The sequence below is a fragment of the Amphiprion ocellaris genome, chromosome 23 (assembly GCF_022539595.1).
Source record: "Amphiprion ocellaris isolate individual 3 ecotype Okinawa chromosome 23, ASM2253959v1, whole genome shotgun sequence".
NCBI lineage: Eukaryota > Metazoa > Chordata > Actinopteri > Pomacentridae > Amphiprion > Amphiprion ocellaris.
The window spans coordinates 8,421,784-8,493,872 of NC_072788.1; the positions used below are offsets into that span (position 1 = coordinate 8,421,784).

Sequence of the window (72,089 nt, forward strand, 5' to 3'; positions counted from 1 at the left end):
GCAGGGGTCACTAAATGGGGAACCGCGGTCTGGATCCAGACCCAGACGCCATCTTATACAGACCCGGACCTGTAATCAGTAAATTGTAACGGGATTTTAAATTTGACAGGTTGTTTCTATTTTACCAGTGCTTACGGCATTGGTTATCAGCTCAGGAACACACAGACCAATCACATAGGAGTTCAGCCATCCCATGTGACGCTACTCAGCCAATGAAGTCTCTGCATTGCAGCCGCTAAACATCGCAGCTGCGTTCAGAAAACAGGTGAGAGGTGAGGGACAGACAGGAGGAGGACAGACTGTGGTCACATGCTGACCATGTTTGGCTCAACATAGAGCTGTGAGGCAGCTTTCTCAACTATGGACATAATCAAAATTAAATATGGTTCCAGACTCACCAATGAGCTCCAAATGTGTTTGAGAATGACCCTGACACCATTCAGGCCATGATTCAGAAAACTGGCAGGATAAGCTGCAGCTCAGTTCTCTCATTAAGCAGCAGGTGTATAAGGGGAGTGATATAAGACAGAAAAAAAATGCTACAATTGTTTACATTTTTTTGAGATTTAGATATTGTTAAAGATGTATATAAGTTGGTTCGGGTTATTCCGTCATTTTTTTCAAGTTCTGCACTTTATTTTAAGATGTGTAGTTATAGCAAAATTTATTTATTAATAAATGTTGTCCAAAAAAAAAATTGAACTATACTGAATTTATTTAATTTAACAGTCAGTAGATGATTACCTGCAGACACTAATGAATCTACTAGGCTACATCAACATATATCACACTAACTCAAGTTAGACAATATGATGTTTCAGACCTTTGCTTTAATACAGTTTCTCTGACTGGACCTCTTTGAATTTTAGTTGCATATCCCTGGTGTAGAGGATTAATGATGCCACAGACAGTGAATCAGTTTTGTTGTTGTATAATAAGACCTTTTCTAAAATTTTTTTAGGGGCTAAAGGTAATAAATAATCTGTTAATAATTTATAAGGTAATTTGGGATGGGTACAAACAAGTTTAAAGTGAATTAAAAGTATATTATTCTGAAGAAAAAACATCCTAGCTATATTTTTTCCATTTGAAAGATTAATAGAAGAGGTTATCGTATTATTTTGGCAACAACAAGCCGTCTCTTTATCAGTCCTGAAATGCCATATTGGTACATCTCTAGTATTTGCTTCTGGAGGAGCTTTATCTGCCATCTGCACCTAATTTCCTCTTTACCATCTCTCCCATCACTTTCCTTTTTTTTTTTTCTCCCATCACTTTCCAATGTACAAATAAAAATGCTCAGGAAATCAACAAACCTACAGCGTGAGTTTTAAAGGTCACACACGATGCAGTTTTGTCCTTGTCTGAATAGCTAAGGTACCATGGTCACTCTCACACACCCTCTGCTGTTTTCTTAATCATGTCATCTCTTTATCCTGCGAGGCTCCTCCCAAGCAAGTGACAATTTACAAAAAAAAAAAAAACACAAGCATCTTGACATGTGACTGGAAGAAAAAACACTTGTCAGTTGTGCACAAGGTGTGTCCACGTTGATGTATTTTCACATTATGGCAATTTTTCTAACATTAAGGCAGAAACGATGGGGATATTTTGGGCTTTAAAATCCCATAAAAACACCAAAACCAGATGCGCAGTTGTATGACCTGTAAATGTTAAACGCTATAAACACAATTTCATATAAAGCAAGGCACATATGCACGAGAGCAGCAGCTATCTGACATGCCACACGAGTAAATTTCCACTAATGCATTTTCACACATTCTGCAACTGCATGAATGGAATGGCATGTAAACCAGCTTCCCACTTCTCGGGCCACAAACACTGTGCATATCGTTTCTTCCCGACATAGCTGACAATGATGCAACTCAGAATGATGCAATTGTGCAGGGAAGGCAGAATTTGCCGTCATTCATCTGCTCTGAAAAGTTCACTTTATATGAAATAGACAGACGCTGGACTCCACAGGAACTAATGCTGCTTGATATTGCGCCCCGTTGCTGTGTTTGTACCGTCTTCTTCTCTGAGGATCAAGCAGACAAAGATTGATATTCATCTCCAGCTACAGAGCAACTTCTAAACCTCCCAAAAAACATGAGAGATTTGAGCCAGACTGGATGAAATACTCTCTCTGGCTATGACTTAAAATTTGTTAGCAATCATCACCATCAGCCACCTGAATAGATAATCAACTCAATTAATCCAGCAGTCATGGCTGTTGGACTGCAGCAGCTGCCAGACCATATGCTAGGAACAACACCTTGATGAAGACTAAGCAGTTTTCCTGCTTTTTGAGGCTTTTTGTCACTGATAAACAGCCGGTAAACTGACACTTTTCTCAGTGTATATTCACAGATATATGTGTGTAGATTTAAGTACAGAATATACATACATTTTTGGCACAAAGGCAAAGTGGTACGGTAGAGTGATCTATCACACATTTAGCAACCACAGGCTCTTTATTAAGAACAGACTGATCATCAGCCTGGTTGTCTATATGGCCAACATTTGGCTTTTTTTTTAGATTATCGGTATCTATATTTTTTATTTGCGGATTATTGATAAATTAAATGTGCTACTTCAGGTCTGATGCAGCCTCCTGTTTCTATCTGTAGTCACTCTGCGGTCTCAGAAATGCTTCTCAAGCAGAGACTGCAAAAACTGAACAAGAAACACGAGCTATTGCCACAAACCAGGAAATGAGCTTCTCTCACAGTGGCTAATGCTATGCTAACGGCTAGCAGTTAAATTAGAAGGCAGCCACAGACTAACCTGAAACATAGTCTGATAAACAATAATCAATAATGCTTTAAGATCTGGACCTTAGGGGACAATAGAAGCAATAAAACAGTGAAAGATTAAGAAAATAGAGAAGAACAGCATCTGGGATCTTTCTGCATGGAGTTTACATGTTCTCCCTGTGCATGCGTGGGTTTTCTCAGACTAATCTGGCTTCCTCCCTTAACGGGTGATTCTAAATTGTTCGTAGGTGTGAATATGTTTGAGCCCTGTGATAGACTGGTGACCTGTCCAGGGTGTCTCCTAAGTCAGCTGAGATAGACTCCAGCCCTTAAACGACCCTACAGAGGACTAAGCGGATAAATAATGGATAGATGGAGAAGAACAGCAGCAAATCTCAGTCAATCCCACATGAATGTGAGCGTCCTAATTTAATCACTCGTATTTCTATTTTAAATATTCAGCGTTAGTCATCGCTACTAATGAAGAAGTTGTGTTATGAATGACAAGTTCTCTACTATCACATGCTGTTAAAATACTTCATCTGATGTAAATCAGTTCCAGATATTGGTTTTTGGCCTTTCCTGATCACCAATAATCTGCGTCGTTTTTTGCCCTAAAAATTCCACATCGGTTGAATCCCACTAATAACTAGCTTCTCAACTGCCACCTATTTCATTGTATACTCACAGATAAGTGTGCGTAGATTTATGTACAGAATATACATATTTTTTATCACAATGGCAAACTACAATGATCTCAAATATGTTTAGCACTTATTTCCTCTTTCATGTGAGAATTTTCTCCATTTCTTGTAGTTGTTATTGTAATAATTATGGTCTGGAAGGTTGTTTATAGACACTGTTCTGGGCTGTGATAGAGTGATCTGTTTTGCATTTAATAAACTAACCAACTGATATTTTTATCAAGAGGACAGCTGATAAATTATTTAAGAAAAAAAAGTTACAACCAAGCCAGACAGCGTTGGCAGAAAAACAAGCAAAAAGACTCTCAGGCTCAAATTCAGTCAGTGGTTCCAATTTTCACTCAACAATTCCTTTACAGAGAAGTTTCATCTGCTATTTTACAATTATCCCACTTAATGCACACACATATAAGATCAACTAAAACTTGTCTAGCAATCAATTAGATTGTACATCTAAGACAAGAACATCAGAGTCTGTAATAACTATTGTTTCTCCATTTTGACTTTTAATCTTGTTTCCAATCCAGCCTCATTTTAATAGAATCTGACAGCTGTGTGAATTAAATAAAGAGCAGACCTAATCTCTTACAATCAAACTGGAATGTTGGAAGATTAATAAAATGAAAATTCACAAGAAAAGAGCAGCAGCAGAAATGATCATGATTATATACTGCTGCCTCATTCTCTGCTGTGTTTGCTGCATTCTGACTCCTATTATGAAGAGCTGGTGCCATTAGTGCAGTAAATTGTACGGCTGAATTTAAAGATCGTACCAGTGTTGCGCCATTTCATAAGAAAAACTATGTGGTGCTTCCATCTGTAACGCAACATTTTCTACATGAAAAAGAGCATCTTTTGTGACACACGAACACTGTTGCATTCAGTGTGAATTGCAGAACGTCAAACCCATCACATAAACATCAGCAAACAGGATAATTAGGAAGAATGTGAGCATAAATGCCAGCCTCAGTGCTAACAATGATTAGTTACTCATTCACTTGCTGCAATTCCTCACAGTTGTTGCTACCATGTGGATAAAAGAACAGCATAATCTCTTTACAACACGCTGTACTTTGTCAGAATAATTGACATCAGGTAGAGCACAACAAACCACACACACGATTTACTTCTTCCAGGTGACATTCCAGCGTCTTCTAGCCCTGAAGATTCCCCCGGATAAAACTGAACAAAGAGTTTTGGGAGAAGCCTGTTAAGCAAGCATAATTAATAGCTAGCTGACAAATAAGAACAAATGGATGTTTTGTGTCTTTTTTTAGGAAATCCTATGTGTCATAAAAAGTTGAACACAGTTCATTTTTGTTTATTTATGTTTACAGTTTAAGCTATAAACATGAAGGAAACCATCTCCTTACTCTGGCTCTGGAATTTAACACAATTACAATCTTCAAAGTGGCTTCAGTGTACACTTTTGATTGTCCCACAGAGAAAATACAAAATCAAAAGGGCTTTACTACTCACAGGACAACTAAAATTGGTATTTGCATGGCCAATTTGCTGGTGACTTACAAGGCCAATCACAACCAGAACTACAATGAACCACAGACACTGCAGAAAGTGAGGGTTTAAATCTTCATCGCTACACTAGAAGAATTCCACTCACTTAAGGTGACTGACCTTTAACCTGAAATACGCAACTCACAACAAACCAGCATCACTTGAACCCTGTGCCACTGTACATACTGTGTATCACATCCCAGAAATGTTGCTCGATGTTGCACTGCACTACCATCAACCTAAATAATGTCGATACTGTGTCAGTAACTCTGTATATTTTGGTAAAAGCTGTATTTGCACTCAAATTCTGGTCCACCCTAAACATGCTCTATTTCACATATCCGTACGTATAACATTCAAATAAATTTTCCTTGCATAAGCTGTTACTCTAGTTTAAATGCATGTGTTTTATTTTGTGTGAGAACTTTAACCCTTTAAGACCCAAATATAGAAAAAAATGAGCAAAAAATAAATTAAATTAACCAAAAAATAATAAATATAAACCCAAATATAGAAAAGAAATCAGCAAAAAAAAAAAAACTAAAAAAATCTAAATAGCAAAAATAATAATAAATGGATCCAAATATAGAAGAAATGAGCAAAAAAATGAAAAGAAAAAATATATGTAACAAATATAGAGAAAAATAGCAAAAAAGTAGAATAAAACTAAAAAATATAAATGAGAATATATAAACCCAAATATAGAAGAAAATGCGCTATATATATATATATATATATATATATATATATATATATATATTTATATATATATATATATATATATATATATATATATATATATATATGGTTCAATATTTTTAAAAAATAAAACTGATGTATTTCTGCAACAGTGGGTTTTACAGGGATAAGAGCCATGTCGACACCAGAGTCAAAATCCATGTTTGTGTTCACATATTTGGTCAATAAAAGCTGATTCTGATTAAGCACTTAAAGACAATTATGCTAGTATGTAATAATTCTAAATTCAGCATCTATTTGTCCATCCATATTTTTTCCTACACATTCACAGGTGACAAATCAACATTTTTGGAAATTCATGGCTAAAAAATTTTAAAAATCCAAATCAATATTTTTAAACCATCTCTGTCACGTAAATATCCTTCTTCCTCCTCTGGCAAGCTCATGTGACTTTATCTGTGGGTCATTCATTTGTGTTAAGCTTTCTGTGTTAACTACATAAATGCATTATATGTTGTGGAAATACTCTGCGCCATACTCTCTGAGTTAACAGGCTGAGATTGAAATTGCACTTCAGAAGGCAGACTACAGCGTGAATCGCGAGAGAATGACAGAAATACACAACACCTAAAATTATCCATTATCCTAAAAGTATGAGAAAACAGTCCCCAACATAGAAAAGAAAACACAGCAGACTTCAGAGAGCCAGCTTTATCTGGAAAATCCAGGGTCACTTAAAAAGGCTTCAGACAGTTTGTGTGTATCCATTTCAGCCTCCTTCTCTCTGATGCCACATCTGTGTCTGATCACAGTCTCCTGCACACTGTGTTTCCAAAGCACGGCGTTACCTTGACATAATGTTTTCCCTGTTAGGAAGGCCAACGATAAAACCAAAGACAACTGCCAGTCCTTGAAAGACAGAAAGGATTTAAAGTCTTCCTCAGGGGGAAAAGAAGAAGATGCTGGACAATCCAGGGTTGTTTTATGTGCAGAGTAAAACATAAGATAAGACAAATTCTATAATAAACCCATAAATAATCAGATATTAAACAGCATTGCAAATACTGAACAGACAAATAGGGTGCAATCTGCCTAATTTCTAATTAGACATTCATGCTAAATCAGTGCTTTGCAGTGTTTCATATTTTACAGCTTCATGAAACCTTACATGAAAGAAAATTTACATGTTGGCTGTAAAGAGGACAGAGGATAAAGTTAAGGAAAGGCCCTCCTGTTCCTTCACCACGTCACCACCACAAGTGGAATATTTTAGGCCTTTTTTGCTTTTATTTTACTGATTTTTTGGTCCGACAGTGAAGTAGAGACATATCTTGACATGTTGAAAGAAGCTATTCAAACTGGCTCAACAAGAAATCTAAAATCCTCCCTCCTGAAACTCAAGAGATTCCCAACTAAGAAGTACAGAGGAAGCTTATAGAAGTAAAAATACACATTGACACTAATGCAGATTAGAAATTAAGCCAGTCAGGCATTTAGCATCAGTGGTTCCTGAAAAGTCTAGACATGGTTTGCAATGCAACGAGTATGAAGCAGAAAAAGACCAACACAAGCAAAGAACACAAATAAATAGAATAAATATCCTGCACAGGTGCCACCTCATTTTATTAAAGCAACACACTAATGCAGTCCAAATATATGAATAAGAAAGAGTTGAAGGATTTGTTTCTATAACTACATAAATGTGTACACGTGCAGGTCCTGCTTCTGAACAGGCTCAATAGTAAGTGGGTTGTTATGGCCTTTTCAACTTGCTCAATTATTAACACACAGTAAATGGACGAACAGCACCGCTCAGTCCATCTATCAGCAGACAAATGCCCTCTAAAAACACACTAAATAAGTAAAAGAGTAAGCGAAAATAAAATACTAAGACACGTAAATAAAAAAAGAAGTAAATTTAGTCATTTACAGTGGCACAGAGCCACATTTTCTTTGTTTTGAGGGCCAAAGTAATTGATGGTATTCTGTCTAATATAACAATTTACACTTACTGTTTTTTCCCTAATATTCCCATGAAATCTACATTAACCAGGAAGCCTCTTTGTTAGCTAGTTCTCACTGTTCAACAAGTGCTGCACCCAGACAGTAAAGTACAGACATACAAAAATATGTTTGTTTGTATTTTTCTTTAACAAAATACTGTTATTTGACAGACTTTCCCTATTTTGCAAACAACAGATATCCAGTAAAATCACAGAAAGTATTAATATACATGTTAAGCATGAAAAAAGGCCACATCAAATATATATGCAGTTCTCTTTAATATTTAACCTTAAAATTACACTATTTTCTACTGTATTTAAAGCACATAACATAATATATCAATATTTAAAAAGAAATAAATGTGCATATTTCTAAATGCAAAAATGGTAAACAATTTAGTAAACTGTTAAGTTTTTTCCTGTGTTGTTAAATTACAAATATTTTCTGTAAAACTGTGTAATTTTACAGTCATACATTGCATTTTTAACAATTTTAGCCTGTTTAAATACGGGCAAATATCTCTGAAATAAATGCATTTTTAGCTGATTTAAATACAGTAAAAAAAAATGTTATGGTCAAATGTTTTAAAAGAATGAATTACCATTTGTTTAAAAAAAGATTATGGATGTGGACGTTCAATAACCATTTAACAAAACAGAACAGGGAAAATCTGTAAAATACCAGCAAAATGCTAAAAAAAATTACAGTTAAAAGCCATTAAAAAAGAATCCTTTGTTACAGTACACTAACTAACCACATAAACAAATACTGCCTCCTTGCAGAGCAGACTAATTAACTAAAAAATGACAACCAATTAACAACAGAACAGTCATGCAGAACAAGCTTCAAGCACAAACTCCAATCACAGCTGCCGAGTTTGTTGCCGACATTAAGATAATCCACAACTCGCATCATGCTCATGCATCCACTAAGAAACGACGTTTTTTGAGGTGTTGCAGAAACTCTGACTTCCCTGCAAGAAAACACCGAGCACAGCAAAGGTTGGAGACAGACCATAATAACCCCATCCCCCCAAGGAAACTTACATTAGATCCTGCAGGTAGATGCTCAGAGACCACAGGTGAACGGGGTTAGGGAGGATAGGAAATTTCATAAACCCTGCAAAATTTCATGTGAGTAGTGCAGCAAGAAGACTAGTAACAAAAAGCGCACTGAGGATCTAAAGTGACAGACATATTTTACAACTTACAGATTTTCCCCATGTTGCTAAATTATTTGATATTAAATGGTAACGTCACAAAATAAAAGCATTAATTTACAATAAAAAAAACAGTACATAACATCCACATTAAACATTTTTATTTTTAGAAATGTTAATTTGTTATTTTTCAACATTTGCCCATAAAATGATACTGCTTTTACTGTATTTGTATCATGGAATAATGCAATATTTTTACACATATTTGACATTATTTAAAAGACAAAAATGCGCTTATTAAGGACTGAAAAATTGTATTTACGTTTTTATAAACAGTTGTTTGATAAGCGTTTCCTTGTTTTGTTAAATTACAGACAGTATCTAGCAAAAATCACAGGAAAAAAGTATAACCTTGCATGTTGACTGTGCAAAAACAGCCCAAAAGTATAAAAATAAATAAAATCAACATCAAAAATTATTATTTTTATTAAAGTTAATTAGCTTATTTCTTTGCTGTTTTTTTTGCATAGAACACCACCATTTTTACTGGAAAAAAAACATAAATACTCTACCCATATTTGCCTTTTTAAAAATGTATATTAAGGATTGAAAAAAATTGTAAATATTTTTATTGGTATTTCACAGATTTTTCAGTTATTTTAAAATTACAAACCATAACCTATAAAATCACAGAAAAAAAACCAACTTATATATTAACTTTAAAAAACAGGGCAAAATTGTACAAAATGTCCATAATAAAAATCTGCATTTTTATAAATAGTTATTTGTTCTTTTACAACGTGTAACCATAAAACCATTAGTGTCCAGATATGATGTTTTTTTTTAGCACTGCACAGAAATAGACTCTGAACCACCAGCAGTACAAAAAACATAAAAAAAAATCAAAAAATATTTGGCCTGCATGACAACAATATGCCAGCTGTTAGTTTCATTTTTTTCTGTTTTTAAAATAAACATCCATCTTGATTCTGAAACAAAATGTGCTTTTCTGATATCTCAAGTCGGCATTTCTGTACTGCATTTTTGGTAGCCTACATGTTGCCAACATGACAGTCCCTCTCCAATTTAATCCCTAAAACCTCATCTATGTGAGTCAAAATCACATATGTAGAAGTTTTTTTTTCCCATTAATATAATACCAACCTGCATTGAAATGGTTCACATGATCAGATCAGACCACTCCTTGCAGCCGAAGCACAAAAGCTCACCATCAAATCTGCTCAAAAACTGTCAAACTAAGACGGAAACTACTTATGAAGAAGAATAATGATACAGAAAGCCCCACCCAAGATCGCTTCATTAGGTCTGTTACATATAGGACCATATATTAGGTTTAGTAAATACAGATTAGATAGTTGATTAGATTGCTGCATGCAAAATAATCCAAAATCTGAAATACCAGCTACTGCGTGTTCAGCTAAATCTACTTGCATTCCTCAAATCAGTGCTCATCTTTAATATTTAAGAAATCCATAACATCACAATCTTATTTTGACAATGTGTGGCTAAACAGAACACAAACTGCATAAAATATACAACGAGAACAAACAGAAAAGCATATAAACACATCGCTTTGGAATGTTCTCTAATTCTTAGCTGATGAGGAGGTTATGTGCAGAAAACGTTAATGTCACTGGTGTTAATACATGAAAGAGAAGCAAGTGACTCCATTGGGACAGTATTATAAGCTTTGCTACATGGTCATAAGCACATGAAGAAGCTGTGGTTCCTCCTGAGGGAAACTTGGAGCAATTCCTGCATCCTGGTAAACCAATTTTTTTTGCATTTTCTGCATACATTGGCAGTAATTATGCAGCTATTTATGCAAAAGCAAAGTGCAAAATTCAGGTACATGGTGACAATTCAACATATAATGGAATATTAATGGATCTAATTACATGTTCTGTAATTTATTCAGTGGCTTTATGAGTTCATAATTCATAATTTGAGATGGAGGCATGTTTCTGAATATTATTTTCTATAAAAGCCATCCGCTTTTTCTCTGTTTTCTGTAGCAGTTTAAATCTCTGCAATCAAGCCAAACAAAAGAGCAACAACCACAGCTTCGTACTGAATTCAATGCATCACTCAGACGTATTTAACGAGCATGAAAAGCACCATAATGCACATTTTAAACAGCAGCCAAACAAAACTGCGCTCAGCCAGGGAATTCATAGCGGTGAAAACGGCTCATAGTCGCAGCACAACACGAGAAGCAGACACTGCGCAAGTAAATTTTACAATAAAAGCCAGCCAGTAAGTCTCAAAACGCAGTCAAAACCTCCATTTGTTTACATATTTAAACATGATAGCACAGTTAGCACAGGTTGTTCTTACCTTGGTGAAGTTCTTCGACGGAGAAGCGCAACCAAAGCACCTGCTTCACGGAATGAAGTCCGCAGTTCTGGTCAAAAACAAAAGCAGTCGGTTGAAAAAAAAAATTCTTTTACGAAGCCAAAATTATCCCTGTAGCAAATTTCATAATAAAATACAGTCAGCAAGCACAAAACACAGCCAAAAGCTAAGTTTATATACATATTTAAGCTAGTTGGCGCAGTTAGCTCTGGTGACTCTTACCTTATTGACGCTCTTGGACGGACAAAACGCAAACAAAACACTTGGTTCACGCAAAAAAAAGTCTGCAGTTATGGTCAAAAACAAAAGTAGTCGGTTTAAAAACTTCTTTCACGAAGCCAAAAATCGTTTCTGAAGATATGTTATCAAAGTTTTGTCAGAGGAGCTACTTTCCTGACTGCGTTGATTACAACAGGTGCGCAGAACAGCAGCAATTAAATAAACTGCGTCATTTCAAAAGGTGCACTCGGTTTAGGTGACAGGGCGCACCGTATGTGCGGAGCTTAGTCTTGTAGCCTATACTGAAGTCTCAAAATGACTCGTGAGAGTACTGAAAATGAGAGTTTGCAATTTGGGAAGCCATTTATCGCTATTCTTTATGACATTTTCAGTAGGAATTTTCTTGATTTCTAAATCATCTATCAGTCCTGGCCTGTTAATTGATGGAATACAACCAACCTGAGATTTAAAGGTAGAAATAAAACAGTGTGATGTTAAAAAATACAACTCTGGGCATTAATTAGACCCCTAAAAACGTATCTCTGTACATGAATATTACATACTTAGAAGTTTTTTTCAATAAAAACAAAAACAAAACTATCCATTAATAGCCTAAAATGGTTTAGATGCAACTCTGTTGGAGTAATTCAGCCATTCATGTTCAATTTTTTAAGAAGAATAATGATAAGAAAAGCTCCACCCTGCACAGGATAAGCTTCTTCTGTTTGTTATCTATGAAACCTCAAAAGACCACGTCCTTGAGACTGTAATCAGACTCTCAGTCATGGTGTTGACTGCTCATTTTGCTCATGATGTGTCCTCCAGCCTATAAAACACTCCGTGGATGTGCTAACAAGGTAAGAACTTGATTTTCACAGATGGGTTAAGGTCAACTCTACAGTGTCTCTATTGCATTGCACCACGTAAACTGTATGACAAGGTGATAACGGGGTTTAATTCATGACTACATCGGGTCTGTCGTGTCATTTCATCTAAACAGTTTAGACGGTTTCAAGTGAGAATTCTACAAGTTCTTATCTGTCTTGTTTTGGAATTATTTTATGTAAAAAATAATTGCGTTAATCTGACAAAACAGCAATTAAGTGCACAACACCAGCTTAGATAACAGCCCTCTTTGGCTAAACTGGTCATTTGGAGGGAAAAAAATCATATTGATAACAGCAGTTATTTATTTTTGCTGTTGTGGTTGCATAAATATAAGAAGCCTATAACTGCCTTACCAAAATAAATATAATCCCTCATGCCTCCTACAGGAAATAAATGTGTAAATATAAAGAGGAATAAAAAATATATATCTGCTAAAAAAAATAAGGAAATAAATGTGTAAATATAAAGAGGAACAAAAATTAAGGAAATCAATGTGTAAATATAAAGAGGAATAAATAAAAGAATAAATAAAAGAATAAATATTTTTTAAAAATAAGGAAATCAATATGTAAATATGAAGAGGAACTAAAAAAATGAAAAATTTATTTTAAAAATATGGAAATATCAAGGTAAATTTTGTCTTTGCTTTTCCCTTTTCCCTTGTTTTATTCCATTGTTTATTTTTATTTTCAGGTATTGACTACCCACCCTGGACAGATAGCTCCGCCCAAAGCCATTTGATTGACAGCTCAGTCCATCAAGTAAAAGCAATGACAAAAAGGAAAAAGCAATGGCAAAATGAAAAAACAAAAAGAAAAACAAAGGGAAAAGGGAAAAGCAAAGACAAAATTTACATTTATGTTTCCATATTTTTAAATAAATACATTTTTTTTATTCCTCTTTATATTTACACATTTATTTGCTTTTTTTTTTTTTTTTTTTAAACAGATTTATCTTTTGTTATGGCACTCCTTTCATTCCGTGCAGGCACAGTTAGCACTTTGGTTATTAGGGTGACTTCCATTAAAAATAGCAGGAGAAGAGTTCATCTATAGACAAGATATCTGTAGTTTATTTATGATTTCAACTCTGAAAATTCTGCCCATGTGGGATGAGGATTATTGATTTGCAAGATTCTCTTTCCATAATGCATCAATACATAAATGAATTCCATTGCTGCAAATGTTGTACCGTGAGATTATGAAAAAGGTGGATATGACAGAAAAGATTTCAGTAAAGAAATCCGACTCTTACGGGAAAATAATTCCAGCTGTGTTGGAGCTCAGGATCCAGCTGTGATTTAACTGCAACTGATGATCTCTGTGTGACAGCTCACCTGTCTGAGGTGAGGGAAAGTTCACAGTGTTAAGATCGCTGAATATTTCTAATTATGAGTAATTAATGAAGCTATTGAGGAAGCTATTTGTTGTGTAATTCGTAAATGTGCACATCTCTCTCACTCATATGGATCCTGCTGCTGTCTGATGCTACAATAAACTCAGAGGAAAGACTCAAACAAACAGCTGGAGGCAACAAACTAAACTTTAGCTCCTGAAGTTTTTCACACACACACCTTTGAGGACCTTTGGCGTCCGTGTGTCACCTTCATCAACTCAAGTCAGAAAGTGTGTTTGCATCACAGTATTGCTTTACACTGGAAAAAAATGAAAGTTTTCACAATAATTTGTAAATAATTTATACAGATGTTGTCAGTTTTGTGACATCACAGACAATTACTAGTGAAATTGCAGAAAAATATACAAATAATAGATAACATTCACATCAAAAATCATTATTGTTATATATAGTAATTCAATCTTTTACAATATTTGACCATTAAATTCTAAACTTTAATTTACTGTATTTAATTTAGAAAAAAAAGACGTCTTGGTATTTTGCAGTTATTTGCTGTTTCTTCAAATATAAACTCTATATATTAGGAAATGAAAATTGGTAAAGACTTACTGTTATTTTACAGATTTTCTGTGTTTCGCTAAATTCCAGATATGTAGTAAAATGAAAAAAATTATTTACATGTTGAGTGTAAAAAAGAAGTCAAAACTGTGCATGTCGTCCACATCAAAAATCTTTTTAAATTATTGCTTACTATTACTATTACAACTATTAATTTGTTCTTTTAAAATGTTTGACCATGAAATTACACTATTTTTACTGTTTTTAAATCAGCAACAAAAAATGAATAAAAACACAGATATTTCCCATTATTTAAAAGAAATATTTGGTATATTTAGGATCGAAAAATACTGTTTAAACCTATATTATATAAATTTCCATTATGGTAAAATGCACAAATTACATTACTCTTTTTACATTTTTTAAGTATTCCATCATTTAAATGCATTTTTTCTGGCACCCTTGCTGCCCAATTTTAATCTTTTTCTTGTTTTTGTTGGGATTTTCTTTTACTATCACATGAACCAATCTGAGAATGCCTGCAAGCTGACTAAAATTTATGAAGTTTTGCCTCTTTCATGTTACAATTTAATGTCAAAGTTCCAGAAAGAAGGTAGCAGGCTGCTCTCTGAATGTCTGTGCACATTTCTGCAGCACAGTCTGCTAAACTGGTGTTTGGCCTGAATCTCCAAGATGTCAGGAAGCAACATTTCCTAACATGTTTTTAAAAAATGTCTCAACAGTAAATAATTGCTAGGTGTCAGGTCCCAGCCTCACAACCTGCAGCAACAAAACGACTTTAACGAGTGAAACCTTTAAACATGTGAGCTTGTTTCTCAAGCAGCAGCATCAGTTCCCGTCTCACTTTATTTTGGTGCTTCAGTTTGTCGTGTTTGTCACAGCGCGTCTGTGTCTGTCTGAGAGCCCATCTGTCTGTCTGCATGCCTGTCTAATTGTGTGAAAAGGAAGACATCCACCCTCCCTTCCCGTTTGTTCCCGCTCTGCTCTGTTTTTTCACATTCTACCTGGGTGCAGTAATGAGGATCACTGGGTAACACTGAGAATTTAACCAGAAAATGTCTCTGCCTTCATCTGTGCGTCTCGCATTTGTGTGTGCGTGTTTGTGTTTGCTGTGTGAGAGTTAGCAGACATGCACACATCAGCAGATACATGCATGGACACAAATACAGCACATGCAGGAATATAATGAGGCAGGCTTGCAGAGTTTGCAGACACGGTAAGAACAAGGGTGGAAAACAGGGGTAGAGTCAGACAGCCTGCATAGTACACACTCCTGCAGAAAAACACAAGAAAAGGGAGGAGGGAGGGACCAGAAGGGAAGGTGTGCAGGAGACAGGAAGAAAAAGGAGTGATCGAGGTTCGGTGGGGAGTTGAGGACCACATACTCGTAGAGCTAAAAGAGCCAGCCTACGCAAGCAGGAGAGAAAACAGAGAAGAAGAACGAGGATGAAAAAGAGTGAAAAGACGCCAAAGAGTGGGAGGGGTGAAGAGGAAAGATCGCATGTTCAGTGTGTGTCTGTGCTGCATACAGAAAACAGAAGGGGTGAAGGAAATGAAGGGCTGAGATGACACCAAGTGCTAAGACAAAGAGCATATGGAGAGGAAAAGAGGGGAAGGCGAGAAAGACAGTTTGACCAGCGGCAGGAGAGAAATAATGGGGGAGAGGCGAATGCAGAGCTGCTGCGAGCAAGACATACTCATAACACATTATGGCTATTATTAGAAAGACAGAAGAGGTAGACCGGGGGTGGGGGGGGTCTGCAGGAGGAAGGGAGGGATGTGGGTGAGGGAAGCAGTGCCACCAACAAGCTGGAGGATCAGAAGAAATGCTTGCATTCAAGAAAATCAGGTAGAAAAGGAAAGAAAAAGGAGATGGGTGGTGGTCCAAGAGAAGAAAGTAAGCAAACAGAGAAGCAAAATAATATGGCAACAAACAGATGGCATAAAAAGGAGGCAGATATCAGTGTGTTATGCTGAGGCGAGCCATAGCATGTCTGGTTGTGTCACTTTAGATTTGTTATGTATTCCTCACTTTTTTCATCCCCTCAGTCCTTCCCTCCATTTTTCCACCTCATCCTTTGCTCCACTGATTTAAGCCTCACTGCTCTGCAAGAGGCTCCACAGCAGGCTGCTGCTGCTGCTGCTGCTGCTGCTGCTGCTACAAGTACAACTCTCCATCCAGCTCCTTTTTTCCTCCCCATTGCCCCTCCACATGTCCTCCCAGAGCTCACTACTGTTCTGTGACTCCTTACTAATTTTACTGCCATCTTGTGAAATGCTTGGAATGCGCTTTTTTTTGTGCTGAGGATGTGGAAACATGAAGAAAGCAGGAAAAACGCAACCATATAACAGGTGAGCACTTGTATGGAAATCAGGCTGACTGTTTTTTCAACTAGTGGTCAACACGTGAGTTATGATGCCAATGTCATGTTGTCGTTGGGCTTTCTGTTACATCCGATAATTTAATAGTACTAACAAATGAGACCCCAAATTACTGAGCTCAAATGAACATTTATTAAACACTGTTGCTGTTTGCTTAAATAGATCGACTAAATAAATCGCCACAGGAAATCAAAAGAAAAATCAAACCCTTTATTTGTCTCTCTCTGTTTTTTTTTTTGTTAAATTACTGAACAAAAGCAAAAAGAATTCATTTATATCTCTATTAGAAAAAATATCTCAGTGTCCTCATCAAAATTTGTTATTTTTACAGGAATTAGTTGCTTTTCAATATTTAACCTTGTAAAATGATACTTTTTTATTGTGTTTAAATCCACTTAAAATATTATTATTTGAGTTTTTGAACATTACAGAATTTCATATTTTTTCTAGCGCCTTTGCTACCAGATATTGCTTCCTTTTTCTTTTTTTCTTTTTTTTACAGCATGTTTTGAACAGTTCCCTTCTGATTTTAGACCTAACATGTTATCTTCAGCTCACCCTTGACTAAAGTGTGCCCATGGCCACTATAGACAAAAGTCTTGCCACACAACCACACAACTACTAGTAAAGCCCATTTAGGGACTGTTAATAAAGCCATAGAACTCAAATTAAATCTGCTATTTTTCTGGCCAAACTCTTTTGCAAAACCATTTCTCTGCAACTGTTGCTTCAGTACAGATGTATTTTACCAGCATCATCACCAGATGTAACCAACCACTTTTGACCAACCAGAGAATATGGATCAAGAATGTGCTTGTACACGTTGCTATTAGTTAAAGTGTGCATCATTTAGGTTTAGCTATAGTTTTAGCTGGAGCTCTTGTTCAGACTCTTAAGGAGTGTAGGGATGAAACCTACTTTGAAGAGCTTCGAAAGCAAAAACTCCTGAACAAGACAAAACTAACTTAGAACCTGCAGGAAAAAGAAAGAAAACACAAAGCACCCTCACCCCAAACAGTCGAGGCAGGTGGATGTCCTCCCTGAGCTTGGTTCTGCCGGAGGATTTTTTTCCTTTCCACTATTGCCCAGTACCTGCTCGCAGAGACTGCAACAGAAACTTTGGATGGATGGATACAGTGTGATTTCTCAACTAGAAAAATGTCCTGAAAAGAACAAGGAAACTTTTGACATAAGCCGTGCTTTAACCCTCCTGTTGTCCTCATTTACGGGCACCAAAAAATATTGTTCCCTTGTCTGAAAAAATCCAAAAATTCAGCAAAAAAATTCCCCAAATTTATAAAAAATTAGCAAAATCTTCAGGAAGAAAATTCCAAAAATTCCTTAAAAGTTTCCCGTAAAAGTTTTTTTTTAAATCCCCAAATTTGGCAAGAAATAAAAATTTAAAAACTAAAAAAAATGAATAAAAATCCTCCAAAAAATCCTAAAAATATCTAAAGTGATTCCATATATATCAGTAAGACTGCTAATATTTTCTTTAAGAACATTCACATAAAAATAGACAAAATCCAGCGAAATTTGCTGGATTTTGGTTGATTTTTTTGTGAATGTCCTTAAGAAACATTTTTAACATTCCTTTTTTTCCACCCAAAAATTTTCAGAGATTTCCCAAAAATGTTGAAAATGTGGACATCAGAAGTTTCACTGTGAAAATATATTTTTTTTTCCACATTTTCAAACTTTAAGATGGGTCCCGCAGGACGACATGAGGGTTAATCAGGTTACATAAAACTCTTCTTATATTGTATGTGAGTTCTCATGTACTGCTACATGGCCGTCTTATCAGAGGCATCAGCCTCCCCGCTGCTTCTCCTTTTCAGTCCTGCTCATTGTGCCACATTAGTTTTTTTTCTCCTTCTCCTTGAGTGATAATGATATTTGCAGTCAATGTAGTCTGTTCACAGGCTGACTGACATGGGTGTGCAGCTCTGCACTCTGGAAATCAACCCATTAGCTGCACTAGAAAGTCAGACCCCAGTAACCAGTGTGGGCCGCCCTTATTACCCGATGCAGTCTGTAATTGGCTGACTCTCTCAAACTGGCATTAAATAAGCCCGATTAATCGGTCTGCCGCCATTTTCAACGTAGCGTCGCATTCAAGACCCATTTGTGTCAATTACTGTTTCACCAAAATTGAAAGTTCCTGTCTGGAATGTGCAAAAACTCCCTAATCTCTAAATGTTCTGCATACCATTCACCACAGATGGATTTAATGCAATTAATTTCTGTTTCCATTAAAAGCCCTTCACCCTCTCGGGCTTTGTGCTATAAATTTCAGACATATATTCTGATCCCCCCTGCCAAATTCTATAAATTGCATTATTCACAGAGGATACAGTAGGTGAGCTTTTGACACACACACACTTTCTTCCCCTCAATCTCTGAGCTCTGTTATGGATCCAGCCCTGTAAAACGGGGCTTAATTTCACCAATTATAAGTGAGCTTCATTCACATAAACTTTTCCAAATGTGTACTAATCCGGTTTGTCTTTTGGGTATTTCTGAGAAATCAAGAGCTGTAGCCTTGATGTGGAGCTCTGCTGGCTTTCTTGTTTTTGTCTGAAATGTGATTCCAGCTGAGCAGAGGAGGTTTAGTTTAAAGCTGTGGAACTACTGTGCCACCAAGTGGGCAAAGGGCTCCTGGCTGGCAGAAACTAAAGACTGTTCTGCAAAGTTGAATCTGTAAGTGGAGTCATTTACTTACTGAAACTAGAAACTTATCAGTTTAACAATGCAATGTACAGTCTGTAGGTTGTTCAGAATTACCAGCAAACTACAATAAATCTGTAGTTGTACCTGTGTTTTTCTCTGCCTAGTCCCATCCAAACGGTTTTACCTTCACCTGTGTTCAGCAGTAAATGGGTTTCCTCTGTTTCTCCCCCACTGATCCTGAACCTTCTGTCCAGGAGAAGATGCTGAGCAAACAGCCGCAGGTGCAGCCAGGAGCTCAGCGCTGCACCGACAACAAAGCCAGATCTGTGGAGGAGCATCAGGTTTCAGAGAGACTGTCAACACCGGCAGCTGATAGCAGTAAAAGGAGGGGAAACAGATCTCTGCAAACAGACACAGATATCAGTGCCAGAGAAAAAATGTGGAGGTTGTTGATGCTCATGCTATGTTGGATAGCAGGAAGACAGTTATTATTTACCCTTCTTTTTTCTTTCTGGTCGGATCCGTCTGCATGACTCTTCAGTTTATCGTTGGTCTGACATTTTATCTATTTGCAGAATTTGAATGCCACAGTGTAAGGCTCTGTATAAAAAGAGTTCTACTGAGATGCATCCAAGTAAAACTTTGATGTTGAGGACAAAACGTCACAAATAAAATAAATCATGATCAATCTGGAGATAAGTCATGGACACATGGACCCCAAAACACTATACTTACAGATTAGATGCTGCATCTGCAAACCTGAATAAGGAGCTTCTCCATCAGTAGCCTGAAAAGACATCAATGAAATCCAGTTTTACATGCAGTCAGAAAAAGCTGGAGTACAGGGCTACTGAGGCCATTGCTACAAGCCAAGTGGAGAGTTGTGTTTGTGATATTCATGGACAGGATCTAAAGGTGCACCTACGGTAAAGATGGTGTCTGGCTTGGGGACCTCAGAGCTTTGTTTTTTTGCAGATGATGGTGCTGTTGGCTTCATTGGACTGTAAGCGTCAAAGGAGGTTTTGCAGCCGAGTGGGAAGCGACCGAAATGAAAGTCTGCACCTGCAAGTCTGAGGCCGTGGTTCCCTGCCAGAATGTGGTGAAGGGTTGGGGGTGTGTTGCTGCCCCAAATGAAGGAATTTCAGTATCCCAGGATCTTGTTCAAGAGTAAAGGGAAAAGGGAGTGTGAGATGGATGAGTGCTATGGAAGCAATGATGTGGGCGTCATACTGAACTGTTGGGGTGAAAAGAGAGTTGAGCTGAAGGTGATCTGAGTTGACAATCCAACCCTACTATTGTTGTTATTATTATTGTTGTTGTTATGGTCGTGAGTGCTGGGTAGTGAACAAAAGAATTAGATTGTGGTTATAAGCGGCAAAATAAGTGTCCTTTTTCTGGTGGCAGACAGCTTGTAAGCGCTGCTCCTTTGTGTGAAAAGAAGCCAACTGAGGTGGTTTGAGCATCTGTTGTTAATGCCTCCTGGGTGTCTTCATTTGGATGTTTCCCAGGCAAATCCAGCAAAGAGGACACTGAAAACCCATTGGAGGGATTATATATCTCATTTGGCCTGAGACCGCCTTGAGATCCCACAGGAGGAGCTAGAAATCATTGCTGAGGAAGAGATGTCTTGATTGTCCTGCTTGTCCTGGATAAGCGGGAGAAAATGGATGAATGGATGGAGGAAATAATGTACTGTCTGACTTAGGGCTCTTTGCTTGGTGCAATAAGCCATTCTTCAGAAAGCACAGCATCCAAAATGCAGAGTAAAAAAGTAGGTAGAGTTAGCCCGGAGCATAGTCTTCATATTACATTAGTGGAGGATGGGAGTCTTGGTCTGTGTCCATGAGTGAAGAACCAAAGCCCCATGATGCTGAAACTTGACATTTCCTCTTGGAAGCAAGGAAGAGAGAAGCAATTGCTATCACACCTGCTCTACAAGCTGCTGCTGCACAGAGACCATCTACTGCAAACAATAAGGGGGAGTGCTGTTTCAAAAATCCTCAGAATTCACCCTATCCTCCAGAAAAAATGTGGAGAGTCTTAACGCTGTCATAGAGCTGTGCACATACTTTGTATTTGTGTTTTTTTCCCGGATTGACAGAGCTAAGGCTGCATAGTTTTTCTGCAATGCACACAGATAACTGTGAACAGAAAATGCATTGGATTAAAATGGCTTACTCCACTTTTAATACATGTTATTTGACTGGTGCACAAACAGAAAAAAACAATAAACTGCTAAATTCTTTAGAGCACGTCTCCCAAAAAATAAAATCCTGTTTCATTTCAAACATTAAAATACTAAGTTCAAGATGTTTCCTATTTGACTGAAAAGACTATTTTTGCTTTGCATCATGTGGAAGTTTGTGGTTCCTACATCCCTGCGTATTAGAGCAAGGATGGCTTCCACTTTAGTTGTCATGTCAGAAAATCTTGCTGCTATGCATGCTTTGAACTCAGATTTAAGGTGAGCACAGAAACTTTCTCTCTCCAGCAGCTAAATATGAAAACACACCTCTAGTCTCTGCACGTACATCATTCTGCACAGTGAAGGTCAAACATCCAAGTGAAGCAATAATGAGCGAAGGACTGAACGGAGGGTGACTTTAAATTTGTCTCAATATACTGAGCGCTACGGTGCAAAAGCTCTGCTGGCCTCTAGTGTCTAACCTCCAAATTCACACTATAAGATCAGACATAACCACTTTTCTGCTAGTTTCTCTGTGACGGTGTTGTATAGCATCTACAGTGTTTGCAGAGGATAGCACTTCATGTTTGATGTCGAGATTGAGAATTCAGATTCATTCTTTATTTAGATGAAAACACTGAAATGCAGCTTGTGACAGTCCCTTGGGATGAGGAGATTCTTGTGAAACTTTCTATCTGTTGACTCACTACATCACTGAGCTGACATAAGCTTTTGTCGCGAGCACTTTGTTGTCAATACCTGAATGCAAATCACTACATGACAAGAAGACCTCAGATGTACAGTACTAGGAATAAACAGAAGCTTCATACACAACAAAACGGAGCTGTGAATTTTCCGATCTCAGTAGTGTGAGAAATTCTATGAATAAAGAGGAAAGACAAATACAAGGAAGCCCATCCACATCAAAACATGTTTGCCATGATAGAAGTGCTCCTGACACACAGGTGCAGATACGTCTTTACATAAACAGGAACAACATGTTGCAGCCTGTGAATGACACAGAAATTGAAATATGCTTTATGAATGTTTTATGTGTACAAAAGCACATAAAGAAAGCAAGAAAGAAACGATCAGATGTTTTTTTTTTCCCATATTTTATGGGTCTCCAGACATCAAGGTTACACATGCAGTCGTGACCAAAAGCCTACATACATTTGCAAATCCCATGTGTATCATGTCAGTCTTGAGTTTCCAGTGACTCCTATGACTTCTACTTTTCTATGATGAAAGCAATGAAACACATGCAACGTTTTTACAAAAATCAGTTGTGCATTTTAGTTCTCTCATTTATTAATTAAAGGTCTTCTTGAAAAATGACAAAATCTGTTGGGTCAAGAATATACATACAGCAACTTGAATTATCAGTTTTGGTGAAGTAGAAAGCTGTGTTTATCAGATTTTCTTATGGCCTGTTAAATTCTCACGAGTGATTCCGATTGACTACAGCTGCTGACTTGTCTGAACAAATTTAAATAGGTCTCATCTGATAACCTTGTTAGACTCAGTCACAAAGGATAAAATGGTGAAGCTCCTTAAAGCTTGACTGATGTTTGATCACATGGACAGAGAAAAGGCCTTCTGGGGCAAAGTTCAGTGATTAGAAGAAAAAAATAAGAGCTATTTGGCCATAACGACCAGAAATATGTCTAGAGGGAACAAGCTAATCTAAAGAACACCAAACCTACCATCAGGCATGGTGGTGGCATTATTATGCTCTGGGGCTGTTTTGTTCTCGGTGGAACTGATGCTTTACACAAAGTAAATGGAATAATGAAGAAGAAGGATTACCTCCACATTCTTCAGGGAAACCTAAAATAATCAGCCAGACGGTTGATCTTAGATGCAGTTGAGTGTTCCAACAAGACAATTACCCCAAACACACATCAAAAGTGGTAAAGAAATGGTGAAACCAGCTAGAATTAAGGTTTCAGACTGGCCTCTCCAACATCCTGACTTAAACCCTATCGACAATCTGTGGATCGTAATGAAGAAACAAGTCTGTCAGAAAGCCAACACATTTAGTTGAACTACACCAGTTCTGCTAAGATGACACCAAAAACCACTAGTTGAAGTGAAAATGGCCAAAGGACATTTAACCAAATGTCAAAAAAGCTTTATGTATGTTTTTGATCCAGCAGATTTTGTCATATTTCCAGAAGACCAATAATAAATCTATGAAAGGACAAAAATGCTTGATTTTTGTGACAGACACATGGGTTTCAATGATTCCGTCACAGATAATTACAAGTTGTAGGAGTCAATGGGAACTAATTCCTGCTACGATATACATTGTCTTCACAAGTGTATGTACACTTCTGGTCACTGATGTAATTGTGAAAGAGGTACTCTACTGATTTATTATTGTGCTTTCATAAACTTTGGGGAACTTGTGACACAGATTAAATCTTAACTGTAAAGACTCATACTCACAGTTTCTTGCAGACACCTGAAAACTTTGGCTGTATCTATCTGGCATGCTCTTTGTCCTTCAGTTTCACCTGATAAAGATCAAGATGAAGAACCAAAATTAATTTCCCTGTAAGTTCATTGCAAGTAACAGGAAAGTGTGCAGGTGTCTTTTCTTCTCATATAAAAGGCAGATCAAAACAGACAAGTTGTGCTCTTAAAGATAAACTAAAATAAAACAAAAGAATTACTGGCTAATCTACAAGTTGCAATATTTGCGGTGAAAATAATATTATGACCGAGCTCGAGAGTCAATTTCACCTTATTTTAAATTACACACAAAACATAGAATTGGTTAAACAGGACCTGAATGCTTATCATCACTTTGAAATGCAGGCTGTTTATTAAAAGCTTGTAGTCTCCAAGTTAAAATCACCGCAGTCAATTTTATTCCATCTTTTTAAATCTCCTTCAAGAGCCAAAAGACTGCCTTAGTGTTCTGTATATACATCACAAAACAAAATCTATCTACTAGAAGAAAATAATCTAATCATACTTGGTAATATGTTTAAAATGATAAATCTATTGTTAAGTTAAAAAAAATTACTAGACAAACCCTGGTTAACCAAGCAGATTGACTTTATTTGTATCTTCCATGATAATTAATTGTCATCATCATCGCCAGGACCGCATCAGTTAACAGAGTTATTGCCACCAGCTCCATTACCTTCACTGTCATCTTCCGCTCGAACGATGTAATTACATTATCTTAAACAGACCAGTGACAAAAGCTATAATCTGGTGTGATATTGACAATCTAATTATCAGTTACATATTAATTAGCTTAAATACTGAGGACATTTTGCTTGACGGTGCTTGAACAGAAAGCCCATTCTTGGCTTCACACATCACTGTGTAAGACAATAATGCATTGCATGTGACATTATTGTTTTAACTCCATAGAGGCGGCATGTACATAACAACTACACTGTGGTGACAGTTCATTTGTTTGACGGCTCACAAGTAATCCAGCGGCATTAAATATTTAGCAAGAAATAAAACGTGGAAATGGGAGCGTGATCGTAGCTTCTGAGGTCTGAACAGAGAGAGGTGGTTCCTGCAGCACTGATGAGCGTCTGACTGAGTGGATTCAAGTTTGACAGCAGATTTTTAGAGCTGAATATCACATGACAGTATCTGAGCTTTTAATACAGCCATCATTTTGGTACCATTTACTACAGGGTCTTTCCATCGCAAATCTAACAATTTTAGAACATTTTCTGCACTACTATCTCTGATTTTCTTGAAATGTTATTGCATAAAATATGTATATTTATAAACATATTTTAACTTGCATCACATACTTTCGGATGGCTAACTTTCACTCTTATTTCTCATCATGCCATTAATTCAGAATCTACACAACGGGACGAGTAGATCAAATAGTATCTGATCATAGGCGAGCTGAAATAGAAAAATGAAGTCCCATCTTTGAGCACATATTAATAAAAATTGCCAATGAAGAAGTCAGCAAGTGACATTTTCTATACTAACTATACTATACTAACTATAACTAACTATATGTAGATTTTTCTTTTTTAAAACTCCAGGATTCTATTCTACTTGCAGATTTTGAATTGATGACATGATGAGAAATGAGTGAAAGAGTGAAAATTTAAGGCTTTTATCCGTAATAGCTCCTGAAATATAAATACTGTCATCCAAGCACATCCTCATCCAATCAAATTTGAATGTGTGAAAAAGTCATGAATCACCAGAGACTAATTGATCTACTTGTCCAATTTTACAGATTCTGAATCAATGGTTTGACAGGAATTAACAGTAAAAATTTAAGGATTTTATCTTTAATAGCTCCTGAAATATAAATATTGTCATTCAAGCCTGGCCTCAAATTTCAACGTGAAAAAAAATTACTGCAAGTGAAGTATTTCAAATATTCATAGTTTATGAAAATCAAAGATAGTTGAGCAGAAGGTCTGGGATTATTTCAGTTGGAATAAAATTACTGTTTTGTTTTTTTGCCCACTTCTGGACAAGACCACTGCTTTTATGCCTTGACATGTTGTTGCATCAGCAATGTACAACAATAAGTTATTCATTGTTCCGGTGCAAAACCAAATCGCACTGATATTGTATCACCACAAATACAAGGCTCAGTAGAGGTACTGCTATTATTCATTATGTGTCTGTGCAAGAACAGACGGTAACCTTGGCTGCTGTTTTTAGCTCTGTGGGAGATTTAATAATGCACACAAACTCACATTGTAGAGTCTGAAGTCAGAGGTCGAAGGAAGACCCTGAATTCTGTTGTTTATTTGTATAAATCCATATTAATATAATATGTGGAAGCTGCAGTTTGGTTTTATTTGGATTATCCAGTGTGAATGTGTGACACAACCTGATAGTTTTCAGCATCAGCATTAGACTGGTCGAGTGTTTCTGAAAATGAAGGCTGAAAATGCGGCTGGAATTCATGTGACTGAGTCAAACCAATAGTAGACATGTTTTTTTTCCTTTATACAGTGTTTGACAAACTCAGTGGGGCCACTCGCCTCACCCCATGACCACAAGATAAAAACAGTATTGACAACAATACATTGGTCAAAATTGCTAGAGCATTTTATAAGATAGTCGAGTGATGAGGTTTGGTGAAGAATTTTGTGTCCACGAAAAATACAAAAAAACGGCTGAATTTGGGAACAAGAACTCAGATGTGTGCTTTAGTTTGTTGAAATAGAATAAAGCTGATCGATCACAAACCAAACCACCTTCCTCTCTGTCACTTTATTTGTAGTTTGTGTGGTATAGAGCAGCACAACGTGGTGGAAATGGAAGCTCCAAGTCATGAATTTTATCCAACAGTGCTGTTATTTCAGTGACTGAAGCTCTCATTGTTTGTGGTTATAAGTTTAGAAAGCTGCTTAGCAACATATACATGTCCAGCCAGAAGCAGGGATATTGCTTAGTAACACATTCAGTCAACGGAAAATAAAAAAGATCAGTGGAGATAAATGCACAATCACTTCAGACTGCAGTGGTGTTTGTGGGTTAAAGCGTTGGAAGATGTTGCACTTCTGGCCACATCCCAGAATCTGTGTTTTTTATCAGCGGTTTCACAAATCACCTGCTTTAACATCTGTGTGTGTGCAGATGTGCAACATGCTTCAGTTTCAATCCACAACACACAAGCAGCTGTTTTCTACCCTTTTGGTTGGTTCACCCTCCAAACACAGTAACACACACGTCGGTGCTGTCACGTTATATAAGGCTTTGCTGCCATCTAGTGGACAAAAGCAACCACAACATACCACAAAATGTAAGAAAACATTCTGAGTGGATTTACACATGAACCGCACCTTTTCATTCAGCCAATATACAAAATACGCAATATAAATGTATTAAAAAACAAACAAACAAACAAACCCTGTGCATGTTGTTGACAAAGATCGCACGACAGGTGAAGGATTATTTTTGCTATATCTATTATTTGGAGTAAATCCTGCCACTTGATGTAAATGTTTGTTGATCATACTATTGCACATTGTGTGGATTTGGTGCAGCCACTTGTATCAGCCACTAATGTCTATATGTGTAAGCACAGGCGATTTCTCTGTTTCTTTGTTTTGGCATGTGAATGAACTTGTACGTGTGAACTTGTGTTGCCACAGGAATGCAGCATTAACTGAAATCCTGAGCGAAAAAACGTTGGCAACGTGGGACACAAAGGCAACATAGCAGGACAGTGCCATGCTTTCAGTGTTTGTGTTCATATGTTTGTGTTCAGACTGCGAGTGCAGGGCGATTATGGGTTTAGGATTAATGTCAGTCTAATCTAAAATAAGCTGTTATAATGGCTGCTTTAACTGCTGTGACTAAACATGCAAGCGCACATGAGTTTGTGAGTGTTTCTGTGTAAGACATCATGGGCACGAAGTTCTCTTGGCACACCTGAAGCGGTGGACACACTTTTGACACACTCTGAGATAATAAAACAGCTTATAAATACCCAGTAACTACACATATTAGTGTAATACATCTGCTTAAGATGAAGAAAAAAAGACTTGCGAGCAAGTATAACTCGATTTGAGGCTCACCAATCCCGGCTCATCAGGAAGCCAAGAGGATTTTGTTTTACAAAAATAAAAAAATAATAGAACAAATTAAAAAACAGCAAAGACATGAGAATCTTCTGCAGCTGACGAAGAGGCATTTGGATTTTAGACATCACTCAAACAAGTTGAAATGTCTACTCAAGTATGCAGATGATACAGTTGTATTTTCTTGCTTTGTCTTCAGAGATTCAGATTTTAAATTCGATCTTTTCTCATTTTGAGTTTATATGACAAACTGGTTATAAGAACAAAAATACATCCTGAATTCCATCCACATTATTGCAATAAAACTTGAAAACTCGTGAAAGCAACATGACCTGGCAAATAAATGAACAAAGACGTGTGTTCAGTGCTTTTTAGTGCTTCTTTTTGTTTAGGGACATTAAATGGAGACAGTTTTATCCACAAGTCGAGAGACTGAGATAATAATTATGTAAAAATAATTGTCTTTTAATCTCACATTTCAGTCTTGTCCAGTTCTCCAGTCACACAGAAACTCATGTCCTCTTTGCTGCTTATTTTCTCCAGTCAGTTTTCTCCCTGTGACTATTTCGTCCGTCAGTTTCCTTGTGCCCAGTTCGGTTTGATGTCCCCGAAAGCTACAGAAGATCTAGAATCGGCGGATGTGAATGTGTGTCAGGATGCTTGTATGAATGTGTGTGCATGTGTGTCCCCTACACCAAACCAGGGCAGCAGTCATGCTCTACTTTTTCTTTGCAAAAAGTTGCACCGAGAGAGAACGTTCGCTGCTGAATCCAGGTTGGAGTTTTCAGTAATGTCCGTATTTGTGTGCCTGTGTGGGGGTCAACATGTCCATTACCTCTATCAGTCAGGAAGTCCATCCAGTGTCGTTTATTTCGCTCCATTTTTGGGAAACTCATTCTTTCAGTGTGCTTTTTATCATCATGTAAGCGGAGAGAGAACAAGGGAGACCCGTCCGGCACCAGGCAGCGGCTGAAGTAACCTTTGAAGGGCGCTATGTAGGGAAGAAATGCTCGACTAACTACTCTAACTGCTTCTTGCTACTTTAGCAGGTTTTGTGTGCTTTGTTAAGTTTATACATGTCAAAGCACTGATGGTTGTGTGTGCCAATTGCCTTTCCTGGGCTGATTTTCCAGGAAAACATACCAACTTAGAAAGTAGGACAGGGCTACTCCCTGCTGATTCTTGTCCGTGCTCTTGTCTACATGTGTCTAAAATATCAGAATCTGTGTTGACTGATCATGGATCACTGCTTTTTGGCACTGCGTTAGCCGTATTTGCTACATAGCTATTAGTAGCTACATGCATCTCTATGCCAGCAAACTTCTACACGTTTTATACTGAGGCGTTGTTTGCAGATAGTTCTTCTTAAGGAGGAGGAGGAGGAGGAGGAGGTAGCAGCGTGGCCAAAGTTATTCTATCACAGGGCTGATAATGACTGACCACTGTCGTTGCTTTTATTTTGAAATTGTGAATCCTTGTTGTAAAGCAATTTTTGTTGTCTGCTCTAAAAATTGAAAGCAATTAAAAGTCAGATTTCTTCTTGTTTTTCTTTTTTTCTTTAAATACAAGAACTTGACTTTCCATGCAGTTCAATATTATGGTCATAAATGAGACAAATAGGTGATTTTTTCATGCCTAAACATATGATATATAGTATATTAATATTGGAGGAAGGTTTTCTAGTTATTGTATTTTTTTTCTTCATACTGTACAGGCCTATCTTTGGGAACAATGTTTTAAACTATAGACACTGTCATAACTGGTGGACATTTTACTCTTTGCCTTCAACGTTCAGCTTCTTTAAAGGCTATTTTTCCTCTTTTGCTCCTCTGTGTGTCGGGTAAATCCACTTACCCACATAATTTGTTCAAATCTCCTTGTGTTTCTTCAAAATATACAGGAATAGAGGTCATAAAAAGCATCACATGAGTGGGAAATATCTGGTTTAGAAAATACGATCCTCTGGGAGAAAGCTCAGCCTCGAGGAGATGTGATATGTGGAGTGAGCTGAGATGAAATCTGATCTCAGCATCTCCAGAAGCAGAGAGGTGTATCACATAACCAACACTTTAGAAAAAAAAAGGAAAGAAAGAAAGAGAGGGTGGTGTAGGAAAAGAGGACGGGAAGGTAATGATGCATGAGCTAAATCAGTTTTTTATGTAAACACCCCTCACTGAAATGTGCAATATGTGCTAATTGCGAAAGAAAAAAAAGATGAAGAATTACACCTCTTAACATATGGTTTTCCTCGTAGAGAGGGATGAGGACGGAAGATGAAGTGCAGGAGAGGTGATAACGTGGAGGGAGAAAGGAGGAGCAGGGTAGAGCTGAGAAGCAGAGGAAGCAACTGCTCTACTTTTATGGATGTAATTTCTATCAGCTCCATAATGGATGGAACGGTGAGGAAACTAATGGTGAAGTATGCATGACAGGACGGGGAGGAAATCGATGTTTCCTCCTCTTTTATTGGCACTGCCTACTGTTACGGGTGCAAGTGAGGCGCTGTGTGGGAGTTGTACAGTAAATTTTTACAAGGCTTGTGTCATGTGGGGCCTGTTCGAACGTCATTTCCTGATCAGAAGACAGAATTGCTGCTCAGAGGGTGATAAATCCTGCAATCATTTTTTTAGTCCTCCTCTTGATTTGATCTTTTTGGCAAATCTGTTCTGTAGCTTTTAAGAATCAGAATTATCTGGTAAATGGAAAATAAGATTTAGTATAGTCTGGTCTGTGTGTGTTTATTTGATTCGCTCCAACACTGGATTTTCTGTTTTCTTGTTCTGCCCTTCTCCCCAAAAGCATTTCAGTATCTTTCCCTCAGCTTCACTACACTGCATTTGTGATCCCGTCTTTTAAATTCTCACCTTATCGTGCTGTAACACATTTCTAGTTTGTTCCTCTGCGTTTCATTTTAGCAAAACTGAAGTTTCAACACCTCAAATACCCTTTTAAACCTCCACTATCACTCGGCTTGTTCACCTTCTCTCTGCTGCTCTCCATGCTGCTATCTTTAGACCTCCCACTCCTGCTCCTGCTGATATATTTGGAAATACATATTCCTAAGTTTTCCCAAATACCTGATCAGCCCCTACATCCCTCTCTCTTCATCTAGGTAGTAAATGCAGGATTTTCTTCCCTTCGCTCATTTTCTTAGCCTCCATCTTATCGTGCTCCTGCACTTTTCTATCAGCTCTTGTCTCCCTCTGAGCTCGTAGGTTTATTGACTTTTTACAGTAAGCACTGCATGTCTTTCCTGTCTATTCTCGCCTCTGAATGTATTTTCTCTTCTCTTCCTTCTTAGCCTTATTCACTTACTTGGACTTCATCTCTGTTTCCTTGGTAATTCTGTCTATTGCAGATCTATTCTTACCTCTCTCTCTTTCTTCTGGCTGCATCCTCTCTTCTCTTTCTGTGTGTGTCCTCTCTTTTCCTTCTGTTCTTTCTGCTTGAACCTTGCAGTTCTTACTCATGTTTCTCGTTATCACATGTCATCTCCAGCATGGCAGCTCTCCTCTCCGTGTATAATAAGGACAGGGAAGAAGAATGCGTCCTGGTAGGATGGAGGTCGATCCCTGTCCCCCTCCCTCCCCTCCCTCACCTCTCCTCCCCCTCCGCTCTCTTGCTCTGCCTCCTCGTCCCTCTCTCTCCCTCCTCTCTCCCTGTCCTCCCTTCTCCTCAACTCCTCCTCCTCCTCCTCCTGCTCCTCTTCCTCGTCATCGTCGCCTTCTCCTTCAAGCACTCCTCTGGTCTCCTCATTGTCCTGCCTTGAACCTAGCCCCAGGAATCCTCCCCCTCCTCCTCCTCCTCCACCACCTCCTCCTCCACCACTTCCTCCTCCTCCCCCATTCCCTCCTCCATCCTCCCTGCCTCCACCTAGCCCTCCCCCCATGCTTCTTGAATGAAACAGGCTGTTCTGGCGCCCGCCTCCGAGTCTCCCCAGAGAGATTCCACTCCGACTGAGCACCAGTCTTCCTCCGATGCTTCCTCCTCCAGGCCCTGCCGCCCTGATCCCTGCCACGGTAGCATTCAGCAGCGCTGTGGTTCCCATTGGGGCCCTTAGCCTGGAGGGAAGACTGGCGCTCGATGTGGTCCTCCGGCATCGGGGGCAGCTCTGTAGAAGGTAAGCCGAGTTGAACACCACAGGCAGAGCCAGAGGAGGCGGGTTGGTGCCCTGGCTGGGGGTGGTGCCCGGAGGCCCGGAGATGGGCGTTGAGGCTGTGGGGTTTGTCCCCCCACTTGTGTCCAAGTCCATAAGGAGGGCTTCAGAGTAGCTCGGGACCATCTGTTGGTTACAGCGGATGTGCCACTCCAATTCTGTCATGTCCACTGTGTTGACGCGGGAGATGGCTCTGTAGCTTGTCCCATTCAGGCCAATTCCAATCCCAATCCCCCCTGGATGGATTCCATTCTCAGTCCCTCTTTCAACCCCGTCCCCTCTTCCACCTCCACCCGGCCCTCCACCGCCGCCTCCCACTGTATCCTCATCCTCCCCAAACAGCTTCTCCACATGGTAGTGGACATATGCTGTGCGATATTCAGACACGACTCGCAAGGGCCATGATAGGAGGAAAGCAGAAGCCAGCCAGAACACCCGGTGCCTGGAAAACCACGGCTGATGAGCGGGATCTGGGAACGCCAGGATGTGCTCACGGAAATCCACGTTCTTCAGGTGCATGCCTTCCCTGGCCTCCATGTAGTCGTCAAGACCTTCGTTCTCCCCAAAGAAGCGCGCTCGCTTGCAATCAAAGAAAAGAGAGTAAAATAACGTGTTGTTTAAGAATTACTGCTGAAATGATAGAGAGAATACATTCAAAACTGGTTTGAGTAATTTACTGAACAAGGATACTTTTTATGGGTTTTGCTCAGTTTAGCAGGCTTCTCCACATTTATGAAGACAAAATGGAAGACTATGATTAACTCTATGAGCTCTAGGCTATTTTCAGGGTAATTTCACTACCTTAACTTTTAAGCTTCTATCTTGGTTCTAGAAATTGAATGAAATAGCTTTCAGAACAGTCAAGGCTTTTCAGATCTTTCATCATTTGATATATTAATCCCTTTTTTTCATTTTTCATCTTCATATCATGAAAAAAACATGATGAACATTATTTAGTTGCTATGTATTTAGAAGTATATCATCATACAATGATACCAGTAGAGATATATTTTCATGATTGTTTAGGGGAGATTGTCTGGAATCTGGTAATGTCACGACCATGGTGTTGAGATGCTCTGTGACTTATAAATTGGGAAAAGTATGTGCTTAATGCCTAACAGCAGTAAATGTAATTATTTTAGTAACTTGCTTGTTTACATACAGCGACCTACAACATTTGAATCATTTTAATGAAAAGCAAACCTATTATTTTGTCCTTTTCATACACAGTTGGATGCAATGTCTGCCCTGTGTTCAAGACAATGCGTAACTTTCAAAACTGGATTACTCTTCGGCTCATCTGAAAGGGTGGATTCTGGTGTATATTTTGATATCTGGTACACTTACATTACAGAACAACAGGGACTTTGTGGTTTATACAACTGAGAAGCAGGATTGTAAAAATAGATATTACATTCCTGATGTTAAATCTCTTTTCATAGCATCTGACTTTAGTATTCACAAAAACAAGCACATTTACCAGTTCTACTTTTTCCTGTGATATGATATTAACATTATTGCATAAACACACACATATCTGTATTGTATTGATTTTAACATATCTAGATATCGACATCATATCTATGCAATGACAAGTTCATGAGTAATTCAAACAAGAGTAAAGGGTGTTTAAAAGGGCACTCAGCTGTTTAACAGAAAAAAGCTGCTAGTATTGTTGGACAGGTCATTTTGCACAGTTTCATTTGATATGTGCAACACCATGCTGCAATAAATACTTCAACAACAATTCAACCAAGAACATAGGACATGAACCGGCAGTGGAACGTCGTTTGTTGGGTTATTTGTCCTCCTTCTTGAGATTAAAAGGCAAAACAATGAATAAATTATTTGAAAACTAAATTGATTGAAATGACAATAATCAATATTTGAAACTTGAGTAATAACATGAAAAGCACAATTAACTATTCGAAATACACTTTCTGCCACATCTTACCTGGGTGAGGTAGGCAGCTTCTGCACGTGCACTTGAGAAGCTAAAGAAAAAAGTAAATGAATTTTATAAAGCAGTTGCACTTCAAAGATTAAATTCAGTCAGCCAGTGCTAAAATTGATATATGTCTGGTACCTGAAACACTTGGTGAAACGGAGGCGAACAGCAGGGTGCAGCTGCAAGTCGAGCAGCTCCTTTGATACGTCTTTGACACCATAGCGGGCGTAGTCAAACTCTGAACTGGAGGCGTGAGTGTTGACCCGCTCATGGTAGACCTGAGGAGTGAAGGGCATCGACAGAGGGAAACAGAATGACAAAGAAGAGAATGGAGAGGAGGAGGAGGAGGGAGAACAGAAGAGAAGAGTGACAAAGGAATTTAATAGTAAGACATTTCAATCTTTACATATGTTTCAGCATCAATAAAGCATGGTTACTAAATAGAATATTGTTCTTACTGCACACAGCTGTTTGCACACAGCCCCGCAATATTTCACTATAGGAGAAATTTGTATAGCAGTTATTATAAAAGCTTACAAATTAAGTTTTACAGTGCAGCTACAAACATAAAAAAGAAAGGGTGAAACTGAGTCAAAGTGTAAGTGTGTGTGTGTCCTAGGAAGAGTCTCTTCACCTGTGTGGTCGTATATGCATCTCCATTGCGGTATCTCGTCACCTGTCTGGTCCTCCTCACATAGTGATAGCTGATGGCCTTCCACCAAATACAGGGAGTGGCCTGCTGAAGCCTCTGCACACGTTCATACACCTCCTGTGTGAAAGAACAAAGCAGGAATCTCATTAATTAATGTCACTCTTACATAAAACCTGCATGCTCTATAGTCTCTAAAAATAGTAGTCTGTTAAAAATTTGATAAAATGCAACATTGCCTGAAATGTTCTTGCAATGGCAGTACAAGCAGCCATTCTGTTTTGCATAAAATCTAGTAAAAGTCTGAAATCTGGAGCAAAACAGGCTTTGCCAAGGATCATCACAGTGCGAAAAAGATGTTTTTGGCTGTGGCAGATGAACAACTACATGCAATATGCTACTGGATTCAAACAACACATAGCTAGAAAAACAGACTGATGACCCCAGGTCAGCTTTTCTCCACATGGCTGAGTGTGATTTTTTTTCCACACTCAAGTAGAAAGTTGTAAAATTGTGTTCTCTCCTCATGAAATATTAAAGGTCTCCAAACTGCATTAAATGTGGGCCTATTTAGAGCAGTGATTATTGTTTATCTTTCCCAAACGCAGTTGTTTTTATTGATTTACCCATTTTATTTTAATGATTTTGCAGACACAATACAACAGTCAATATGTAAACAGATTTTCCTGTTTAATGTCTTATTTCTCTTGCAGCTGTAAACCTCAGCCTGCTGGATGTTGAGGTCGACGTCTTCAACCATGGTGTTAATTTCAGTGGTAAAACTGGATTTGACAGATACCTGGAATTCAGCATGAGCCAACATGGCCGTCTTGGAGAAGCAGTGCCAACATTCCACCAGGTAAACCACATAGAGCATGGCCAGGAAGGCCAGGGGGATATAGACGTAACCGCTAGAGCACGGACTCTCCAAGTGCAGGAGGTCACTGTAGTAGGCCGCCGAGGTGGCGTCATCGTCACTACCGAGAGTGATGGAGGCGGAGCCGAGGACAGGAACACGACAGAGAGCGCACCAGGCCAGCGTGGCAAAACAGCCGTACATGAGGAGGGTCAGGAGGAGGCACTTCCAGTGGGACTCCCGACACAAAGAGGAGGCCAGAGACTGCTGGACTGGCCTTTGCTATGAGGGCACAGAGAGAGAGATGACAGATTAGACTTTACAGAATGCTGACAGATCTTCAAATCAGGTTGCATCACACACATGAGGACGAACTTCACAGACATTCTTCTCTCTAATCTCAGACATGCGCATATTGCAAGATCGGAAAATAATGGAGCATCACACACTACATGATATTATTAGGATTACCGTACCAGAGGAAGCAATCAGGCAGCAGTGCACCAAATCACACGATCTCATGGGGAAACAGATGTATACAAAATGGAGACTGTGCAAGTTTCTAAGTACAAGTCTCAATGATAAATCTGAATGAAAAAAGTTTAGGGAGATGCACATGCTAGCTATTCTTCAGGAAGAACTCCGTTTTAATATCTCTATACTAGCAAACGTTAGCCTCAAGCACTAGAATGTGCAGTATCCCTTGGCAACAGGGTCATCTGCTCTAAGCGCTGGCATGATCATCAGAATTATCATGATTTTAAGTCACAGATACCAAACATGTTGCACAAGCTGATATATGTTACAATTATCGATTGATTTTACAGAAAAAATATTTTTATTTTACTTTCACATATAAATAAACAGACCACTGCTTTCACTTCGATGTTGTAATCTGTATCAAAGTAAGACTAAAGTTTGTTCTTCATCTCCTAGAGGGTATATATCAGTAAAATTGTTCCCAAATTATCTCACTGGATTGGATTACGGATGTTCCTTAAACGCCTGACATGCAGGTTATAATTGAAGGTTGCTTGGCAACTTTGCACAGAGAAGTCTCGAGTCTCCATTCAGTGACTGCAGCACATCAACTCAGGCAGGTATGAGACCAAAATTACTTTTAAAAAGAATGAAATAAGTTTTCCTAATGTCAGATTTACCCAACTTGAAATCAAATACCCTTATCTAAATGTTTTCTATGAGGATTTTAAAAATCAATATGGCAATTGATTATATTAATTTGCAACATCAAGTTCAAGATTAACATTCCATTAATTGTGCAGCATTACAATTAATCTGTCTCCAGTAAAAAAAAAAAAAGTTGCAGGATGTTTCAGTTAGGTTGCCTAAACAACACACTTCATGCTATGTGATTAATGCACACGTACACCTTGCAATAAACTGAACTGATAAACCATGCAGCCCTACTACCAGTCTGTGATATTCTTAATATAGCAGGGCCAAAACATTTGACAAACTTCTATGTACTCATGTTGACAGTCAAGATTTTGATAAATAATACAGCATGCTTCAGAATGTTAATATTTAATCACGTCAGACAGGTGAAAACGATTGCAGTTATGGTTGCTACAAGAAATAATAAGGTATGAACAAAGATTTAACACACCTGGTGACCCCCTGGTGAGATTTTAATAACCACAACCTTCCTGTTTGGTAAACAGTGTCATATTACGGAGCGTAAGCTGAGGTCTTCACCAACAGAATGCATTACGCTGAACCATACCCATCACAGGATAAGTGCTGCACATTAGACGCACGCGCTGTTTATGCCGCTCTCTAAGTGCACGATGCCTCACTTGCACTGTGAAGACATCATATTACAGTGCACTCAAACACACACGCATGCTTCAGATACATGCATAGATGCTCTAATGTGCCCTTCTTCTCTCTCTCTCTCGCCATCTTTCTATCCACACTCACGCCAGCATGCACGTTCTCAGAATTGTAATGCAGCCAGCGAAAGAGTATGTGAATAATTTAGATGATGCTTCTAGACTGTTCTGTAGCCAACTGACTCCACTCCGACATCAGCGGCATATCAGTGCTGCTGCAATCGGTGTGTGTGTGAACGAGGGGAAAAAGACAGAAAGCTGGGAAGCGATGTGCCAAAAGATTGTGTGCTATATTTGTCATGTGTGTGGGCATGAGGGAGCACAGGTAAAACACACCTGTACTGCCTGAGTCATATGTGCTAAGAGGTGTTTATGTGGGTCTGTACTTGCATGTGTCCTCTCTTTGTCTCTGCCTGAATGCGACAAGGCGAAAGAGCAACAAAGCAGATACCAAAAGAAAAAACACACAGATGGGATGACACCATTGTCCTTCCCTTCTCTCAGTCAAGTCTGCCTGTCCTGTCAGCACATCACTCCCTCCATTTATCAAACACACAAGCCCTCCCCCTTTATCGCTCACTCTTTGCCTCATGCACACTCTCATCTCCTTCATTGTCCGGCACGATCGCTGTCCACAATTTGCGATTCGCTGGCATATTTGGCTGGCTGCGACACACAGCCATACGCACTGCCTTTCTATTTTTTTTTATTTTACAACTGTACGTCAAGGGCAAGTAGTGAAAGGCAGAATGAAGGGCACCTACACTCCACTAGTCTGTCATCGCTCTGCTAAAGCTCCCGAAACGCGTCCGATTGCAGACTTCGGGAAAATTATCACTGGTGCCAATTTCATATTTTCTGCTTCCTGAATGCCTCCTCTCTCTACATCCTCCTTCATTTATTCTTACATAATCCTTCTTTTCCTTTCCTCCTCCTTCCCCGAATCTTCCCTCCCATCTCCTAAGCATTTACTCTCCAATCCCAACCTCTCCTCCCCCTTCGTCTCCTCTGTTACATCCTCTTTGAAAGTCTGTCTCTAAGTGGATTGATTGGGCTAAAAGTGTAGTGTAGCGGCAGAGGGGAGGAGGATGAGGAGCGTGAGAGAGACGGAGAAATGCTCATGAACTTTTCATGAATGCAAGTATGAAAGGAAAACAAAATGAGAGAGAGGGAGGAGAGAGACTAAAGAGATGGCAGCAGTGACAGACTGCACCTCTCTCCAGGGAAGCTCACTGCCAAAATCCATCCTTTTCGTCCTTCTCCCTACGTCCCCCCGTCTCTCATTTTGCCTTGTTGCCTCTAAATCCCTCCTTGTTTCCTGTTAAGTTTTTCAGATAAATGTCACCCAAAGAGGAGAATGTCCTAGAAAATAAAAGACAACTTGCAAGGTTCTGGTCCAACATTTTCATCCAGACTCTGCAGCTAGTGTGTGCGGCCAGTGTGGGGGAAATCAGCCAAGACAGGAGTCAAATTATTCCTGGATGCACTTATGCCAATCAGTTTTTGCCAGTATGAGCAGTTCTTATTCCCACAGGTAAAGACAAGACATGCAGCAATGTGCTGTCCCTGAGTGGCACAGCCTGGAGACAGCTTAATGAGCTTAGGGGTGAAGCAGTGCTACCAGTAACTGCAAATTACCAGCTTGTAGTTGTATGTCTCCACCAACCAGTAAGGTGGGAGTTTAAATCCATATTTATCCAGACTCATACAGTGAGTAGAGAACACTTAGAAGAGAATTTAATAGTTGGGCACTAAGGGTGCAAATTTAAAACAGTTTTCTTCATCAGTAGTTGTCAGCTTTGAAAATCTATAATTGACTTAGTGTTAAAACAAATAAAACTCAGTGCATTTTTCCCAATATGCTGATACAACTATCATTAAGCACAGATAGATGACAGTTGGTGCAAAAGCATATCAGACACTGTCAACACAAACTATGGTTTATCTTGCTGTTTTGAGCTCTGACCAGAAGCCATTAACTGCCATGGGAATCTTTCTCATGGTTGTCCTTCAGGTTATTCCATCTCAAACCATCAGGGGCCTTAAGCTGACCATCAAACCAAGGTTTATTTCAACAAAGTGTAGTCCAAAAATGAAGACTATGCCCATATTGTAAAGTATTCTATTCTATTCTATTTGTTTTGTTTTGTATTATTGTGACATGCAGAAAATATCATGCGCTGACTTTTGTACTATTACATTTTTTTGATAATGTCTTTACAAAAGATTGTATAACAGCCACATGTTTTCATATTTTAACTTAACCACTATCAGAGATTATTTGATCCAATTATCCAATTTGGTAGATTCTGAATGAATAGCATGTTTAGAAATAAATGTGGAATTCAGGCTTCCATCTTTAACAGTTATCTTTAGTTTCAAATACCAATGTGGGAAAAAATGCACCTAAAGTGAGTGTTGGCCCCTCTTAATAACACTTAGGTGATTGTTATGAATAGGAATAACAATGCATATGAGCAATATTAGTGGGTTTATAAATGTCGTATCTGTCGTTTCTGACCACAAAAAAATGAAAGACGGTGAGGTCCCCTGAAAACCATGGTGGCAAAATCCATCACTGACTTTAAGTGACTATTTATCAAGAATTTCTCTCCAAGCTTTCCAGACATTTACTGTTCATAGGTATAGTTTGGGAAAAGTTAAGTCACAGTGGCCTTTTAACACTAAGATATCAATGGGATGAATCTTCAGACAACCCAAAAACTAAACTCCTCTAGCCACAGCTTCTGCCGTCGTGGATGCAAAGTAAACCAGTCCAAAGTCACCACACAAAACAAAAGAAGTTCACACTGAACAACTGATGTTCAGAGAATAATGAAACATTTTGTACTCGGCCTGCCGTTAACTTTTACATGATGCTGGCAGTTCCTAGAAACAGGACTTGGATATGGGACTGAGAAGCCATTTTAATTAGCAAACGGCTAATGAGGGGTCAAATTCCACATCTAGGGACAATGCAGACAATCACGTGGAAAACAGCAGTTTGAGCTCCTTCATTTATAAGACCGAATGTCTATTACAGAGAAGAAGTGCCTGGAAAATAGGCAAAGCTCGTTCCAATGCCTTCATAGTTTTTTTTCTCGTGGCACTAATTTCCAACTTGAGCTCGGGGAATCTGCCAATATCAAGACCGAACAGAAATTTACAATCTGTACATGTCACTGCCTGCAACTCTGAGATTGAAGCAACACAGATTTCTTACTTGCGGTGTTTAAAAAAAAAAAATCTGAATTTACAGTGAAATGGTCATGTAAACTCCCAATTTAGTTCAGGTAGTCAACATAGCAAATGCAAATCAGACATATAGTGTATGTGCATCCATAATTTCTCTCAATATTTTATTCTTTAGTCCAGCATGACAGATTTGAGAAAGCAAACAAATTCTCGCATACTGCAGGTATAATCAGACCTCTTTGATGCAGGTTTCTCTGCAAGTAAACGCTTCTGGCTCTTGTCTGCCTCACAGATACTTAAAGCATAGGGTCTGATCCAAGTGCCTCTTTAAGGTCTGACCACAATGCAAGGCGGGTTGTTGGAATCATTTTTGTATGAGAAAGTAGTTCTTGGTAAACACAACATCTTCTGTGCTGCCACAAAACCCTACAGCTCTTTGGATGTGCCATGATTCTGTATGTGTTACAGCTGCCTGTGTCGAGCCTTTGCTCTTGTTTCGTACAGATCAGAGGCAAATCTCAGCCTCCTTGACATCATTATGAAAAGAAATCTATATAGCCGAGTCTAGATGGTGTCAGCTTTCATTTTTTTCAGACTGAAAGTTTGGACCGCCTTCCTTACAGGCTCTTTGAAGAGGACAAAAACAGGGTGGTCTTTACATGACACATTCTGCTTCACTAATGACATATCTGAGTAATTTATGCAGAAATGAAAACACTTACATATTTTCATTACATTGCTGGGCACTACGGAGAGCTGTCTGGAAAAAAGAGCCCACATAGCTGACAGGAATCTTAGACCGCAGGTCGTGTGAGTCAGAGATTTCAAAGAATTGTCTCTTGGATTTTAAGCACGTCATGCAAACATTAGATATATCCTGCTTCAGATAACAGTGCAACTGGCAGGGCTTTTTCAGCAATTCTATTTGCTTCAGCCAGAAAAATCTCATTGTTTTTGTTGAATTTACTGCCACATACTGGCTCTTTGCATTCATGTGTGCGCAGGTCCAACATGAATCTTTTATTACTTACTGTTTCATTTTCAGGTCGTTATTCTATAGTAAAACTAGCTGGGGTTACATTTTGAACAGTGGACATGAACACTTTGTAACGGCTCAAATATTAGATGAAAAAAACTCTACTTTGTGCAGCGTGCATAATATATTTACATACCCCTCCCTGTATTGAGGTGTCTGATAGAAAACAAGTGCTGCTCTCTCCCTCTCGCTCCCCCTCTGTGCCTGGGCTCATACTGATTCAGCTGGTTAGGTGTGACTGGAGCAGCTATAATTAGCAATCCTAGCATGTGGGTGGCAAATGAAATGAGGAAATGAGGAGAGGAAAATGTGCTGTTGATGCCTGCAGTACAGTGTTAAAAAGGCTTTCAGAGCAAATGGATTGAGTCAGGTTTCTACTAACTGTGCTGAAACAATAAATAAATTGTTAACACTTGATGTGGTGGCAGTGTGTCATCATATGCTTACAATCTGACATTCCTTATTGTTTTACAGTGAGCTCAGTGGAGGATAAAAAAACCCAGCAGTGGCAATTATTAGTGAGTAAGGTCTAGGTCTCCTACTCATAAATGAAATATCACTGAAAGCAGCAGTTAGCCTATACATCAGCTTGAATTAATGTCACTTACATTACTGTAGAGGAAAATGGCAGATACTGTACATTTTCACAGCAGATGCCTCAAAACATCCACAAAAACCTCTCAAACAACTGCAGCATAATCTGATATTCTACTGTCCATCTGTATGAGTCATTGTTTTGCCAACGTATGGGGGGAAGAACTGTTTTTGAATCTCATTTACATCTCAGGAAGAAAAAAATCAGTACCAAGGGCACACTAAAAGCTAGGATTTGGGCCTGAATTTATGGAAGTGTTTTTATCAGGGCTGATAAAGATACCAATGATCAGTAATCAATGAGACTACTTGTAAAAATGAAAATCTTGGTTTCAGAATATAGAATAACAAACTCCAACACATAACTTTGTTGAAAGGTTGAAAGGTTTGCATATACCCGGTTAAAAGTAGGGATGTCCCAAACAAATTCTTCTTTGTCCCCAATCCGATCTGAGTCATTTTATCCCAATCCTAGATTATACAATTTGAAAAACATTAAAGTTATTAAAATCGATCCAATTCCTCAGGAAAAAAATGCATTTCAATGCATTTCTGCACTTAAGCTGAGGTTAAGAACCTTTTTGTAAACCTCAGATAGGGCACTGTCTGAAACGCAGTATGGAAAAAGTGGGGTGTAGCATGGCTCAACGCTCCAAAGGAAGGTCAAAATCTGTATTCTCTACATGCATGTAAGAAAATGTTTGGTACATTAGCTGCAGTTCCTCTTACTGTTTAATACTGTAGTGACCTGAAGAGGCAGTTCCATGTCGGTAAGCAGAAAGCATTATGGGGGTTTAGCTAGCAATGGCAAAGATTTCTGTGACACCTAATGACCTCTGACTAAAGCTGGGATCAAGTAGAAAATCTTTCCAGTATCCCAATGATGTTTATCGCAGCCTAAAACAGTTTTTGTCATCAAGTAAATGACTAGTGAGTGATTACGCTGCCGATTGCTGATCCAAAATAATATTCAAAATCTGCATCCTAAAAGTCTGCCACAAATTGTGTTCTCTTTCTACAACACCTGTGTGATGGCAGAGGTAAAAGAAGGACGGGGCTTAGGTTTGTGTATCAGTCAGGAAAAAAATGCCTTCATTGGCCCTAACCCTGATATTTGAAACCATATCAAGACTTTCCTAAATTAACGAGAACTTTTCAACATTCTTCCTTTAGTGTTGTTAAGGCTATTCGTTGCAGTGGGTAACCAATCAATTAGTGCTGTGTGTGGGACATTGCTCGAGACTATAGCGTTTGAAAGTCAAAGAAGCGCATTTTAAGATGAATTTTTCAAAATGGCGAATTAACCAAATCTCATACTGTTGATAAAATGTACTTTCAAGGTTGTAACCTTTTACCTCTGCAGCAAATGTGCAATCTGCTACCTTATTAGTTGCAGGTGTAAATGGCGATTAATCAACGATTAATTCAGAACACCTGTAAAGCTGAGTGTTACGTTCGTTGCAAAATCTAAGTGTTACATCTATGCACAGAGTGAAACATATGCTGCCAAATTAAACTTGCGTGCATGGAATAACTTATTTAAAGAGACACTTTTCCAGCAAGGAAAAAGATTTAGAGCAGACAAAAATCGCATGTGTGTTAATTTTAGATGAAGTGTTTTAACTTGATATATTCTTCCCACCAAAAAACAGTAGTTTCCTGAACACATCTGATGTTGGATAGCCTTGTATCACACTTTTCTGTGTAAAAATTCCATTTTTTAAAACCAAAATTCTCTATTAGTGAACCTAATGGCCGGCTTACACAGTGTTATTCTTTTTTATACTGCATACTGAATTTTCTGGCTTCTTTCAACAGCATAAATGTGTAGATTTTTGTGGGAAGTTTCATGATTCTGTAGAAATCCAAACTGACTCCTCTGTCAATATTTTCGTGGGGATTTGGCTTCGTGATTGTTGACACATTTTGTTGTTACTCTTATCTTTTCCACACCTTTATTTTGATCATGCAACTCCTTCATTCTTTTTACACATTACATTGTTTTCCTCCGCCTTCTGTCAATACATATTTTGCAATTTGGTAGAATGCAGCCTTATCATTTGTTGGTGAGACTCGAAAAGAAACCAGAAACGCTCTGGTTAATGCAACAGACCGCCCTGCTAATGGAAATACGGCAGAATCATTTCCATGTCAGAATGACTACATAAAGGTACATGTAATTCAAAATTGAAATTTTAATGTCTTGCTGCTCTACTTCAGTTGTATTAATGCTTGTGCGAGCGTACGTGCATGCCCATGTGGGCAAGAGAGTGAATGAACTTAGGGGAGATATGAGAGTGCAAATGCTTGAGAGGCAGAGTCAAGGAGAGAGAGACGGGAGGACGAGGCTGTAAACTCCACAAGGCAAATCTAAAACAGGAAGGAGACCAAGAGTGGAAGATGAGAGGGAGTAATGGAGGCAGAGAACAGATGCAGGCTGAAATCATTGCATTACATCGCATTGTCTGCACTGCAGGTACAGATAAAGACAGAGAGTGGTGGAATAAAGTGAAAGGGATCATTTAACAGGATTAGCAACTCTACATATTATACACTTAGGGCTTTATATTATTACTACTCAAGAGCCAAATGCTTAATTCTGTCTCTTTTTGTCATTTTTATTAGCCATTTCATAGTTCAGCAAAGCTTAAATCAAAGACTGAACAATATAGCGATTAGCTTAATTTACTGGACGATATTGGCCTATCAGTGTGATAGCAAATATCCTTAAGGTGATTGAGAAGTGAGTGGTGTCAACACGTAGTTTATAAAATAAGGTGGCTCTGACACCACTATTTACAACACTGTGTCTGCAGCACATGCAGCACAAAACACATCACAGCTGAGCAGATGATGATGCGGAGTCAAGTGGTGTCTTCACGGTACGTTGCCGACTAGTTGGTAAAATATATTGTAGCAAATTTAATAGCCAAAGAACCCATAACTTTCCTTATATAACAAATACTGGGTATCATTACACACTGGAATTTTTTACTCCCAAAAGTTGGCCCCAGAAATCTAATGTGGCTGTCAGGCTCTCTATGTAATAAAGAGTGGATGGACAACAGTAAAAGATAAAGTGAGTTTCTTGCCTTGAGGCCACTCACGTAGGATATTTAAAGCTCATTAGAGCTAAAACAATTAGTCAATCTATCTACCGTTCAACTGGCACACGAATGAAAGGCCGCCAGAATAAAAAGCTCATGATTTGGTGCTTTTCGATGTTTAGTGAAGTTGTCACTGGTATATATATATATTTTTTTTTGACTATTTTCTGACATTCTTTAGACACAAACACACAAAAAACATAAACTAATCAAAAAGGGAAGTCTGACTAATGGACAACTGAAAGCTTACATTCATAGCCTTCTTGTTCAACTGCACACAACTCCATGCTTGTTAAACTTAAACTCTATATTAATTTTCCAAATTACACTTATATATCACACAACATGCATACTGTGCTGTTTTTCTTAAGATCTAGAACCGCCTGCCGAGTGTTAGCGAGAATAACAGCATGCCCAGATATTTTTTCTTGGCAACTGACTTATATAATGTGTTGCCATGGATAACACACTCTATATCTGTTGCTTTTTGCGCAAATTAAAGAGCTGTGTGAGTAATAGAGGAGGTGGTGAATTGCTTAGGAGGAGAGGTTACTGGCTAAAGACATGCGAGTGTGTTGGAGGGGAAACGGGTGTGTGCTGAAAACTATCCTCCAAACAGAGTCGAATTCAAGGCTCTGTATTGTATGTAAACATGACACTTTGAGGGAGATGATATTTTTCTATGTTTCCAGTGTAAGGACTTGGATTATAAGGGTTCGGCAAAGGTACACTGTGTTTAAAAACAACCATATATGTTAAGGAGGTTGGTATTTGAGCAAAGTAAAAGCAAAAAAGGAAGAAAGCACACTCTCGAAACCATATCTGGTGACAACAAATAAGCGAACATGCTGCTTGGGGGATGTTGTTCTGTGTTTTCCTCCACATTAGGCGTCACTGGTATTTTGGCAGAAATGTGGGTGTGTGGCTGAACTGTGATGTCACCCTCTAGTGTATTTCAGTGGTGACAGCTGGCAGGTGGACCAGCTCCACTATAAAGAAAAGACCATCTCCCCCTAAGAGTAACACATCATACAGCGTTGTATCATATCAGCACAGACATGAAGAGTTCCCTCCCCTCTGTTTACCAAAACCACAGTCTGCTCTCCATTCATATTAAAGCCAAGGTCCTTCTCCGTGTCCTTGCTCATGCACTTAACAGCAAGAGACATGTTTTGTCAATGAAAGAGGCTGTACGTACACATTTCCACTGTGATGTGGAAATGATTGTTTGGGAATTACAGTGGAGCTGCTTCTTGAACTCTAATGAGCAAACGCGTGAAGAAAGGTTAAAGAAAACACATAAAAAATGTCCTTTCTTACCTGCTCTCGTCCCGACCCTTCCTCCAAAATGGGCTCTTCTGCGGTGGCCGTCTCCTCCTCCGTCTGCATTTTACCCTCTTGCCACTCCTTCCTTCCTTAGAACCGGGCACAGGCAGCTCCGTCCCCGGTAACGTCCGAAGGCAGGGACCTCCCCGGCGGAGCAGCGAGCTCGGTCACCCCATCCGCCGCAAGTCGGTATCCAATTTCACGACAGCGGGGCCTGCGGCAAACAAGCATCCTCCGCTCCGGACTCCGCGGTGCTCCGCCCCGGCTGCGTGTCCTCACTGCTCCTCCTGCACCTGCTCCATCCTCGGGCTCCCTGCTCGGACAAAAAAAAAAACGTGACTAAGCATCCAAAGTCAAAGCCTGTCGCCCTCCCTGCCAAACGCCGCCGCCTCCCGTGATGCTGAAGCTGGACGAGCGTGCGTGTGTGCACGTGGGAGCGCGTGACCGACAGTGCAGGGGGGGGAGCCAACCGGAGCGCGGGACATCCAGCCGCAGCAGCAGCAGCAGCAGCAGCAGCACCGGGGGCTCGTTAATCGGAGCCGGAAGGTTAAACGGCGAGATCAGGGGCGGATCCAGAAAAATATTTTTAGCGGGTGGCAAGAAGGGGGCAGGCATTTTTGAGGGGTGGCAACATATGTATATAGATGTATATATACTGAATTTAATCGTTTGATGAGAAATAGTATGTACACACTACATATGGGCATGGGCTGCCATTTACAAACTCATACAGACAAACTTGATCTCATTTGAAGTTTCATGTGAAACAGTTCATACAGTACTTACGAGGACATAGATGTATGGTAACACTACTGTAAGTGGGGCATTATCACAGGAAAGGCATTAAAGGAAGCAAACAGTTTTTGACTGTGTCAGAGTGGCAGCATTGCAGGCACCATTTGTACAAGAAGAAACTATTCACAGAAAAACTTACCCATGAAGATCTATGGACTGAGCTGTACTAAGGTGAGCATAAATACACTGTGTGGAAATAAATGTGTCCCGGCACTCAAACAAGGTACTGGACATCACTTTTATTCTTTACTGAGAACACACATTCTCTCCATTTCTCCCTCTGTAGTTTGAACATTTTTTTGATAGATGAGGTGTTTAGTGATTATTTTGATGTTGTATTTACTTCATACAGTTCATACAGGGCCTTTCTGTACAGTTTTATAATGTATATACAAAAGAGACATAAAAAACAATAACAATACTGCTTCCTGTTCAGCAGGATTTACACCATTTACACTAGTGTCACTTTTTAAACTTTTTTTTCTCAGACTAGGTTTTATTAAAGGTGATATCAGATTTGATAACAGAACAGCTTCCTCTCTCAAAAAACTTGGACTTGACGGATTTAGTGCCTGGACACCCTGCATAATTTTACAATTCGTGTTAGAAAATCTTCTTCCTATTTCTCCAATCATGTTATCCAGAACTGGATAGTACACAGAGACACAAAAAGTGTGTTTGCTATCTGGAACTACATGCTGTCCCAAGGTGGAGTGGACGACAGTATCCTGAAGCATCTTTGTTGTCTGTCTTGACCTCTTTGGTTTTCTTTGACTTGTATCAATGTTACTTCGTTGATATAAATCAAGAATTTCACTCCACATTTCCTCAAAAGAGGTTTGACTACGGTACTGGGCCAGTGTCTCTTTAAGTGCTTCAGTAAGTTCAACAGCCTTAGCATAGTCCACTGTTTTAGACTGGAGCATGTCTGATAAAAATTTGGAGTCACTCAGGACCTTTCTGAACAGAACAAGAGATCCAGCAAAATTCTGATCAATCTGAGCCAATATCCGTCTTGCTTCAACAGCTCTTTGGGGATGGTTCTCAGATGCCAGCTCCTCAAGCTATACTGTACTATTGCAGGCAACCTGTCCATAACATTGCGACATACTATGTGCCTACAGGCCCAATGCGTATCACTTAGCTGTTGGAGCTCCCTTGGTGCACCATCAAACATCTCCCGCTGCACTTCCAGCCATCTGTTATGTACATATGACCCAGACATGAATGCATACAGTCGTTCCAATAATGACAAGAGGTTTCTTGCATCTGCTACACTTTTTACAGCGTCTACTATAAGTAAGTTCAAGCAGTGTGCACTACAGTGAACACAGAAGGCATGTTTAGCTACTTCTTTTATTTTTGCTTGAACACCTGCATGTGCCCCACGCATCACTGCCGCACCATCATAGCCCTGGCCTACAAGGTTTTCCTTGTACTCCAGCCCATGCTTCTCAAGGAAGCATATAATCTTGTCACTTAAGGCAGCAGCATCCAGGTGTTCTGCCACATCAAACTCCAGAAAGCTCTCATGAACCACACCATTGTAAAAATAGCTCAGAACAAATGACATTTGTTCTTTTTTCTGAACATCTTTAGTTTCATCAACAATAACTGAAAACTGCTTGCTTGTTTTAACTTCCTGGATGATTTCCTCTTTGACCACATTGCAGCCAAGCACTCAAGTAATTCATTCTGTATTGTTTTACTGGTATATTTTGCATTTTTAGCTTGTTGTTGAAGTCTTTTTTTAATGATGGGGTTACGGTTACCCAGCAAGTCTAACATAGACAGAAAAACACCCTTTTTTTTGGAGTTGAGAGACTCTCTGTGACCCCGCTGTGCTATGTTTTCTGTGGCTGTTAGAACTAAAATTTCAGCTAATGTTCTAATGTAGTACTGATTTTCAGCCACCTGCTTCTTTTTATATTCATCCATTAGTCCAAACATTAAGGTATTTTTATCCAGAATTTTCTTGTTCTCTGTCCATGCAAACATTGCATTTACTTGTCCTTCAGATCTGGCATGAGAACAGAAACCATTGTCTTTCATTGTAGCCTTTTTCCAGTTGCGATGACCCTCGAATGAGGTGAAAACAGTCTTTGGAGCATCCGGGAGGGAAAAATGCCGACATGCAAAACAGTAAGCTGCATCTTTTGATTGTGAGTTTTCTAACCAGGGATGAAATTTGTACCAGTCGCTGCGGAAGCTTCTTCTGGCTCCTCCCTGGAGGGAAACTGTCTGGCATTGGCTGCACTGGAACCTCACACCTGGACTTGGATACATCTAGAAGATGGAGGGGAGGAAAGATTCAAACTGCATTACATCTGAACTAATTATACAATATAACAACTAGTAAAAACATAATTGATAATAACCATCAGACTGTGTTAACATACACTAGCATTTTAGCCTGGGAGAGTATTTTTAGGTTCATTTTTTTAATTTTGGATTTTAACCTGGCCAACATATCTAAAACACATTGTACACAAAATATTAAAACTCTGTCCACATTCACAATTTTCCCACAAGCTTCCTCGATTATTCATATTTAAGCAAACATAAATATTTGTATTTATTTTAAGAAGTCTAAGCAATGTCTCAAACATGGAGGATTGTGTAAAAACATTTGTGGATGCACCATGTGAGGATTTTATAAATGAGTGCACAAAGGAGCAGTTAATAAAAACTGCTGATCACTATAATGTAGATGATAAACTAAATAAAGAAACCATAAAGGCAAATTTGAAATTTAATTTAATGAAAATGAAAGTGTTGGATACAGAAAAACTTGGTCCAGCCTGAGAGTGCTGATAATGTTTCTCCACCCTCTGTGCATTTCTTCCTTTGTTGCGGCATCCAGAGCCGGTTGTAACGTGTGACCATAAAATTGTACTGTTTTACTGTATTTAAATTAGCTACAGTGTTTTTCCATGTTTTAACATGTTTATTGTGGTACCCTGACAGCCAGATTGACACCATTTTTTTTTAGAATGTAAATCAACATGCCAGTTATTTCAGTGTTGGAAAAGATTTTGTTTCAAGGATACTATTAGAATCCAAGGAAATATTTCATTTGTAAGGAATAAAACAGAGATATGAAGACTTGAATGATGTGAAGTCTGACTGATGACTAGGCATATAATATCCTCTACAGGTCAACTTAGGATACTTTTTACAAATGCAGGAACATATCAACAGAATGGAGAACAATGTTTTACAGCAAATGTAAATACTATTTCACCCCATAATGTTTCTCCTACTTAACAATGTACATGCAAAGTACATACAGGTGTTTCAAAGTGTGTTACTGCTACAAACATCCTTTAATTGATAAATTATTTTAAATGCAACAATTTTAATTTTTTTTTTTAATATATGTGTATGTTTGTGTACCTGCTGATTTGGTACGGTGCAGGGTTTGGAGCTGAGGATGGAGGTAGGTAGTCGGACTGTAGACTGCCTGGGCTTTCCAGTCACATCCACTTGAACCGATTTACATTGTTTGGATGAACCCCTCAGACTGCTTTCACCTGGGCACAAATGCATAAGCACACACAAATACATGGTAGTTCATTCATTTACATGCAATTTTTAGTTCTCAGTTCGTCTTTGTACACTCCGTTCTGTTTGTCTTTGCTAAGTGCTATTAAAAATTGGATAGGTATAAAGTATTTTTCCTCCTGATGATGCTTTAAATAAGTCAGACTTTGTCCTCAAAATGTCCCTGCAATATCCGGTGGAGCTACTGATTTCTCACACACACAGTAAAGCCAACCTAGACTCATCAGTGCCTTAAACCACACAATTTTGGCTTTATTTATCTTAAGCACGTTTGTTTTAAAACAATTTGTACCTATACAGGCAGGTAGCTCAACTTCACCCCTGCGTTTGAGCTTGGTTTTCTTCTTCTTCGAAGGCTCTTGAGGTGAGGGAGCTCCTTTCCCCTTTCCCTTTAAAATAAACCGACAGAAAATTAAATGAAAATGGACCCTAAGGAATATTCCATCAAAATATTTTTCTCTGCCAGAGCATGTGGACGAACTACAGTAATCACAACATGCTTTGTTGTTGTGTGAAAACTGTTTCACAGCTGCATTTTTTGCTGTTGGTGTCTGATGTGATGCGGGTGCAGTGCTGGCCACATAGTGCACCTTCAAGTGTTATAATCAAGAAGTCAAGTGTAAAAGGCAGATTAGTCAGCAGTTTTGTAAACAAAGCAGGAATCTACACAGTTAGTTTGGCTCAATAAGGCCATTTAACTCTTAATTTGGAATGTTTTTGGAATATCTCTGTGGATTCTTCCTTGGATAATGTTTTTCTTCTTTTGTAAAGATGTCTTGTTGGTGTGCAATGGGCCAGGATTGTTCATGTCTGCTTGGAGGGACAAGTAAAGTCTTTCATTCTTTTGATTATGTGAATTTGTGAGAAAGTCTTCCATCCGGGATAAGTGCACAGTGAAATGTTTAGGCGTAGAAACGTATAAAAACAAAAGACAAAGAAATCAAATAGGCAATGTGATGGCTCAAATTTAAGATAGATTTCCACTAAACCATGACTATTATTACACTGGGCAGTACTTCCTTCAATGAAAAAAAATGAAGTAAACTAAGCTATTCATGAACAATATTACTATATTAGAAAGGAATTATCAACACAAAAATTAATATGAATGAAAAGGAACTTACCTGCTCAGCTTCCCTCCTCTGCTGATCATTGGTTTTGATATGTAGCAGCTGGAACTTCAGTATTTTTGCCATCAGGTCACAGGGGATCTCGTCTCCTGCATCCAGCAGTACCTTAGCAGGCTCTGTAACCTACCAAAGACACAAGCACACATGCATACACAAAAATAAACGCAAAGATTACAGCACACAAACACACTTTATTAAAGTGTACTATTTTACTCCCCTGAAATATCCAGGCTTACCTCACAGTACATGGGAGCGTCATCAGTTTTCTTTGTTTTGGGATTCCCCAGCTCATGAATCTGGAAAGAGAATGTTTCCATTTGACAAAATACAGGGCATGAGAACTACTATTACTTTGTTCAAACAGTGTATAAGTACTCTGAAATACTGCAGTAATTCAGTCACACATGTTCAAACGCAAAACTAGTTCTGAAAGGGAATAACAAAACCCATGCCCAAGTTGGTAGGATTGATTCCTTTGGTTTTTCAACATATAAACCCTCTACAAGTCTGAATGTGCATTTTTTAGATTGTCATCTGTAGACTGTAGGCTAAAGGAGCCATGATTGTTTATTTTGCATGTGATGTGTCTTCCAGCATATAAAGTCTTAAAACTAGCCATTTTTGTTGGTATATAGTGACAAGTGCAGCAAAAAATGCAAACAATAATAATAAAATCTGAGAAATAGATCAATAAATTGCAGAAAGCATAAAAATATTGAGATTTTCACTATCACTAGCTCACAATTTCAGAACTAATTCTTGCTAACTTGACATAATATTTAATAAATAGGCCTTCTGTACTGTCCTCTTACGTCAACATGAATAAGTTAACTAAACAACCAATTCTTGTCGACTTAAAAAATATTCAACTTTTTTCTCAAAAAAAATGTTGGAAGGTTTTTATATAGACATAGGCATGCAGTGGGGTATAGGGATAACAACTTAATAATAGACCAAAGTTCTTTTTATTTCTTATTAATTTCCAAATTAATTTTTAGTTTGTTTAGCAACGTTTATACAATTACAGGAGGCAATTAATAATACAAACTTCAGTCAAACTACAAATACCTTTGCAAGGGTGCTGTCCCAGGTAATCAAGCTGAATAGTTTGCAATGTGGTTGCTGAACAGCCAAAGTCAGAGCCTGGATCAGCTCCTCCTCCTCGGGACTTCCCCCAACCACCAGAGACACACAGGCCTTCCATGAGTCCTGGGAAGGGCATTAAGAAATCAGGATACAACATATTACAGCAATATATGCATATCCATCAACATCTCAATAGGTACAGGTTCCTTAATGCCATATCATGCTTCAATATGTTCTCACTGCAGTTAATTGACAGGTGGTTTTCAGAGGTGCCTCCAATGGGAGGCCAGAGGGTTAATTCACTGAAACTCTGATGCCTAGCGTCACTGTAAAATATTTGATTTGTTAACTCTCACGTTGACATACATTCCAGTTCAATTCATTTTTAAGAGATAACATTAAACTGTCCTAATCCCTAAGGAATTTGTGATGTGGCTCATGAAACAAAATTACATGCCATGAAAATAATAGAAAAGCAAGAAGATAAAGTATGATACATTACTGGAAATATAACTAAGCTAAGTAAGAGTAGATTAGGAAAAAAAGGAAGCAAAACTGGCAATAATTGTGAGGTTACACGGTAAAATTGCACGTGAGAGAATGAGAAATATTGCAAAAGAAATTGAAATGTACACATGAAATTTGAATATTGCAGAGGAAAACTGAAATACAGCAGTTTACATTGAAATATAGTACAAGAAAATGACATATTGCACGTGAAATTAAAATACTGCCTGTGAAAATGAATTATTACACATGATGCTGAAACTGATAAAATATTAAAAGTGACATTGATCTAATTGTTCAGAGTTAAGCATCCGATGTTTCAGCTGTCGCTCCAGCAGAGGGGGCAGGAGCTTTACAATTTGATCATAGAAAAGAAATTTCAATTTTGGTTTTGGTTTATGTATGCCACCCTATCAGACCACCTTTATGAAAAAAAAAAATCTGGAGGTGCTCCTAGTGATTTTCGGTGGATTAAACAAACCCAAAAACTAGAGTACACTGCACGACTTCAACTGAGAGAAGTTGCAAATTATACTCCCAAAACATTTTTTAATAATGCTGCAGTACTTCAGTTTTAAACGCCTCACCTTCAAAATAAAAGCTGAAAGAATTACAGCGGGCCGTTTTATTCATATTTAACGGCAATTACGCCGACAAATGCTGGATAAAGACTGTTTGGCAGCATTTACACTAAAGTAACCTATTCAACGATGCTGAAATTGTCACAACCAGTTTGAAAGTTGAGACTACATTTTAAATCTTACTTTTCTTCACGTGAGTACATTGTGCCTATTGAACACCATAGCTAACGGCTGCGGCACCGTGTAAAAGTTAGCTAACTAGCATGTGTGCTCACTATGAGTTTCACAGTATGTCACAAAACACATTTCATTTCAGTTAAACCAAAGAAAGCTGTCAGTGAGACGACAAACCTCTTCAAACGGCGCTTCGATGAGTCCAGCCTCCCAGTGTTTGCCCGCTCCAGGGGTGTTGGGCTTTCCAGCGGAGCCCCGTTTAGCTGCTTTTGGTGGCATTTTAACTCAGTGGTGACTGAAAACATTAAGTACAGAAATTCTTCATACAGTTTTGGGGGTAAAGTTGCGATTTAGGTTCAAAGCAGTGACTTACCTTCTTACCTACTTGCCTCTAGTTGTGTTGCCGTGTTAACCGAGGACTCCAACGTCCAACGCCGTCAACAAACTGACACGTCCGGTGGACTGTCAAAACAAAAGTATGAAGGCCTCAACAACTCGGTGCCAATATGTCTGAAAAAAAAATATTAAAAAATAACATAAAACTGACACCATACTTATGTGTTTTGATAAACACTTTTTTTGTTTGAATAGAAACATATTTTTCATTTTCCACTAAATGGCAGAAGATAAGTTTGGGAGTCTACTTAAGAATCAAAGCTTTACATCGCATAACACACGGAACTAAAAATTTTGTATTGTTTTATTATCACAGGTTCTGTCTGAAAAGAGGTGGCATCATTTTAAACAGTGAAATCAAACTAATAAAATGTAATGACCAACCAGTGAGCAATACTGGATTCTGCAAAAACATAAACAACTTTTTTTTAAAAATCTAAATCTTATCTTAACACAGTTAATGTATTAACTTATTTTTGTGTGTATGCATGTATTTATTGATTTATTTAGTACTGTTAACATAGAGTTCTGAGTGAATTTTTCTTAAGATAGGCAAAGGCCATTTATTGATTACATATAGGCTCTTAAATGTTTATTAAAAACTAAAAAGCATTTAAAAAAAAAAAACAACTTAGGCATTTATTGAGTCACTAAAATACTGTAGAGTACAGACCACATCAGCATGATTATAAGCATCCTCTGGTAAATGAACAACCAGATACTGATGTCTCTCACCATATGGACTTCAGGAGATGACTGGGGGATGATAAACTGTGACCTACTGGTTGGGTTCTCTCTGTTCTCATGTTTCTTACATGTTTGTCCCTGACAGCCAGGTCATAATGTTTTTTGAGCAACACACCATACTATGACGTTTTTACAATGATGGTTCTACTATGGAACCAGTTTGACATGTTCAGGTGTTCTTTGTGTGAAAACTCAGAGATTTCAGGGATCAGAAGGTGGTTTTCAACTTTCTTTGTTAACTTTCTGCCTCAACTTTAAACTAAATTTCCTTCACTAACCCAGCCCTCTGGACTTCCAGTAAGCTGTGTTCCTATTGGCTGTCCAGGTGGCTGCTTGGTGTTATCAGGAACACCTGAGCAGCTTGGTGTTATCAGGAACACCTGAGCAGCTCAGTGTCTTCCTGCTTTATGTGGCTGCAGACAAACATTTCCTCTGCTTCTCTCCACCACTGAACCGGGTTTTGCTCCATTGCTTTAGTTTGTTCTTTAGGCGTTGGCTTGCAGCTTCCAGCAGTAAAATCGTCTTTAATGTGTTGCTTGGTGTGTTTTAGGGCTTTGTACTGGATAGTTGTCTTGGTAAAGGTGGTTCTTTAGCCACAGTTAGCACATGGTGCTAATGTGTGCAGTGATTAGTGGATTTGGTATAGTTGAGTTGTGTCTTTATCTTGGCTGTAGTGAGTCTTTAGAGGTTTTTGGTCAGACACATTCTGTATTCTTGTTTGAGAACCAACGTTGATTGTCCAGAAGGTAAGAGTTCCTGTCCTGATTCTCTGTTCTCAGAGGTTCTCTGGTAGGCTGCAGGAGACTTTAGCGTTTGGGTTGTGCTAGTTTGGTTTTTGTACGGTTTCATTTGGACGACTATCTTGAGGCCCCTCCATGTGGTTTAGGGAGGTTTTCTGGAACAGTTCTACAAAGCAACCTGAGGCAGAAGAGCCTTTGAGAGTTTTTAGGAAGTTCTGGAGACCAGACTTTAGAGCAACAGAAACATTTGTCAGTAGTTTGAGCAGGAGAAGGTGAGCTTCAGAGTAGAAATGAGGAGAAGGAAACCTTCTTGACCCGTGTGGTGAGGTCCTGTACCAAGAGTTTGAGCAGGTTGTGAAGAGTCTGTAGTTCTTTGGTCTGAAAGCACAAGAAGAGTCGACTCATTAAAGGAGAAAACAGGAGATATTGTTGGTTCTTCTGTCGCTCTGCAGTTTCCTTAGACTGAATATCAAGTTTATATTTTAAATGATTTCCCATGTGAGCCCAAGAAGACTTCAATAAACTCCCTCCATCCCCTGGACACAACATATTTTATTACCATGTTAAATTATTATTTTTTTTTTATGTTTTTGAGTTTTAATCATAGTTTTTTCTCTTTGCTTGTTTAGTTTTGTCATCTGTGTAAAAGGTGCTAAACAAATAAAGTTGAATTGATGAACTGAATAATTGACTAACTCATGATTGTGACAACAGAAGTATTTTTATTGTGATTTAAGGGTTTGTTTAATTTTTAAGGTTGGGGTTAAAATCTTGACAGAAAAAGAAGATTAAAGAAATAAACTACATAACAAAAAGCAATTAAATCAAAGGAAAAAAAATTAATACAATAAAACTTTTTAAAAGTTTTCTTATTAAAAAGATTTAAGAAATTTAAGATGTAATTTTCTAATTAAACATTTAATTGTTAAATGTTTTGTGTTTTTAAGGGTTTAATAATCTAATCAAATGTTTTGCATTTTTAAAAATGTTTAATATTATTCTTGTTTAATTTTATTTTTTAAATGTTTAATTATGGAAAATACTTTATCTGTAATTTCTAGTATTTGTATTTTAAAAATTTTGTTTAATTTCATAATGATATGTAGTTTATCTTGTTGAATTATCTAATTCAATATTTTGTCTGTTTAATAGTTAAACATTAAATACAATTAAATTATATATACATATACCACCTTTTAATGTTTAGTTTTCTTTTTAAATGCTTCATTGTATTTTCTCTTTAATTCCTATTTTAAGTTTTATTGTCTTTAAGATGTAATTTTCTAATTAAACATTTAATTTTTTAATTAAATGTTTTGTCTTTTTAAGGGTTTAATAATCTGATTAAATGTTTTGCATTTTTTGAAACGTTTAACATTCTTCTTGTTGAATTGTATTTTTTAAATGTTTAATTCTGGAAAATACTTCATCTGTAATTTCTAATATTTGTATTATAAAAATTTTGTTTCATTTCATAATGACATGTACTGTATCATGTTGAATGATCTCATTCAATATTTTGTCTGTTTAATAGAATTTAATGTAATTTAATGTTTACTCTATTAAACAGACAAAATATTGAATGAGATCATTCAACATGATACAGTACATGTCATTATGAAATGAAACAAAATTTTTATAATACAAATATTAGAAATTACAGATGAAGTATTTTCCAGAATTAAACATTTAAAAAATACAATTCAACAAGAAGAATGTTAAACGTTTCAAAAAATGCAAAACATTTGATTAGATTATTAAACCCTTAAAAAGACAAAACATCGGTGCCCGTATAGCTCAATGGGTTAAGCGGGTGACCCATTTACAGGGGCTGGTCCCCGACGCAGCGTCCTGGGTTCGATTCCCGCTCGTGGCCCTTTGCTGCAAGTCTTCCCCCGACTCTTCTTTCCTGTCTGTCTCTCATTATGCCTATCCAATAAAAAGCTGGAAAAGGCCAAAAAAGACAAAACATTTAATTAAAAAATTAAATGTTTAATAAGAAAATTACATCTTAAAGACGATAAAACTTCAAATAGGAATTACACAGAAAATACAATGAAGCATTTCAAAAGAAAAACATTAAAAGGTGATAAAACATTTAAAAAGAAAAACCTTAAAGATTTAATCGAAACATTAAATATTGGGAAAGAAAAAGAAACTCAAACAAGCCGATAAAACATCTGAAAAAACAATTAAACATTAAAAAGACAAAACATTTGGAAATCAAATCAGACATTAGAAAAGAATAAAAGGTGAGAAAAGAGCAAAACTAAACATTTAAGACGAATCAAACTAAAGATGAAACATTTGAAAAGACACCAGTTAGACTTTAGAAGATCAAATTAAACAGAAGAGACAATAAAACGATCACAAAGAGCAAAAACTGTCTTAAAGCGTTTTCTATTCTGAAACAAAAACAAGTTGTTTCTTCAAACATTTCCTCTTTCTATGTTCTTGGTTTGATTGTGGACAGATTTACTAAGAACTAATTTCCGAAAACTGCTTTCCAGATAAAGTCTACTAGTAGTTGAAGGCATTTATCAAACTAATGTTACCCTCTGATCTCCACAAACTTTACTGTTCAGTGAAGAGAATCAAAGTTTGTTGAGGATTTCTCAAAAACCCACAGGTGAAGGTCTGAGAAGAACTCAAATGGATGGTCTAAATGTGAAATCAAGACTCATGGTCACAAGTTTTAAGGCTTAACCAGATAGCTCAAACTAACAGAGAAGTACTGAGAAACTTTTAAAATTTCAGTCCTCAGACTGTCTGAAGGTTCAAACTAACAGAGAACTACTGAAGAACTTTTAGGTTTTCAGTCCTCAGACTGTCTGAAGGTTCAAACTAACAGAGAACTACTGAAGAACTTTTAGGTTTTCAGTCCTCAGACTGTCTGAAGGTTCAAACTAACAGAGAAGTACTGAGAAACTTTTAAGATTTCAGTCCTCAGACTGTCTGAAGGTTCAAACTAACAGAGAACTACTCAAGAACTTTTAAGATTTCAGTCCTCAGACTGTGTGAAGGTTCAAACTAACAGAGAAGTACTCAGGAACTTAGAAGATATCAGTCCTTGGACTGTCTGGAAGTTCAATCTAACAGAGAACTACTGTGGGACTTAGAAAATTTCAGCCCTCAGAATGTGTGAAAGCTCAGGTCCTGAGGACTCGGGAGGTCTGGAGGCTTTGAAAGTCTTGGAACTGAGGGTTCAACCCTCCAGCACAAAGGCTGAAGTCCAACCTCCTGAGAAAAACGATCGAGTCGAGACTCAAGTTAAAAAAAACTCGAAAATGGCAAAAAAAATAGATGATAAATGCGCAAAAAAAAAAAAAAGTATCGCGCGCAGCTTAGAGGGAACAGTGGTCCCAAAACTGTTGATAAATTATTTCTCAATAAAAACTCATAACCAGTTACATAAGCACACCCTCTTTACTGACCTCTTTACCAATAAACCCCAAGACATACTTTGCCAAAATCCATAATAATCCATAAAATCTTTATTTGCACCAGCCCCATGTGAAAATGACATCAGTCTGTATTTGTAGAGCATCTCATGAATGTAGCAGCACCGTTTAAATGTTTCATAACACAGAATATAAGCAAAGAGTATATAGGGATACAGACAAACATGGGAAATAAGAAACGTGCTCTTCAATAGTTATTGTCATTATTATTACTAGTAATATTATTTTTCTGTCCACTACAACCCATACAATCATCTAGTGTAGTCAAACAGGAATGTGTGCATGGCGAATCAAATCCAAAGCAATCCATGAACCGACCACGTATAGATTGCACTTCATATTATTGACCACTAGATGTCCTACTCGAGCACTGTGTGTCATTGAGGCCTCGAGTAATGAACCATGTTTTGAATGAAGTGTCGAAGCTTCAAACAAAGCCTCGATCAGCCATCACTACATTCACTTAAACCGAAATGTTTTCAACCAAAAAAAAACAATTAAACCTAAGAAAGTGGTTCGTGAGATGACAAACCTCTTCAAACGGCGCTCTGGTGACACCAAACGGTCGCTCCGTCAGCTTTTCAGCGACGACAATTTGAATCTTCCGGCTCCGTCCTTTGAGCGGCGCGCCTCTCAAAGTGTTCTCGATTTTCCAATCACTGACCAATCATAACTCACCCTGGTGTCCTGCCTCCACTGTCATGGTCCTATCACGGTGCAGCATCTCTTCCGTGTTGTTCCGATTGCCGTGAACGCTCGGCCAATCAGATGGCCATATGTGTTCCAATTAGGGGAATTGAACGCCATAGAATGTATTATATTAGTTACACACTATGTATCACTGCGTTGTTTAAACCAAATAAATTCATGCTGCTAAACTCTTTAATTCAACTCAAGAATCTAATGATATGTCAATGCACCACATAACATTTCTATTTCTATTAATATTAACAACAGACTGAGTTCATGTGGAGTTGAAAACACTGAGTCCTGATCACTCATCATTTATATACCTTTTTCAGTTTTAATTAACCTGATGGTGTTAAAGCATCCTTTGCTGTATTATTATGAATTTCTGATTGCATATGTATTCATTGTGGTGTTCTGTGAGATAAAGAGTTGGTGCTCCAACAAGAAAGACTGCAGATCTCTGTTTCAGTGGCTTTGACTCCAGTAATAAACATTATAAAAACATAAAGTAGAACATATAGTGATCATAAGACTTTCTTTGACTATTTTTGTATAAATGAAATACTTCTTTTTATTGTCATGTTGCTGTCTTTTCTGTTCCACTAGATGGCAGCAGAACACATTCGCTGGGAGTTATAATACCTCCTGATTCAAGGCCTTAAACCCCAAATATTAGCTGTAGCTTATACAATGTCACTATTTCATCTTCAAATTAAGATTATTGTAATTTCATACATGCTGCAAGGAAGTCATCAATAAATATTTATCATCTGGTATCCAAAACTTTAACAATCCAACATGCACACACAGATACTTAAACTCCTCTTAAAAGTCTAATGGTTAAAGCCACACATATAGATAAAGTAATTTTGTTTGGCCCAGTCATGAATGAAGTACCTAGAGAGCAGCTGATTTGATTTTGATGCCAGAACCAGTGACTCAGTGTATTCTGAGAATGTAAACTCAGTCCAATGACAAGATAGAGCTTATTTATAGCAACTCTAATATTAAGAATCTCTCATTCTACTTTGATATATGGTATCTATAAACGTAGAGTAAACTGCAAATCCATTTGTAATCATAATGATGCAGCCTTGATCAGGTCGTATTCAAAGAAATAGAGATTTTGAATGCTAAGTAGGTGAATACTCCAGCCTAACAGTGATACTGTATTAAATGAATAATAATGAAGTATGAAAGGGGTCGTGGCCACTTCACTGCCCTCACACACTCTCAAATAACAATCACATGAGCGACAGCAGTTCTTAATAATGATAATTTTTGTTCTTTTTAGTGGGTCTGCAATTAGTGTTCAGTGCTTTAAAATGGAAAAGATCAGTCTTTGTGGCTGTTTCAAAGCAAAATGGTTCAATAAAGCAGAATATGTCGCATCAGCTTGTGTAATATTTGTGTTCAGTTAAACAATTCCTCGTGTAATTTCAATTTGTAAAAAAAATAGGGTTGTTATGCTGGTTTTGAGGAGAAGATGAGTGTTGAGCTGAATCTCAGGACATGGGACCTAAAAAACTACACTTCCCAGAATGCACTGGTAGCAGCAAGGAGGGACCTGACACCTGGTGCTTGACACCTGATCAGTGAGCACTGATTTAGAGCACCTGGGAAGGACTCAGGGAGAGCTCAGCCAGTCTGGCAAACAATCTTCAGAAGAGAGACACGAGGGAAGAACAAAGAAGATCCAAGTCCACTCTGTGGATTCAGTCCAAAGACACCAATGGTTGGCGAAATGTTTATTTGCTTTTTTTTTTTTTTGGTTATTTGAAATGTTTCTTTATATGGCCAAGTGTATGTTGACTGCACTGTATGATTGGTTGATTTAAATGGTTAAGTGACTAATATGTCAAATTTTTGGTTCTGTGTTTGATGGTATGAACAGTGTTTCTCTGTCTTTAAAGGTTTACAACCTATTGAAATACTCTGACCAACCAACTAGAAGGAAAATAAAGTTTTGAGTTGGAAATTTAAATTGAGTTGTCCTCGCATCCTTTGGAGGGAAAGAGAGGTGGACTTGACAATGAGTGTTTTATAAATGCATTTTCATATTTTACTGAATAGGAACAAGCGAGATAAACATAATCGGTGATCTTAAAGCCCTTCCAGATTTTACTTTTTGAGTTATTCTTGAAGCCAACTGAAAGTTTAAAAGGAAAAACTGACCCCAGAGATTAAAATTGACTGTTTATTTTATGTTTTCTTGAGGTATTTGTCTGGGCTCCTTTCCCCTCTTTGCAAGTTAGAAGCTTATTTGGATTGTGCAGAGCTGTGCAGTTTTAAAGAGGTTCACTCAAACCAGAAAAGATGGTCCACTGAAAAATGAATAACTGCCATACAATGGGCTTCTGTTAATGGTGACTCAATAGCAGTGATTTCATACCCTTCTCGCTCTGTTCATCAGCACTTCTCTCACTCTCTCAAGGTCGTGGTTTGGCACAAATTTCCAATCGATTCTCCCTTCTGGAGCAGTGTTATTAATACAATGTCATGATTTCATCCGAGCAGTGACCTACTTACAGCAGCTCCCCATTAAAGGTCAGAAGTGAGACAACGCCCACCTGTCAGATGCCAGAGAAATCCATGCTTGAAGCCAGCGGTTCATTAGCTATGGAGGAGTTGTCAGCTCCAAACCTTCCAGAGGCAGCATATAGTCAAAGGTCACACACACACCAGTCAGATAAACACTGTAGTGATGCTTAAATAACAACTCCGTGCACACTGCTGCAAACAGCTTAGCAACATCTCAAAATACCCACTTTTTTTAAAGGATACACTGCTGTTAAATCTGAGTGTCATGTGCTTGTTAGGGACTATTTTATTTCATTTAACAGCAGTCGTAAACTCTTATTTAAGAATTTCTTACTCGAGTTAATATAATCCCATCAGGTCAAGAGGTGCTTAAGATTAAACACTAAAATGGGAAAGAAAGTAAGACATGCTGCTCCTTTGGAAGGGCACTGCTTGTTCTTCACATGCTGTTACACATCGTACCTCCAGCTATCTCGGACCTATCAGCACACACAGCAATCACTATTAAATCATGTGCTCATAAACCGCTTCACACTGTATTTAGATGACAGGTGGTGTTTCATATTAGGTTCATCAGCAGCTCATAAAGAGGCACTGAGGTTGTGAAGGAAAAACATGACATAACCAAAAGAAAACTGGAGCCAAATGCATTTTAATGTAACCCAGTGAGTTGTTTCTGCAATAAACATGAACCCTATGAATTTATAATTGTTGCTGAGCATAGCTCCAATTGCAGGAAGAGGAGAAAGGTTTTAAGATTAGAATTTCAATCCTTGGAAATCATGTGATATAATATCTCTAAGGAGCAAACAGGATGCTCTTGTTTACCAAGGCATCCATTAACAACTTTCTCTGGCTGGAGGTTTCATTTTTTGGTTTTTCTGCTTTGTCACTGTGAAGTAATCACACCTGACAGAAAATGACACTTGGACAAATTCAGCTAACTCTGTGACATTATAAATCAGCTCTAATGTAGCTTTTAAAAATCTGACATTTGTGAACTTTGGGTTTCCTGGTGCAAAATGAGCATTACATAGCACCAAATTATGTAATAATTCTACTTTTTGCTATAAATAAAGCTACTTTAAAGCTACACAGAAACTACCAGGCATGACCAAAGTGACTGAGAGTATCTTGTAAACAAACATACACAAAAGAGGTTAATGCAAAGAAGAAGAAGAAGTGTTGTTTACTTAGTTTATACACAAACGCTTAGGAGTGAGATAAATATATCTGGATCATCAAATAACCCCAAGTCCCAGAGTGACATGCATGCAGCCTTCAGCCAAGTTCATCTGATTTCCATCTTCCCAGAAAGAGCTTGTTGTGAGAGTCAGGAAGGAAACATGGGAGTGGAGCCCGCTCGTCTCCCAGGAGTCGGGAACAAACAGGCCTATCTAGTGACTCCATGTGGATGGAGAAGCTGGTAAACATCTGCAGGTCTGTACTGTGCAGGCCGCAACCGTGTGTTGATCAGTCTGATCGATGTGATCGACCCATGCAGCTGTGGCCGCGAAGGACCCCTTTCACCACGCTAGGGTCACTGTAAGCCACACTTGCAGGCTCAGATGAATCATGTTGACACATCTCAAGCGCCGCCGACGGATTCACGAGCTTCAGCGTGTGAGCTGCCAAGTCCGTACAGTGCAGCTCAGATTCCTCAGCAGCGTGACGCGGCCTTCACTACTTTTCCATCAGGAGTTAATGGAGTGTCCCTCAGTAGGAGCATTTGCCACTTCTGCTTGTCTTTTGATGAAGAATGTAAAACACAGTAAATTTTGCATTTTAAAGACACTAACTGATAAAGATCCTTGTCATTTGTAGTGTTGGGATGGAGTCTAGTGATTGACAGTAAGTAGAAGGACAAAATCAACACTATTTTCATGTATTTTTGGTATTTTTCATGCACATTTTGGGATGTTTTGCTTCCATAACAAGTCTTCTTTCAGACTAGTGGAAAGACAACATTCAAAATGCACATTTAGGTGCAAATTTTACTAAACTTTTTCTATGTGCATTTGTAGATTTCAATTAAAATGAAGATCTCAAAATTAGATTTTTCTCTTATTGAGTCAGTCATTTCCACCTCAGTAACGATTACATACACCACACCTTCCATTTTTATTCCAACCTATGTCCTGAAGGTTATTTGCTGAGGGGTTTGGTCATATATCACTCATACCTTGAATTATAGATTATTTTATTCCTAAAAATGTGGGGAAAAAATTGATTTTTTTAAATTGATTTGAAAATAATTAATGAATTTTCTTTGGCTGTCGATAGTATTTTCTGTTTTATGGAGTGATAAAAACGTGCGCTCATTGATAGCCTCTAATATTTAAAACAACCAAACAATTTTGTAATGGCACTAAAAAAAGAGAATTGTTGGAGCAGGTTAAGTGATTTAAATGACCAGTTGGTACCATACAACTGAATTGAGTGGCTCCACCTGAACCTAACAAGTGATATTAATATCACTAGTTTTATTCATTTAGATCTACTGAAATCATTTGATTCCTCTTAAATGGGCATTGCTGCTGCTTAATTCTAAGGACAGTCAACTTTAGGTCTGGGATTTTTAAACATAAGCGTTTGCTTTACCCAAACACTAAGTGTGAATCATGATTTTGTTGTTAGACTTAGCGTTCATTCCTTACAGTTTGAAGGAACGTGGGTGTCAATGTTCCCTGTAATATTTCATGAGTGTGAGCAAACACACAAACTCCCTGAGCGTCCCTTGGACCACTGTGAGCAACATCAGACGTGTGCACTGTGGTCACACCAGCATCACATCCATTCAAGTTACATGGTTCATTAAAAGAATCACATTACAGCATTTACATTTCTGTTAAAACACTTTGTCAACAGGAGCCAGTTGAAGGCTGCAGTGATTTTAGTGACACTACAATGTATAAGAGTGAAGTTATTGAATATTTGTCTCTCTTTACTGTTGCAGCGGTTTTGCAAATTGCAGATGGACCCTGTTCACTCCATAGACACCAATGTTATTCCTGTAGCTTGAAAGACAGCTACTTTTGATAAAACTGGGCTTGTAGCACATTGTCTGCCTTGCAACAATGGGAAAGAGGCACCGTTTATGTTTTGACAACCTATATCTAATGAGTTATTGATGCTGGAAGTCCGAATCTGTGAATATCTTTCCAACTTTACTGAACTTGGGGCCACTACCACCTAAGGAGTGATATATTTAATTTTGAAAAAAGCATTTAGCCATACTTAAAGCTTTAAGTGCTTTATTAACACGGAACTAAACATTTTGTATTGTTTTATTATCACAGGTTCTGTCTGAAACGAGGTGGCATCATTTTAAATAGTGAAATCAAACTAATAAAATGTAATGACCAACCAGTGAGTAATACTGGATTCTGCAAAAACATAAACAACTTTTTTTTAATCTAAATCTTAACACAGTATTAACTTATTTTTGTGTATATGCATGTATTTATTGATTTATTTAGTACTGTTAACATATCAGAGTTCTGAGTGAATTTTTCTTAAGATAGGCAAAGGCCATTTATTGATTACATATAGGCTCTTAAATGTTTATTAGAAACTAAAAAGCATTTTAAAAAAACAACTTAGGCATTTATTGAGTCACTAAAATACTGTAGAGTACAGACCACATCAGCATGATTATAAGCATCCTCTGGTAAATTAACAACCAGATACTGATGTCTCTCACCATATGGACTTCAGGAGATGACTGGGGGATGATAAACTGTGACCTACTGGTTGGGTTCTCTCTGTTCTCATGTTTCTTACATGTTTGTCCCCTGACAGCAGGGTCCTAATGTTTTTTGAGCAACACACCATACTATGACGTTTTTACAGTGATGGTTCTACTATGGAACCAGTTTGACATGTTCAGGTGTTCTTTGTGTGAAAACTCAAGAGATTTCAGGTATCAGAAGGTGGTTTTCAGCTTTCTTTGTTAACTTTCTGCTTCAACTTTAAACTAAATTTCCTTCACTAACCCAGCCCTCTGGACTTCCAGTAAGCTGTGTTCCTATTGGCTGTCCAGGTGGCTGCTTGGTGTTATCAGGAACACCTGAGCAGCTCAGTGTCTTCCTGCTTTATTTAGCTGCAGACAAACATTTCCTCTGCTTCTGTTCACCACTGAACCGGGTTTGGCTCCTTTGCTTCAGTTTGTTCTTTAGGCGTTGGCTTGCAGCTTCCAGCAGTAAAATTGTCTTTAATGTGTTTCTTGGTGTGTTTTAGGGCTTTGTACTGGATAGCTGTCTTGGTAAATGTGGTTCTTTAGCCACAGTTAGCACATGGTGCTAATGTGTGCAGTGATTAGTGGATTTGGTGCAGCTGAGTTGTGTCTTTATCTTGGCTGTAGTGAGTCTTCAGAGGTTTTTGGTCAGACACATTCTGTATTCTTGTTTGTGAACCAGCGTTGGTTGTCCAGAAGGTAAGAGTTCCTGTCCTGATTCTCTGTTCTCAGAGGTTCTCTGGTAGGCTGTAGGAGACTTTAGCGTTTGGGTTGTGCTAGTTTGGTTTTTGTATGGTTTCATTTGGACGACTATCTTGAGGCCCCTCCATGTGGTTTAGTGAGGTTTTCTGCAACAGTTCTACAAAGCAACCTGCAGCAGAAGAGACTTTGAGGGTTTTTAGGAAGTTCTAGAGACCAGACTTTAGAGCAGCAGAAACATTTGTCAGCAGTTTGAGCAGGAGAAGGTGAGCTTCAGAGTAGAAATGAGACGGAAACCTTCTTGACCCGTGTGGTGAGGTCCTGTACCAAGAGTTTGAGCAGGTTGTGAAGAGTCTGTAGTTCTTTGGTCTGAAAGCACAAGAAGAGTCGACTCATTAAAGGAGAAAACAGGAGATATCTTTGTTTCTGCTGTTATTCTGCAGTTTCTAGTTTCCTTAGACTGAGTATCAAGTTTATATTTTAAATGATTTCCCATGTGAGCCCAAGAAGACTTCAATAAACTCCCTCCATCCCCTGGACTCAACATATTTTATTACCATGTTAAATCTTTTTTTTTTTGTTTTTGAGTTTTAATCATAGTTTAAGCATAGTTTTTTCTCTTTGCTTGTTTACTTTTGTAATCTGTGCGAAAGGTGCTAAACAAATAAAGTTGAATTGATAAACTGAATAATTGACTAACTCATGATTGTGAACAGAAGTATTTTCATTGTGATTTAAGGGTTTGTTTCATTTTTAAGGTTGGGGTTAAAATCTTGACAGAAAAAAAAGATTAAAGAAATAAAGTGCAGTAAAAAAAAAGCAATTAAATCAAAGGAAAAAAACAAACTTTTAAAAAGAAAATTAAACATTAAATACAATTAAATTATATTAGACAAAATATTTAATTGGATAAACAGAAGATACAAAACATGTAATTATGAAATTAAACAAAAAAATTTAAACAAAAATATTAAACATTAAAGATGAAATATTTTAGATAATTAACATCTAAAAAATACAATTAAACAAGAATATTACACATTTAGAAAAATATAAAACATTGAATTAGATTATTAAACCTTTAAAAGTCAAACATTTAATTTTAAAAATTAAATGTTTAATTAGAAAATTAAATCTTAAAGACAATAAAACTTTAAATAGGAATTAAACAGAAAATACAATGAAGCATTAAAAAATAAAATTAAACATTAAAAGGTGGTAAAACATTTAATCAAAAAATTAAACATTGGGAAAGAAAAGGAAATTTTTCAAACAAGCCGATAAAACATTTGGAAAAACAACAATTAAATGTTAAAAAGACAAAACATTTCGAAATCAGATCAGACATTAGAACAGAATAAAAGGTGAGAAAAGAGCAAAACTAAACATTTAAGAATAATCAAACTAAAGATAAAACCTTTGAAAAGACACCAGTTAGACTTTAAAAGATCAAATTAAACAGAAGAGAAAATAAAACGATCAAAAAGAGCAAAAACAGATCAAGGTCAAAGTGTTTTCTAGTCTGAAATGAAAACATCAAGTTGTTTCTTCAAACATTTCCTCTTTCTATGTTCTTGGTTTGATTGTGGACAGATTTACTAAGAACTCATTTCAGAAAACTGATTTCCAGATAAAGTCTACTAGTAGTTGAAGGCATCGATCAAACTAATGTTACCTTCTGATCTCCACAAACTTTACTGTTCAGTGAAAAATCAAGGTTTGTTCAGGATTTCTAAAAAACCCACAGGTGAAGGTCTGAGAAGAACTCAGATGGATGTTCTAAATGTGAAATCAAGACTCAAGGTCACAAGTTTTAAGGCTTCTGTTAACCAGAAAGTTCAGACTAACAGAGAAGTACTGAGAAACTTTTAAAACTTCAGTCCTCAGACTGTCTGAAGGTTCAAACTAACAGGGAACTACTCAGGAACTTAGAAGATATCAGTCCTTGGACTGTCTGAAAGTTAAATCTAACAGAGAACGACTGTGGGACTTAGAAAATTTCAGCCCTCAGACTGTCTGAAGGTTCAAACTAACAGAGAACTACTCAGGAACTTAGATATCAGTCCTTGAACTGTCTGAAGGTTCAAACTAACAGAGAACTACTGTGGGACTTAGAAAATTTCAGCCCTCAGACTGTGTGAAAGCTCAGGTCCTGAGGACTTGGGAGGTCTGGAGGCTTTGGAAAGTCTTGGAACTGAGGGTTCCACCCTCCAGCACAAAGGCTGAAGTCCAACCTCCTGAGAAAATCGGTCGAGACAAGACTCAAGTAAAAAAAAAACTTGAAAACGACAAAAAATAGATGATAAATGTGCAAAAAAAAGAAGAATTAGTATCTGAGCGAATAGCTCAGGGGGATAAGAAGAGTGACTACAAAGTGGAAGGTCGCAGGTTCAAGACCCACCACCGGCACTTTTCTTTCTTTGTCTTTGTCAGAATTTTGAGAAAATTTAAGAAGTGTCTGGTCTTGAACCAGCGACCTGCAGCTCCATAGGCAAATCCTTAACTCACTGAGCTACAGATCAGATACAAAGAAATAATTTCGTCGTCCCTTTGGCATCGTAGTTTCTGAAGTGACCACATGGGCAGAGCCAAGGCGGAGTCTGGGTGGAGTCAGGGCGGAGAGTAGGTGGGGAGGTGGGTGGCGGCCTCCCCCCTCTACTCCCCCACCTCCCACCACCACCCACCACACCTTCCCCCGCCCGACGAGTTCTTCGAGTCTCCACGAGTTCTTCGAGTCTCCACAGGTTTTCCCGAGTTTCTGGAGTTTCCACCAGGTCGGAGGCAGAACAAGTTGTCATGAAGAGATGTTGAAGTCGGCCAGGATGGACTGACTTTTACAGCGACTAGAAGGAAGACCACTAGAAGAGCAGGTCTTTAACCACCATCCATAAAATCCATGGAGTCACTCCAGAGAAATAAAGAAAGGTCAACTTTTATCAACCTCCATCCACATGTTCAACTTGATATCTTTACTTGGAGATTTTTAGCACCACAAACCTTTAGTATCACACTTTATTATCATTTATTAGGACTTTAATGGAATCCACCAGCAGATTTTGTTTTTGTTGACAAACTTTATTCTTGTCATCGTGGGACTGCAGTATTTAAAACTGTTCCTTCTATTTGACCTCATGTTTATTAGTTTTAGTGGATAAAGTTTTAATTGTCAATTAGTCTCTTAAAAACTAAATAATAAATGGATTAGTCAAGAGGTTTAAATTTCTTACTTTGTCATATTTTAAATATGACAAAAAATATAAAAATAAAGCATCTTGAGACAATTTGACCTGTCATTGGTGTTATATAAATAAAACTGAATTAAAATTGTATGTATCTTGTAATGTTGGAGTAATTCAGCCATATATGTTGGAAAACACATTTTCTTTGACCATTAATCTGTTGATTGTTTTCTCCAGTAACTCATTTCTTGTTTTGGTTTATAAAATGTCAAGCCCAAACATATTCAGTTTACTGTCATAAAAACCAAAAAGATTTACATTCATGATGCAGGAATCAGGCAGTTTTTCACTTTTTATCTTAGTTTAGTCAGAAAGATAGTTGATAATGTGTGAATTGTTGCAGCTTGTGAGCAGTAAAAGGTTTTAATCTTTGGGGCCGAGTGTCAGAAAACATTTAGAAACCAACATCAACAAAACACTCAACAAAGATTTGAACATCATTAAAGGGAAATCCAACTTTTGCATGACAATGTCTAATGAAAGGACATTTATTTCCAACGTAAATGTGTGATATTCATCCTCTGGAGCTTTCTCTTCACATCGTCTTCCACTTGGACTGGTTTGGTCGGGAGCATGTGCAACAAACATTTGAAAAACTGCACTTTAACATCAATGAATGACACTCAAGTTTAATCTCTACATAAATGAGACTGAGTCTGGATATGCTGCTCTGTCATTAACTCCTAACTTTAGGGAAAGTTCAAACAAAAGAGGACAGTTCAGAGAAGACTTGAGAATGAGCTTATTTTGAACAAACATCTCAGCTTCAGCACCTCTAGCAAGACAATTTAACAACAAGCAACTCGAGATCCAGAAGTTGGAGAGAGTTAGCTTTAGCTGAGCCAAAGAACGTGGGATGCTAACCTAGCAAACATTTCAGACTTTTCTCTGTGAATTCTGAGAAATAATTTCCTATTTAATGACAGAGCTACACATCTTAACTCAGTCTCATTAAAACAGACTCTAATTCAGTGTCATCCATCCATATTAAAGTGCAGTTACCCAAAATGTTTGCTGCATGAGCTCCAACAAAACCTGTCCAGGTAGAAGGCCACTTTGACAAACAGGAAGTGGACGATTCCAAGCAGATTTATAGAAGGGGGAACCAGACTGTACTAAGTGTGGTCGAGTATAGAGGGGTGTTTTCTGGGTTTTTAAGTTATTTGTACAATATACGATGTATATGACGGTGTTTTTTCATACCAAAGGCTATACTATGATGTTTTCTAAGAGACATACGATG

The 72,089-nt window shown here is 38.0% G+C and overlaps 1 protein-coding gene and 1 long non-coding RNA gene across 2 annotated transcripts in view; both read right to left on the reverse strand.

The window, feature by feature from the left end:
* Window positions 1–24,543: 24,543 nt before the first annotated feature.
* On the reverse strand, window positions 24,544–47,281 carry LOC111567538 (transmembrane protein 151B). The gene is made up of 6 exons (XM_023268726.3): window positions 46,755–47,281; window positions 35,593–35,931; window positions 34,779–34,913; window positions 34,283–34,422; window positions 34,151–34,190; window positions 24,544–32,775 (listed from the first exon to the last, which is right to left on the reverse strand). Exons 1-6 carry the CDS (start codon window positions 46,821–46,823, stop codon window positions 31,522–31,524), a joined length of 1,977 nt encoding a protein of 658 aa, XP_023124494.2. The 5' UTR covers window positions 46,824–47,281; the 3' UTR covers window positions 24,544–31,521.
* A 17,075-nt stretch (window positions 47,282–64,356) lies between these two features.
* Window positions 64,357–72,089, reverse strand: part of LOC129348093 (uncharacterized) — a 9,496-nt gene continuing 1,763 nt past the window's right edge. Inside the window, exon 3 of the long non-coding RNA XR_008600509.1 lies at window positions 64,357–67,976. This is a non-coding gene — a long non-coding RNA (uncharacterized LOC129348093). The remainder of the gene's footprint in view (window positions 67,977–72,089) is intronic.

What these genes read in the sequence shown, in the direction of transcription:
- LOC111567538 (XM_023268726.3), bottom strand. Translation starts at nt 46,823, where the DNA reads ATGCAGACGGAGGAGGAGACGGCCACCGCAGAAGAGCCCATTTTGGAG. An exon ending in TGGCTCATGCTGAATTCCAG is followed by an intron (nt 34,914 to 35,592) that starts GTATCTGTCAAA and finishes TCTTTCACACAG; the next exon opens with GAGGTGTATGAACGTGTGCA. An exon ending in ATGCATATACGACCACACAG is followed by an intron (nt 34,423 to 34,778) that starts GTGAAGAGACTC and finishes TTCACTCCTCAG; the next exon opens with GTCTACCATGAGCGGGTCAA.